This window comes from Loxodonta africana, unplaced genomic scaffold (genome assembly GCF_030014295.1).
Source record: "Loxodonta africana isolate mLoxAfr1 unplaced genomic scaffold, mLoxAfr1.hap2 scaffold_91, whole genome shotgun sequence".
Classification (NCBI taxonomy): Eukaryota; Metazoa; Chordata; class Mammalia; order Proboscidea; family Elephantidae; genus Loxodonta; species Loxodonta africana.
This window is the reverse complement of record NW_026975658.1, coordinates 21,145-92,840: the sequence shown is the minus strand read 5'-3', so window position 1 is coordinate 92,840 and position 71,696 is coordinate 21,145. Positions and strand designations below refer to the sequence as shown.

The 71,696-nt window shown below is 45.1% G+C and overlaps 2 long non-coding RNA genes across 3 annotated transcripts; both read left to right on the top strand.

Moving 5' to 3' along the window:
* Positions 1-20,890: 20,890 nt before the first annotated feature.
* LOC135230262 (uncharacterized) lies at positions 20,891-49,556 on the top strand. 2 transcript variants are annotated; one of them, XR_010320894.1, is made up of 4 exons: positions 20,891-23,691; positions 40,776-40,923; positions 41,176-41,276; positions 48,007-49,556. It is a non-coding gene; the product is annotated as an uncharacterized LOC135230262 (long non-coding RNA). The 2 variants fall into 2 exon arrangements; XR_010320893.1 differs by lacking the exon at positions 41,176-41,276 and having other exon boundaries at positions 21,203-23,691.
* A 95-nt stretch (positions 49,557-49,651) lies between these two features.
* LOC135230263 (uncharacterized) lies at positions 49,652-60,601 on the top strand. Its single transcript, XR_010320895.1, has 3 exons — positions 49,652-51,289; positions 53,907-56,759; positions 59,377-60,601. It is a non-coding gene; the product is annotated as an uncharacterized LOC135230263 (long non-coding RNA).
* Positions 60,602-71,696: the final 11,095 nt, after the last annotated feature.

Here is a 71,696-nt window from a genome sequence, read left to right as displayed (position 1 = left end):
GGCAGAGTGGGATTACAAATACAAATCTGCGTAATTAAAAAGCCAACATTGTATCAATGATATTTCCCTTAACGTTATAATGGCTCCCACTTTATACTTACAATGTAAGCATTGCTGGACAGTATAAAATACCTATTTGATTCCTGAGTTTCCTATACAAAAAAGTAATGATGAAAGTGGTGAGAAATTTAAAGTATTGAACACTACAAACACTCTGGGCTGTACCATACATAATATGACATGAACAATTGACTTCGTTCTCCAAAAGTAAAAGATAAGAAATATTAGACAGTAAAGATAATTTAAATCTATTAGCCAGCAAAACTTGTGAAAATAGTAGCCCAACCACTCCTGACTGTCTACTGTGTTAGTATCATAATCACTATTCAGAGACTGATGCTGAGTTTGTGCCATTGAGAATGGGTGAAAACAGGGGCACCAACTGGTCTCAAAGGCATTTAAACCCCTACTGAGAACTGGAGCTAATCATTTGATCTTACTTATTTGGAATTTATTATAATTTTTGATTAATTTACATTTAAAATTTTAAACATTACATAATTCTCTTTGACATATTTCATGCACTAAATACATAGCTGGAATATAAGCTTATCAATTTATCTGACTTATTACAAGAAAGGAATCCTGGTGATGTAGCGGATTCCAACCTGGCTGCTAACCAAAAGGCCTACAGTTCAAATCCACCAGCCACTCCTTGGAAGCCCTTATGGGGCAGCTCTCCTCTGTCCTATAGAGTCGGTATGAGTTGGAATCAACTTGATGACAACAGGTTTGGTTTAGTTTTTTTTAACACAAGAAAAATCTAAATGTTAACATCATTTTTGGTGAATTTATATTTTGAAATTAAAAAGAAATGTATATATCTAAAAAAAGCATAGATAGATTGTAACCTGTTTTACAAATGTTGAAATTAAGTTTTATAGTCAGTAAGTATTGCCGATATGCAGCTAGTCAATGAAGGAAGTAAAACTCAGGTAATTGAAACTTGATTCTAAATCCCATTCTGTCTCCACAAAAATGTAATTACTTTTTAATCATGCCTGAACTCTGAGTGGACAAGAATATAATAAAAGAAAAAAACAACAGCAAATAAAATGAAACACTGTTTTAAGTGTTAAGGTAGAGAAATAAGAAAGACATTTAAAAGTAAATAACAAGGCTTCAACAACAGGTAAAGAGCGCAATAAGGCAGTAAACATGTTGAGTCGACAATAGTGACCATAGTGCTATAAAAAAAAAAAAATATATATATAGGATGTTAAAAAAAAAAAAAGACTTCACAGGGACACACAGTGATCAGTATCACATAAAATGGTGGTGGGACTAGAACTTGGGTTTACAGCACTGTGAAGATTTTCACAGCTATTTAGGAAGTGGTAAAGGGAAAAGTAATGCATTCAGAATGGGAAGAGTTGTGAGCAAAGCTATGTTTATGTAATGATTTAAGCATTTTTTCTACAGCATGGGACTTGTAAAATGATTTATTGCATTAAAATAATACTTGAATGACATGGACAACTAGTTTAATTCCAATAAATCAGAAATTGCAACACCTGCTAAAGGGAAAAGCTGCTGGATGCACATTTTGAAGCATCTAGCTATTTTATTTCGGTGTCAAGATTCTCCTCTCTTTTACATAACGCTGGTAACCTCTGCTGCACTTATTTTTTATTCTTTGTTTTCTGTTTGTATCTGTCATGACAATAGGTATCTATTGACTTATTCTGCTGTTTAATGTGTTTTTATTTGTTTTTGTCTTTTTTAACCATCCGAATTATTACATTAAACATTTACCTACAAGTACACCTATAGTTATGGAACATATTTGTTGTTGTAACTTTCATGTCAAAATATTTTTTGATTCAGTATTCTCTAGCCACAATAGTCCCTCCAACTCTTTAAACCATTGGAACATCACTTTATAATTTGAAATGTAATGATATACACATTATTACACACCTGATTGTTGTCTTAAGCCACATAAAAAAAAAATAGTGGTGAAAAATTTATATAGAGACGATGATTTGATGAAATAGTGGTTTGCCTAATAATAAAACTTAACATTTTTATAAGATTTTTCACTGTAATTTTCAAGGAGAGATTTGGAGCCAATTCTTGAACAATGCTCTTGGCAGGCTGAAGAATTTTTACCTTAATAGAAGGTGAAGAGCAGTGGCAAATATTGAGACAAAGCTGTCTTTCTTCCTGTGCTGAGATGAAGGCCCGTGTTGCTGTGTGGAACTGCATCAGGTAGAGAATTTCTAAAGGGAGCCAAGACCCACTATGCAATTTCTTCATCCTTAGAGTTAAATAACCGTAAGAATATTTCCTATACTTCAATTTATTCTTGAACATTGAGTGAATGGTCAAAAAAATGAATGATATTGGGTAATATTTGTGAGAAAACTACGTGTAGAATGTTCATTATATGTACACAGAACTCTGGGTATATGGAGCAAGAAAAATATCTACAAAAAATATGAATTAATTAAGAGAATTAGATTCTGGCAGCCAACACAGAACCAATATGCACTTATGTCTTTAGTGATGTTCAATATCCAATGCCTTTATTTTTAACTGACTTGCTTACAGAGCTGTGTTTTGTTCTAGAGATCGGTGTTATGAAGGCAAGTGGGACTTGCTGAGGCACCGCAAATGCAGTCAGTGTGATTGTGTGTATCCAACTGGGGATCCGTCACCAACACTGTCGGGAAACTGCTGGTAAGTAAGCACTTTTATTCAACCTATTTCTGACTAAAAGAGCCAGTCCCCAAAATATACTAAAAGGTGGATGTCATGGATTGTATTATGTCCCCCCCGAAAAATGTGTGTATCAAGTTGGTGAGGCCATGATTCCCAGTGTTCTGTAGTTGTCCTCCATTTTGTGATTGTAATTTTATGTTAAAGAGGATTAAGGTGGGATTGTAATAAAAACATTACTAACAATGTACAAGTACCCAAAGAGAAATTAGATAACTCCTAAAAATCAAACACTTATGCTCATCCAAAGTCTTCACCAGGAGAGTAAACTGATTACCTACAGACTGGGAAACAGTTTTTAGCTATAACATTTCTGATCAGCATCTGAACTCTAAAATCTACATGATATTGCAAAAACTCAATAACAAAAAGACAAATAATCCATTTAAAAATGGGCAAAGGATAGGAATAGGCACTTCAACGAAGAAGACATTCAGGCAGGTAACAGATACATGAGGAAATGCTCACAATCATTAGCCATTAGAGAAATGTAAATCAAAACTACAATGAGATACCATCTCACTCCAACAAGGCTGCCATTAATCCCAAATCACAAAATAATAAATGTTGGAGAGGTTGTAGAGAGCCTGGAACACTTATTCACTGCTGGTGGGAATTTAAAATGGTGCAGCCACTTTGAAAATCAATCTGGCACTTCCTTAAAAAGGTAGAAATAGAACTACCATAGGATATGGCAATCCCACTCCTTGGAATATATCTTAGAGAAATAAGAGCCTTTATATGAACAGATATATGCAAAACCATGTTCATTGCAGCACTGTTTACAATAGCAGAAAGATGGAAGTAACCAAGGTGCCCATCAACAGATGAATGGATAAATAAATTGTGGTACATTCACACGATGGAATACTTCACACAGATCAAGAACAATGATGAATCCGTGAAATATTTCATAGCTTGGAGGAATCTGGAGGACATTATGCTGAGTGAAATTAGTCAGTTGCAAAAGGACAAATATTGTATGAGACCACTATTATAAGAACTCAAGAAATAGTTTAAACAGAGAAGAAAATATTCTTTGATGGTTATGAGGGTGGGGAGAAAGGGAGGGAGAAGGATATTTGCAAATTAGATAGTAGACAAGAACTATTTTAGGTGAAGCGAAAGACAACATACAATAAAGGAGAGGTCAGCGTAACTGGACTAAATCAAAAGCAGTTTCCTGAATAAACCAAATGCTCCGAAGGCCAGAGTAGCAGGGGCAGCAGTTGGGGGACCATGTTTTCAGGGGACATCTAGGTCAATTGGCATAATAAAATCTATTAAGAAAACATTCTGCATCCCACTTTGGTGAGTGGCATCTGCAGTCTTAAAAACACTATCAAGCGGCCGTCTAAGATGCATCAATTGGTCTCAACCTACCTGGAGCAAAGGAGAATGAAGAACACCAAAGATACAAGGTAATTATGGGTCCAAAAGACAGAAATGGCCACGTAAATCCAAGACTACATCAGCCTGAGACCGGAAGAACTAGATGGTGCCCGTCTACAACCGAAGACTGCCCCGACAGGGAACGAAACAGAGCATCCCTGACGGAGCACGAGAACAGTGAGATGCACACCTCAAAGTCTCATAAAAAAATCAGACTTAATGATCTGACTGAGACTAGAGGAACCCTGGAGGTCACGGTCCCCAGACCTTCTTTTGGCCCAAGACTGGAACCATTCCCAAAGCCAACTCTTTAGACAGGGATTGGACTGGATTATAGGATAGAATATGATAGTGGTGAGGAGTGACCTTCTGGTCTCAAGTGGACACATAAGACTATGTGGGCAGCTCCTGTTTGGAGGGGAGATGAGAAGGAAGAGAGGGACAGAAAGTGGCTGAATGGACACGGGGAATACAGGGCTGAGAGAAGGAGTGTGCTGTCTCATTAGTGGGAGAGGAACTAGGAGCACATAGCAAGCTGTATACAAATTTTTGTATGAGAGATTGACTTGATTTGTAAAGTTTCACTTAAAGCACACACACACAAAAGATGCAAAGAATACACAGAGTCACAGTACCAAAAGAAATGGTCGACTCTCAGTTGCTTCATGAGGTGGCATATGATGAAGAACTGGTAGTAGTGAAGCAAGAAGTCCAAGCTACACTGAAGGCACTGGCAAAAAACAAGGCTCCAGGAGCTGACAGAATACCCACTGAGTTGTTTCAACAAACAGATGCAGCCCTGTACATGCCCATTCCACTATGCAAAGACATTTGGAAGCTAGGTACCTGGCCAACAGACTGCAAGAGATGCATGTTTGTGTCCATTCCAAAGAAAAGCGATCCAACTGATTGTGGAAGTTATCAAATGTAAATCATAGTATTAGTAAATATGGTAAACAAACAGACAAACTATCTACTCCACAGTGAATATGACATTCTATCCCCAGGAGATCTAGTGAGTTTATGATGTTGTTGTTAGGTGCTGTTGAGTCAGTTCCAACACATAGTGACCCTGTGTACAACAGAATGGAACAGTGCCCAGCCCTGGGCCTTTCTCATTGCTATGTCTGAGCCCACTGGTGCAGCCACCGTCTCAATCTGTCTCATTGAGGATCTTTGTCTTTTTCACTGACCCTCTACTTTACCAAGCACGATGTCTTTTTCCAGGGACTGATTCCTCCTGATAATATGTCCAGAGGACGTGAGACCAAGTCTTGCCACCCACCTTTCTAAGGAGCATTCTGGCTGTACTTCTTCCAAGACAGGTGTGTTCATTCTTCTAGCAGTCCTTGGTATATTCATTATTCTTCACCAACAACATAATTCAAGTTTCAGTTCTTTTGTCTCCCTTATTCATTGTCCAGCTTTAGCTGCACATGAGGCGACTGAAAATATCATGGCTTGGTTCAGGCACACCTTAGTCCTCAAAGTGATATCTTCGATTTTTAACACTTTGAGGTCTTTTGTAGCAGATTTGCCCAATAAAATATGTCATTTGATTTCTCGAAGTCTGCTTCCATGGGTGTTGATTGTGGATCCAAGTAAAATGAAATCCTTGGCGACTTCAGTATTTTCTCTGTTTATTGTGATTTTTTTATTGTTCCAGTTGTGAGGATTTTTGTTTTCTTTATGTTGAAGTGTAATCCATACTGAAGGCTGAAGTCTTTGATCCTCATCAGTAAGTGCTTCAAGTCCTCTTCACTTTCAGTAAGCAAGGTTGTGTCATCTGCATGTCTAGGCTGTTAATGAGTCTTCCTCCAATCCTGGTGCCCCTTCTTCTTCATAGAGTCCAGCTTCTTGGACTGTATGGATTATATGTTTTTTTAAAGACACTGAGTTTTTGGTAATTTACTATGGCAGCCCTAGAAAATGAATACAGAGCCCTTCACCAAGGACAAGTCAAGTTAGCACCAAAAATGCTCCTGTAAGGGTAGCCATGTAACATGAGACATGGCAGTTTTTAAAAAGTATGAAGTAAAACTTTCAGCTTTGACAAAGAAAGGGCTCCTCTAAGTCCAAGTTCTAAGTCCATTGCTGTTGGGTCAATTCTATCTCACAGCGACCCTAAAGGACAGAGTAGAATTGACCCATAGGGTTTCCAAGGAGTGGCTGGTAGATTCGAACTGCTTGAATAAGTATTGTGAAAAAATACAACCCTGACACACAACTTTTCTGAGCTTAGTACTAAAACAAAACAAAAAAAAAGTCGCTATTGAGTGGATTCTCACTCATAGGGACCCTATAGGACAGAGTAGAGCTTCCCCACAGGGTTTCCAAGGAGCGACTGGTAGATTCAAACTGCAGACCTTTTGGTAGCAGCCAAATGCATAACCACTGCACCACCAGTGGCTTTCAAATCAGCTATAGGCTGATGATCTTCAAATTCTTAGAACCCGGAAAACTACTCTACCTCAGAGTGGTATCCACAGCTGGGAACTGTTCTCCACACTTGGACGAACTCAGACATCCAAATCTAACATGTCCAGAAAAAAATCTTTTGGTCATTTTCTCAAGCTTGTTCCTCCATGGTTTTCCACATGGTAGAGAATGGCTCTGGTGACCATGCGCTCATGGTAGCCTGAATTCTAGAAGTCTCCTTTGATTCTCCATTCCCCTCATCCCATACGTCTGATTGACCAGCAATTCTTGGCAGCTCAAGCTCCAAAGTACACCTCAAGCCTGCCCACTGTTCCCACCTGCACTACCACCATCACTGCTCACCCTGACCACTGCAGAAGCATCCTGACCGGTCCTCTGTATTTGCTGTCTTCAAGTTCTCCTGGGCTACAGTTAATTCCTGGGACACATTCTTTCTGAAGACCATTGAACAATAGAAGGAGAAGGGCATTTAGTTGTATGCTACCTCCTCCGCTTGAGCTGCATGCCCCTCAGAAATCACTTTTCAGTGTGCAGTCTATAATGTCTCTATCCCAATTTCCTGTCTTTGGCCGCACTGCTTTGATAGCGTGCATGCATATGTGCTTCAGGGGTCATGTAGGCAGATGCTTGGAGGAATTTTTCTTAGTACAATCATGGTTGTGTGCCATCAAGAGATTCTGACTCATATCAACCCTGTATGACAACTTAGAACTGCCTCACAAGGTTTCCTAGGTTGCAGTCTTTATGGCGCAGCCCTGGTGGCACCATGGTTAAGAGCTCGGCTGCTAACCAAAGGGTGGACAGTTCGAATCCACCAGTTGATTATTTACAGAAAGACATGGCAGTCTGCTTCTGTAAAGACTTATAGTCTTAGAAACCCTATGGGGCAGTTCTACTCTGCCCTATAGGGTCACTATGAGTCGGAATTGATTCAATAGCAACTGGTTTGGATTTTGTTTGGTTAGAATCTTTATGGGAGCCCATCTCCAGATCTTTTCAACCCCTGAGCTGGTGGGTTCCAACGGCCCACCTTTCAGTTAGCCAAGCACTTAACCGTTGCACCTCCAATACTTAACTCTGCACGCGAGAGGGCCCTCTCCTGACGTCTCCCGTCTCCTCACCCCGCACACCTTGGCGTTGTCCTTGCTTCTAGACCCCACCCTCCCCTCTGGAGGCCCAACCCCCCCACGCCCGCCCCACACCCGGGCCGCTGGGCGGGGCCAGCAGCCATGTTCCACGCCGTCCAGCCAGTTACTCACGGAAGCGCTGGGACGGGTGGTGAGGGGCCCGGGCTGGATGGCGCGCCTTACAGCGGACGGTGTTCGTGCTGCTTTCCGTGCCGTGGTTTCTGAAAGGTAGGAAACTCCGGCAGGTGGGTGGAGGGACCCGCTCCCAGACTGAACAAGCCCGGCCCCTCGAAGGTGTGGAGGGAAGGCGCCAGGAGGGCGGTTCCCAGTCCCAGCATCCCGTGGGCTCCAGAGGTTGGGGAGTCCGGACGTTGGGTTAGCAGCTGGCATCGCCCCCTCCGGCGTACCCCGTCCCGAGTGATCCCCAGGGGCGGATGCGGTGCGGGGCCGGGCGGACGCAGCCACTCTAGGGGCTGCGAGAGGGAGAGAGGGAGCCTCTGGCCCGGGAGACGCAGCTGGTCTGCGAAATTTCATCCCCATGGATTTGCGGGGGGGGGGGTCCAGCCGCGGGATCCAGCTGCGGAGTGCCCTCGGGCCTGGGGGCTTGAAGGGCTTGGGGAGAAAGGCCGTGTCCAGGGCTGCGCCAAGGTCCCTCCTCTGCCCGGGGCGGGTTTGCGGGCCAAGCTGGGGGATGGGCGCCTGCCCCCCCCCGCCCCCCACCTGCTCCCTCTGCCAGGGGGGGAAACCAAGGCCCAGAGTTCGCCCGGGGGGGTGAGACTCCAGACTGAGGACGGGGCACTCGCCCCCGTTCGTCGTCCCACCCCCACCAGACTCCGTAGGGTGCCAGGGGCGGGGAGAGAGCGATCCCCCGCCCAAGGCCCCACTGCCCCTTACTGTTTTGGGCGCTGTGCCTGGGAGGCTGAGGCACCCCGCGCCCGCGCCGGGCTGGTCTACTCTCGGGGCTGGGGCCTCGGCGCGGCCCCGGCCCCACCTGGAAAGGAAGGGGTCCTGGGAATCTGTGGAGCAGCGCGGGGATCCTACTCCTTGTGGAAGCAGCAGCGATTCAGTGTCTGTTAACAGTGTGGATGCCGGGTCCCGCTCCCCCTCTGGGTGGCGGGGGTGGGGGTAGCAGGAAGGGGTCCTGAGCGCCCATGTTGTTTGTTAACTTAAACGTTTGTGCGGCGCTGTGTAGCGGTAGCTGTGGACGCGGTCTCTGGTGCTGAGGGGATTTGAGGGTTCCTCAAACTGGTGGCATTTGGAGCCTCTACCCTGGTGGCAGTGGGTTCAGTGGGTTACCCTGGTGGCGTAGTGGTTAAGTGCTAAGGCTGCTAGCCAAAAGGTTGGCAGTTTGAATCCACCAGGCGCTCCTTGGAAACTCTGTGGGGCAGTTCTACTCTGTCGTATAGGGTCGCTATGAGTCAGAATTGACTCGATGGCAACAGGTGTGGTTTTTTTTTTTAGGTTGGAGATTAGGTGTCTCTCGGGCTGACATTTGAAGGTCTGGAGCTGACGGTTTATGAGGGTTTCTAAGGGTTTTAAGCGCTCCGGCCATGGGCACCAACCCGATCTTCCAGCCCCTGCGGACGGACCGCCCCCCCCCGGGGGGGGATTGGCTGCTCTGGGACCCTGAGCCCAGAGGGCGGTGAGAAGCTGACAAACGTGAGTGATGCCCTGCAGGCTCCAGTCGGCGGGGCAGCCCTGCTCACACGGTCTCAATACGGGTAGTCGGCTTCGTGCCTGGGGGGTGGTTTCCGAATGTTTCCTCGTGGCCCCCCCCACCCCGTGCGGGGCGACAACTCTCCCCTGGGCGGGGACCTAGTAGAGGCCTGCAGGGCATCAGGGTGTGGAGGGGCAGAGCTTGGGCGGGGAGGGCGCGGCCCTGCAGGTTCCTGTACATGACCACGGCAGGGGGCTGCGGGTCCTGAAGGCTGGGCCTGGTCGAGGACCCACTAGGTCTCGCAGAAGGAGTGGGTTAGGATAATCATAGCATTAATGGGAGTATTGAGAGAGCGCCCTGGGGCGTTGGGTCCCTCGGGAAGAAAAGCTTCTGCTGTCGCCACTGGAGCAGTACCCAGGTCGTCCAGGCTTAGGTCCAGGAGGTTCCCATGCTCGGAGGGTCTGGTGGGCAGAACAGAACCGGCGGTGCGCACGCCCTCTCGCGGCCTTGCGCCGAATCGCTGAGGTTCAGTGTCAGGTGATTCTAAGCCATGGTTTTGGAACTCAATAGTGAAGCAGAGCAAATAAATGATGCAGTGCCTTGATGGGACCGGTGGAGACAACAAGAAGCAAAGCACAGCTCAAACTTCAAAATTCCACTGAGTGTTAGTAGGATTTGGAGGGAGGAAATAGACGGAGAGTCGAGAGGCCCAGAGATGCAGAAGGGTTAGAGGATTAGGGGTTAGGGTTTGGTGTTAGGGGTTCAGGTTGGGGGGTTAGAGGTTTGGGAGTTAGGTTGAGGGGTATAGGTTTTAGGTGGCTGGGGGTTGGGGTTAGGGCTGGGGTTACTAGGCTAGGGCACAAGTGGTTTAGGGTTATGGTTAGGGTTAGAGTGAGGCTGAGGTTGATTCCCAGTCTTGTGTACCGTCTCTTCCTTCACCAGAGTTACCACATATCTGTCGTTTGGTTGGAAACCCTGATGGCATAGTGGTTAAGACCCACCAGTGCTAACCAAAGGTCTGCAGTTCGAAGCCACCAAGCGCTCCTTGGAAACTCAATGGGGCAGTTCTAATCTGTCCTATAGGGTCTCTATGAGCTGGAATCGACTCGACGGCGGTGGGTTTGTTTTTTTTGGTTATTGTTTAGTTAGCTTTTCTCTACCCACTCTCCGTCTGCCTGGTGAACATCAAGGATTGTTTCTGTGTGTAAATGTTTTCATGAGTTTTTATGATAGTGGTCTCTTAGTGTATATGTCGTTTTGTGATTGACTTAGTCAGCATGATGTGCTCCAGATTCATCCATGGTGTGAGATGTTTCGGAGATTCATCATTGGTCTTCATTGTCGTGTAGTGTTCCACTGTGTGTATGTACCGTAGTTTGTTTATCCATTCCTCTGTGGATGAGCACTGAGGTTGTTTCCATCTTTTTGCTACTGTGAATAATGTCGCAGTGAACACGGGTGTGCATATGTCTATTCCTGTGACTGCTCATGGAAACCCTGGTGGCTAGTGGTTAAGTGCTACGGCTGCTAACAAAAAGGGTTAGGGTTTGAGGTTCGGGATGTTAGGGTTAGGGTTGTTAGAGTTCTGGTTGTTAGGGTTTGGGGTTAGGGGTTGGGGTTAGGGTTTTGGGGTTAGGGATGTTAGGGTTAGGGTTGTTAGGGTTTGGGTTAGGGTTTTTCAGTTGGGGTTAGGTGTTAGGCTTAGGTTTAGGGTTTGAGGTTAGAGTTTGGATTTACAGGTTAGGTGTTAGGGGTTGCAGTTTGGGGTTTACAGTTTTGGGGGTTTAGGGTTTTGGGGTTTAGTCATTAGGGTTTGGGTTAGGTTTTAGGGGTCAGGATTTAGATTTAGGGTTGGGGTTGGTGTTGGGTTTGTTTGGGATATGTGGTTTGGGGTAAGAGGGTGGGTGTTAGAGGTTTGGGGGTTAGAGATTGAGGGAGTTAGAGGGTGAGGGGTTAGAGGGTGAGGGGGTTAGAGGTTGAGAAGATTATAGAGTGAGGGAGTGAGAAGGTGAGGGTGTGAGGGGGTGAAGGTTAGGGTTTAGGGTTAGAGGGTTTAGGCTTAGGGTTCAGAGGCTTAGGGTTAGGGGGTTAGGGTTTCAGAGTTCAGAGGTTGGGGTTGGTGTTGTGGTTAGGGTTAGAGAGTTAGGGTTAGAGGGTTAGGGTTGGAGGTTTAGGGTTAGAAGATTAGGGGTATGGTTTAGAGGTTTAGGGTTAGGGGTTAGGGCTAGGGTTTAGGGGTTCAGGTTTAGGGGTGTGGGATGGGTCTGGGGTAAGGTTTTAGGGTTTAGGGTTAGAGGGTTATGTTTAGGGCTTAAGGCTTAGAGTTTAGGGTTTTAGGACTTAAGGTTTAGGGCTTAGGGCTTAGAGCCTAGGGTTTAGGACTTAAGGTTTAGGGTTTAAGGCTTAGAGTGAGGGTTAGGGCTGGGGGCTGGGGTTAGGGTTTAGGGTTTAGTGTTAGGGTATTAGGGTTAGAGGGTTAGATGGTTTAGCGTTTAAGTTTAGGGTTTAGGGGTTGGGGTTAAGGGTGTTAGTGTTTAGGGTTTTGGCATTTAGGATGTTAGGGTTGAATGTGTTAGGGCTAAGGGTGTTAGGGTTTTGTGTGTTAGGGTTTTAAGTGTTAGGGTTTACAGTTTAGGATTAGGCTTAGACCCATTCTTAGGTTTAGGGCTAGGGATTTGAGGTTTAGGGTTTGGCGTTGGGTTTGGGGGTTGGGGTTAGGTTTAGGGCTAGGATTAGAGGGCTAGGGTTAGAGGGTTAGAGTTAGAGGGTTAGGGTTTCAGGTTAGCGTTAGAGGGTTAGGGTTCGAGTGTTAGGGTTAGGGTTAGGGTCGTTAAGGTTAGGGTGGTTAGGGGTTAGGTGTTAGGATTTAGGGTTTAGGGTATAGGGGTTAGAGTTTGGGTTAGGGTTAGAGTTTAGGGCCTTGGGGGTTAGGACCTAAGGGCTTAGGGTCTTAGGGGCTTTGGGACTTAGGGCTTAGGGGCTAGAGTTAGAGGGCTAAGGCCAGAGGGCCAGGGTTATGGTTTGATTCCTGGTTGGCAATTTTTTTCCTTCAATATTTTGTATAAGTCATCCCATTGCCTTCTTGCCTCCATGATTTCTGCTGAGTAGTCCAAGTTTATTATTATTTACTCTCCTTTGTTGGTGACTTCCTTTATCCCTAGCCTCTCTTTAAGTTCTCTTTATATTTGATTTTGGCAAGTTTGATTATTATATGTCTCGGTCACTTTCTTTTGAGATCTACCTTATGTGGAATTCGATGAGCATCTTTCATGATATCAGGGAAGTTTTCTGCCAACAAATCTTCAACAGTTCCCTGTGTATTTTCTGTTAGCCCTCCCTGTTCTGGTACTGCAATCACTCGTAGTTATTTCTCTTGATAAAGTCCTACATGATGCTTTGGATTTCTTCATTTAAAATTCTTTTATCTGGTTTCTTTTCAAATATATTGGTCCCAAGAGTTTTATCTTCTATCTCAGTAATTCTGCCTTCCAGTTCTTCAGTTGTGCTCTTCTTACTTTCTATCGAGTTTTCTAACTCTGTAATTTTATTGTTAATCTTCTGAATTTCTGATTGCAGTCTCTCTATGGTTTCTTGCAGCTTATTAAATTTTTAATTATGTGCTTGAGTAACCTTTTTAATTTCTTCAGCTGCTTTATCTTTGTGTTCCTTGGCTTGTTCTGTATTTTGCCTCATTTCCTTCCTGATATCTTTGAGAGTTCTGTATATTAATCTTTTGTATTCTCTATCCGGTAATTCCAGGATTGCACCTTCATCGAGAAGATTCCTTGAGTCTTAGTTCTGAGAGCTTGTTGAAGCAATCATGGGTCAGCTTCTTTTTTTTTTATTTTAATAATTTTTATTGTATTTTAAGTGAAAGTTTACAAATCAAGCCAGTCTCTCACATAAAAACTTATACACAACTTGTTACATATTCCCAATTACTTTCCCCCCAATGGGACAGCCCACTCCCTCCTTCCACTCTTTCTTTCCGTGACCATTTTGCCAGTTTCTAAGCCCCTCTACCCACCCATCTCCCTTCCAGGCAGGAGATGCCAACATAGTCTCAAGTGTCCACCCAAACCAAGTAGCTCACGCCTCACCAGCATCCCTCTCCAACCCGTTGTCTAGTCCAACCCATGTCTGATGAACTGGCTTTGGGGATGGTTCCCGTAGTGGGTAAACGGAAGGTGTGGGGGCCATGATCACTGGGGTCCTTCCAGTCTCAGTCAGACCATTAAGTCTGGTCTTTTTATGAGAATTTTGGGTCTGCATCCCACTGTTCTGCTCCCTCAAGGGATCTCTGTTATGTTCCCCGTCAGGGCAGTCATTGGTTGTGGCCCGGCACTGTCTAGTTCTTCTGATCTCAGGATGATGTAGTCTCTAGTTCATGTAGTCTTTTCTGTCTCTTGGGCTCGTTATTATCTTATGTTCTTGGTGTTCTCCATTCTCCCTTGATCCAGGTGGGTTGAGAATCATTGATGCATCTGAGATGGCTGCTTGCTAGCATTTAAGATCCCAGATGCCACTCTTCAAAGTGGGATGCAGAATGTTTTCTTAATAGATTTTATTATGCCAGTTGACTTAGATGTCCCCTAAAACCATGGTCCCCAAACCCCTGCCCCTGCTTTGCTGACCTTCGAAGCATTCAGTTTATTCAGGAAACTTCTTTGCTTTGGTTTAGTCCAGTTGTGCTGACCTCCACTGTGTTGAGTGTTGTTCTTCCATTCACCGAAAGTAGTTCTTGTCTATCTCTTTAGTAAATACCCCTCTCCTACCCTCCCTCCCTCCCCCCCTCATAACAACAAAGGAATATGTTCTTCTCAGTTTAAACTATTTCTCAAGATCTTATAATAGTGGTCTTATACAATATTTGACCTTTTGCTACTAATTTCACTCAGCATAATGCCTTCCAGGTTTCTCCATGTTATGAAGTGTTTCACAGATTCGTCACTGTTCTTTGTTGATGTGCAGTGTTCCATTGTGTGAATATACCATAATTTATTTATCCATTCATCCATTGATGGGCACCTTGGTTGGTTCCATCTTTTTGCTATTGTAAACAGTGCTGCAGTAAATGTGGAAGTGCATGTATCTATTTGTGTAAAGGCTCTTATTTCTCTAGGATATATTCCGAGGAGTGGGATTGCTGGGTTGTATGGTAGTTCTATTTCTAGCTTTTTAAGGAAGCACCAAATTGATTTCCAACGTGGTTGTATACCATTTTACATTCCCACCAGCAGAGTATAAGTGTTCCAGTCTCTCCACAGCCTCTCCAACATTTATTTTTTTGTGTGTTTTGGATTAATGCCAGCCTTGTTGGAGTGAGATGGAATCTCATTGTAGTTTTGATTTGCATATCTCTAATGGCTAATGATCGAGAGCATTTCCTTATGTATCTGTTACCTGCCTGAATGTCTTCTTTAGTGAAGTGTCTGTTCATATCCTTTGCCTATTTTTTAATTGGGGTGTTTGTCTTTTTGTGGTTGAGTTTTAGCAGAGTCATGTAGGTTTTAGAGATCAGGCACCGGGTGGAGATGTCTTAGCTGAAAACTTTTTCCCAGTCTGTAGGTGGTCTTTTTACTCTTTTGGTGAAGTCTTTAGATGAGCATAGGTGTTTGATTTTTAGGAGCTCCCAGTTATCTGGTTTCTCTTCATCATTTTTGGTAATGTTTTGTATTCTGTTTATGCCATGTATTAGGTCTCCTAATGTCCCTATTTTTTCTTCCATGATCTTTATCGTTTTAGATTTTATGTTTAGGTCTTTGATCCATTTGGAGTTAGTTTTTGTGCATGGTGTGTGGTAGGGGTCCTGTTTCATTTTTTGGAGGTGGCTATACAGTTACAGCAGCAACTTTTGTTAAAAAGACTATCTTCTCCCCAATTAACTGACACTGGGCCTTTGGCAAATATCAGCTGCTCATATGTGGATGGATTTATATCTGGATTCTCAATTCTGTTCCATTGGTCTATGTGTCTGTTGCTGTACCAGTACCAGGCTGTTTTGACTACTGTGACAGTATAATTTGTTCTAATATCAGGCAGAGTGAGTCCTCCCACTTTGTCCTTTTTTAGTAATGCTTTACTTATCCGCGACTTTTTTTCCTTCCATATGAAGTTGGTGATTTGTTTCTCCATCTGTTTAAAAAGTGTCATTGGAATTTGGATCGGAAGTGCATTGTATCTATAGATGGCTTTTGATAGAATGGACAATTTTACAATGTTGTCTTCCTATCCACGAGCAAGATATGTTTTTCCAATTACGTAGGTCCCTTTTGTTTTTTTTGCAGTAGTACCTTGTAGTTTTCTTGGTATAGCTCTTTTACATTTTTGGTAAGGTTTATTCCTAAGTATTTTATCTTCTTGGGGGCTGCTGTGAATGGTATTCATTTGATGATTTCCTCTTCAATGTTCTTTTTGTTGATATAGAGGAATCCAACTGATTTTGTGTGTTTGTATTGTAATCTGAAACTTTGCTGAACCCTTCTATTAGTTTTCTTGAGGATTCCTCAGGGTTTTCTGTGTATAAGATAATGTCTTTGGAAATAGAGATAATTTTATTTCTTCCTTACCAATCTGGATGCCCTTTATTTCTTTGTCTAGCCCAGTTGCTCTGGCTAGGACCTCTAGCACAATGCTGAATAAGAGCAGTGATAAAGGGGATCCTGGTCTGTTTCCCGTTCTCAAGGGAAATGCTTTCAGGCTCTCTCCATTTAGGATGATGCTGGGTATTGGCTTTGTATCAATACCCTTTATTATGTTGAGGAATTTTCCTTCTATTCCTATTTTGCTGAGAGTTTTTATCATGAGTGGGTGTTGGACTTTGTCAAATGCCTTTTCTGTATCAATTGATAAAATTATTTGGTTCTTGTCCTTTTTTTATGTGGTGGATTACATTAATTGTTTTTCTAATATTGAACCAACCTTGCATACCTGGTATAAATCCTACTTGGTTATGGTGGATTATTTTTTTGATATGTTGTTGAATTCTACTGGCTCGAATTTTGTTGAGGATTTTTGCATCTATGTTCATGAGGGATATAGGTCTGTAATTTTCTTTTTTTGTGTTGTCTTTTGCTGGTTTTGGTATCAGGGTTATGCTGGCTTCATAGAAGGAGTTAGGTAGTATTCCGTCCTTTTCTATGCTTTGAAATACCTTCAGTAGTAGTGGTAAGTCTTCCCTGAAAGTTTGGTAGAACTTTGCAGTGAAGCCATCAGGGCCAGGGCTTTTTTTTTGTTGGGAGTGTTTTGATTACCTTTTCAATCTCTTTTTTTTGTTATGGGTCTATTTAGTTGTTCTACTTCAGTTTGTGTTAGTTTAGGTAGGTAGTGTGTTTCTAGGAATTCATCCATTTTTTCTAGGTTTTCAAATTTGTTAGAATACAATTTTTTGTAGTAATCTGATATGATTGTTTTAATTTCAGTTGGATCTGTTGTGATATGGCCCATCCCATTTCTTATTCGGATTATTGGTTTCTTTTCCTGTATTTCTTTAGTCAGTCTGGCCAATGGTTTATCAATTTTGTTAATTTTTTCAAAGAAGCAGTTTTTGGCCTTGTTAACTCTTTCAATTGTTTTTCTATTCTCTAATTCATTTAATTTTGCTGTAGTTTTTATTTTTTGCTTTCTTTTGGTGCCTGACAGTTCCTTTTGTTGCTCTCTTTCTGTTTGTTCAAGTTGTAGGGAGAGTTCTTTCATTTTGGCTCTTCTTTAATATGTGTGCCTTTATTGATATAAATTGACCTCTGAGCACTGCTTTCACCATGTCCCAAAGGTTTTCATAGGAAGTGTTTTCAGTCTTATTGAATTCTGTGAATTTCTTTATTCCCTCCTTAAGGTCTTCCATAACCCAGTCTTTTTTGAGCAGGGTATTGTGCAGTTTCCAAGCATTTGATTTCTTTTCCCTGGTTTTTCTGTTATTGATTTTTACTTTTATGGTCTTTCATTCAGAGAAGATGTTTTGTAATATTTCAATGTTTTGGGTTCTGCAAAGGCTTGTTTTATGACCTAATATGTGATCTATTCTAGAGAATGTTTCATGTGCACTAGAAAAGAAATTATAGTTTGCAGCTGTTGTGTGGAGTGTTCTGTATAAGTCTATGAAGTGAAGTTGTTTAATTGTAGCACTTAGATCTTCCGTGTCTCTATTGAGCTTCTTACTGCATTTCCTATCCTTCACCGAGAGTGTTGTGTTGAAGTCTCCTGCTATAATTGTGGAGGTGTCTATCTCACTTTTTAATTCTGTTAACATTTGTTTTATGAATGTTGTGGCCCTATCATTGGGTGCATAAATATTTAATACAGTTATATGTACCTGGTAAATTGTCCCTTTAATCTTTATGTAGTGTCCTTCTTTATCCTTTGTGGTGGATTTAATTTGAAACTCTATTTTGTTGGAAATTAATATTGCCTCTCCTGCTCTTTTTTGATTGTTGTTTGCTTGATATATTTTTATCCATCCTTTCAGTTTTGGTTTATTTGTGTCTCTTAACTCTAAAGCGTGTCTCTTTTAGGAAGCATACAGACTGATCGTGTTTTTTTATCCAGTCTGCAACTTTCTGTCTCTTTATTGGTGAATTTAGTCCATTTACATTAAGTGTAATTATAGACAAGTATGAGTTTAGTGCTGTCATTTTGATACCTGTTTTTGACAATTTCATTTTCCATTTACTTTTTTGTGCTGAGTTTTTCTTTGTAGAATGTGTGTTCCTCCTTTTTATAGTAGTTGAATTTATTTTGGTGAGTCGTTATGTTTATCTTGGTTTTTATTTTGAAGTATGGAATTGTTAGACCTTGTTGTGGTTACCTTAATATTTACCCTGGTTTGAGTAAGTAAAAACCTAAGTTGTTTCGCCCTGTATCGCCTTGGTTTCCTCTCCATATGTAATTTCTAAGCCTCCTGTATTTAGTCCCTCTTTTTTCACTATCGTAATCTTTTATATAATCACATCAATGATTCCCTGTTTTGAGCAATTTTTTAATTAATCTTATTTTGTTTTTGTGATTTCCCTATCTGGGTTGATATCAGGATGTTTTGTTCTGTGACCTTGTGTTGTGTTGGTATCTGATATTATTGATTTTCTGACCAAAGAATTTCCTTCAGTAATTCTTGCAGTTTTGGTTTGGTTTTTGCAAATTCTCTAAGCTTGTGTTTATCTGTAAATATCTTAATTTCACCTTCATGTTTTAGAATTTTGCTGGATATATGATTGTTCGCTGACAGTTTTTCCTCTTTCAGTGCTCTATATATGTTATCCCATTGTCTTCTTGCCTGCATGATTTCTGCCGAGTAGTGCAAACTTATTGATTCTCCTTTGTAGGTAACTTTTTTTTTATCCTTGGGTGCTTTTGAAATTTCTCTTTATCTTTGGTTTTGGCAGGTTTGATGATATGTCTTGGTGATTTTCTTTTGGGATCTATTTTGTATGAGGTTCGGTGAGCATCTTGGGTAGATATCTTTTCATCTTTTACAATGCCAGGGAATTTTTCTGCCATCAGATCTTCCACTGTTCTCTCTGTATTTTCTGTTATCCCTCCCTGTTCTGGAACTCGAATCACACGCAAATTATTCTTGATAGAGTACCCCATGATTCTTAGGGTTTCTTCATAGTTTTAAATTCTATTTGATTTTTCTTCAACTATATTTGTGTCAATTGTCTTATCCTCCAGCTCCCCCACTCTGCATTCCAGTTCCTCTATTCTGCTCCTGTGACTTCCTATTGAGTTGTCTGAATCTGTGACTTTATTGTTAATCTTTTGGATTTCTGAATGCTGTCTCTCTATGGATTCTTACAGCTTATTAATTTTTTCACTATGTTGTTGAATAATCTTTTGGATATCTTCAACTGCTTTATCCACGTATTCCTTGGTGTTTTCTGTAGATTGCCTTATTTCATTTGTGAGGTCATTCCTGATGTCTTGAAGCATTCTGTATATAATTTTTTTATATTCTACATTTGGCAATTCTAGGAATGTATCTACATCTGGGAATGATTTTGATTCTTTGATTTGGGGGTTTGTAGAAGGAATCATGGTCTGCTTCTTCATGTGATTTGATGTCGACTGCTGTCTCTGAGCCATTTATAAGATATTGTAATATTTTATATTTGCTCACTGAGTCTTATCTTCTTATTTTGTTTTGTTACAGTACACCCAGATGGGCTACTAGATTGTGGTATCGTGATTGATGTAGCTTTTGAATCACTTACGTCCTGTTACCAGCTTGCCTGAGCTGTCACCAGGTATATAAGTGTATGAGTCCATTCACTATTCTTGAATAGAATCAGCTCAGGTGTCCTGATAGCTGGTCACCTAGTGTGTGGTGTAGGCTCTCACCTGTTATCTTAGAGGAGTAGTGGTGATGGTTGTATGCACCAGTTTCTATTAGTGGCAGGGGGTCACATTTCGAGGAGGGCAGGATGCTGACAGCCTTCCTTCAAGTGTCAGTGAGGTAGGTGTGGCTCTATTCTCTAGAGCACTCTGGTGGGTGGGCTTTGCAGCTGTATCTTAGGCACCCAATGCTTGGGTAGGCGTCACTATTCTCAGACCCCTCTAGCAGGTGGCTAGGTGGTGTGGGTGGAGTCTCAGCCCTCAGTTCGCTGGTGTGGATCAGCGAGGGCTCTGTTTAGTAGGTAGAGAGGTATCTGACCTCCAAAACTTGCCTTTCCACTGCTGAGCTAAAACAATTATGGTCAGATCTCTATCAGAATTGCCTTTACATTGTAATAGCCACCTAGTTACCTGTAGGGTGAAAGCCAAAGACTATGGGTCTGTTAATGCCTGGATGGAGCTGATTCTGTACTGTTATTTCAGTTTAGGGAAGTCAGGGAAGGATTTTTTCTTTGATTGTTAAATGCTGCTTTTCTCAGGCCAGGAGAATGGGTTAGAAAAGAAAGAAGAAAAAAATTCAGCAGTGCACTTCACTCTCTGGCACAGAGGATTCCAATGTTAATGAAGCTGGCTGGGGCAATGAGGGGTGGAATCAGATATATAGAAGAGAGTAGCCTGGCAAAACATACAAAGTTACTTATGTTGTTTGGTGAGAACTGTTTTTTCTGAGATTCCAGAGCATTGTGTCGCTCGTGTGTGCTGGCTGGATCCCTGCTGAGACTGTCCCAGAGGGTTAGGGCTGCATCCATGCTCACACTGTCTCAAGAAGCCACAATCGGCTCCCCCACATTTAGTCCAAAGCCCAGCACCAAGGTTTCCTTTCTGGGACGCTGCACTCCAGGCTCCAAAACCAGTCGCTGCTTCCCTATAGTTTTTCGTTTCCCTGTCAGCCGCGTCTGTGTGGAGCCTGCGTGTGCTGCCTGGGTCCCCTCTGAGGTTGGTCCTGAGGGTTAGGCCTATATCTGTTCTTCCCTGTCTCAGTAAACCACAATCAGCCCCACCACTCTGACACCAGGAAACCGCGAGGGCTCAAGGCTGCGGCGTGGGACACTGGCTCCGGAAGCAGTCCCTGCTGCAGTGTGGCTTTCGCTCCCCCGTCACTCAGGTCAACTCCTTAGTTCTGTGTTTGATGGTCAGGGTTTGTAGATTGTCCTTTATGTAATCAGTTCACTTGTTTTTTCGAGTCTTTGTTTCAAGAAGGATAAGCGGAATCTTCTACCTAGTCAGCCATCTTGGTCCTGCCCCCGTGTCTGCCTCTTTATGTGATTTGATATTGACTGTTGTCTCTGAGCCATCTATAAGTTATTGTATTAGTTTATTTTATGCTTGCTTTTTGTATCCTAGATTCTTGCTTTGTTTAGTTTTGGTATTCCCAAATAAGCTGCTTGAGTGCGCTAGGTTGATTATTTTCACCTTTGAAGCTCTAATGTACTATCACCAGATGGCTAGCACTGTTACCAGGCATATGAGCCTAGGAGTTCATTTACTTTTCTTGTATGGATTCAACTCAGGTGCCCAGGTAGTTGGTCATAAAGTGTAAGGTACAGGCTCTGTCCTACAGTCTTAGAGGGGCAGGGGTTATTGGTGTAGGCAGAAGTATCTGGCTGCAGTAGGGGGTCCGAGTCTGATCAAGGCAGGGGTCTGACAGCTGTGCTCTGAGTGTCTGTGAGGAAAGTGCATCCCTGTTCTGTAGAGCACACGGGTGGGTTCTGCAGAAGGGCGATGGGTACCCAATGCTTTTGGTTGTAAGTTCTGGGCGGTACTACTTATCCTTGGAGCCCTGTCACAGGTGGCCAGGTATTGTGGGTGGAGCCAGCAGTCCTTAGGCCCCTGATGTGGGTAGGTGAAGACCCTGTTTAATAGGCAAAGCAGTGTCAAACATCAAACACCCATCTTTCCACCGTTCAGCTGAAACAGTTGCAGTCTGGCAACAAGGGCGTATTCTCCTGAAATGGGCCCACACAGGTCCATGCTGGGGTGAAAGGTATTCAAAGCCCATGGACCGTTTGTGCCTGAACAAGAGCTACTTCTGTCCTGAGCTCCCCAGCTTAATTGAGCTGGCAGATTATCTTTCCCTCAGTTGTGAACTTATACCTTCTTCAAGGATGGAGAAATGGCTCAGAGTGGTACCAGGGCCTATCTCAGGCCCAGGGAAGTTGACAGCCACTGAAGCCGGCTTGGGGGCTGGGGGCGTGGTAAAATAAACACAAGTAATTAGCTTTTGCCGAGAGTGCCGTTCTTCTCTTGTTCTGGAGGTGTGAGTAGTCTGTGCAACTTGCTGTCCTTCCCTGAGCTAAACGCCTGTGGAACGCCACTGCCAGCCCCACTGCAGTCGCTCCAGGGAACGGTGCCTGAGGGTTCCTGGCTGTTCAGGTCCAGTAACTCCTCTCCACTTCTGAATAGTCTCTCCCTCCCCCTGCCGCTCAGTCCGTTTTCTAACTTTACCTTTGATGTTCAGGGCTCCTAGCTTGTCATAAATATAATCGCTTCACTTGTTTTTTCTGGTCTTTTTTGTAAGAGGGATCACTGGTGGCGTCTCAATACTCAAAACTTGATCATTTCTTCCTTTCACTTTAGCTACTCGACATTCAAGAGCAACGTTCAGAGTCTCTTCCGACATCCGTTTTGGTCTTTTCTTTCTTTCCTGTCTTTTAAAGGATCTCTTGCTTTCCTCATGTGTGATGTCCTTGATGTCATTCCACAACTCGTCTGGTCTTCAGTCGTTAGTGTTCAACACGTAAAATGTGTTCTTGAGGTGGTCTCTAAATACAGGTGAGATATACTCAAGGTCATACTTTGGCCCTTTTTGACTTATTCTACTTTTCTTCAGTTTCAACTTGAACTTCCATGTGAGCAATTGACAGTCTGTTTCACAATCGATCCCTGGCCTTGTTCCGACTGATGATATGAGTTTTCCCATCTTCTCTTTCCACAGATGTAGTCAGTTTGATTCCTGTGTATTCCATCTGGTAAAGTCCACGTGTATAGTTGCCGTTTATGTTGGTGAAAAAAAATATTTGCAGTGGATGAGTCACTGGTCTTGCAAAATTCTTTCATGAGATTTCTGGCGTCATTTATTTCAGCGATGCTGTATTTTCCAACTACTTTTCCTTCTTTGTTTCCAACTTTAACATTCTAATCACCAGTAATTATCAATGCATCTTGATTGCATGTTTGATCAATTTCAGGCTGCAGAAGTTGTTTAAAATCTTCAATTTCTTTATCTTTGGCATTAGTGGTTGGTGCATAAATTTGAATAGTCATATAAACTAGTCTTTCTTGTAAGTGTATGGATTTTAGCCTATCAGTGACAACATTGTACTTCAGGCTAGATCTTGAAATGTTCTCTTTGATGATATGTAACATCATTCTTTTGACTCTGGTGGAATATCCGTGTTTGTAAGACTGCTCACAGACTGTTTCACCAGAGAGTTTTCTGGTACTGCAACATCTACCACTAATGTCTGTGATCCCTTTAAATTGGCAAAATAAGAATAGTGCTATAGATTTCTTCCAAATACAGAAAACATAAGTATGAAAATGTTCTTGCTGTTGATTATATTCTTTACCAATCTGTTTGTATGGGATTTTTGGTACTTCACTTGAAAAATGAGTCCAAGGTACTGTGATGTGATTGTTTACTTTGTGTGGCCTTTCTAGCCATGGTCTTATAACATCCACCCTGGTGCTTGGGCAGGACTGTGTGATAGGGTAATTGTGGCTCACCAAGGGGATTGTTTATTTTCCCTTCAAAGAGAACCAGTTCCAGAGCAAAGAGGAGGATTCAACTCCCATCAAGGAAGAACAGCCAAGAGCCGAGCGTATATTATGGACCTGAGATCCCTGCACTGAGAAGCTCCTAGAAGCAGGAGACTGAGATAGAGAGAGGAAGCTGTAACCCTGAAGATGGTAAGATGCCATGGCAGGAGAGACCGAGCAACAGGGACCCGGCTATAGGAGATGATGGCCCATGGAGAAGGAAAGCTGAGTGCCTTTGGAGAGAGGCCGGCCCAAGGCCAGGCAGAGGCACGCCTATGAGCACAGGAGGGAAGAGGCTGTCCTGATAGAAGAACTGTATTCTGAGTGTCGTTGAGCCTGAGCTATAACTGTTACTTCCCTAATAAACCCCATAATCGTGAATATGGACTATGAGTTCTGTGTGGCCATTGCAATGAGTTATTGAACCCGGCAGAGAAGTAGGGAGTGCTGTGTGAGGGACAGTTGGTGTCAGGGTTAGTGAAGATGGTGGAGAGAGGATAGTTTTTCACCAATGCCTTCAATGCAGCTTCGATTTCTTCCTTTTATACCATCAGTTCTTGATCTTATGCTACCTATTGAAATGGTTGAAAATTATCCAGTTCTACTGCAGTGGCTGTATTAATATCAGACAAATTATACTTCAGAAAAAGGAGTATTATTGGGAATAAGTAGGGACATAACATAATAAAGATTCAATTCTCCAAAAAGATACAACACTCCTAAATGTGTACGTGTCTAACAACAGCGCTCCAAAATACAAAAACTAATAAATCTGAAAGGGGAAATGGACAAATACGTATTTATAACTGGTATCAGTACTTTTCTATCAATAATTAATAGAGCCCTGCTAGTTGAAGTCCAAAGCATCTGTATGAACCACTCATGGATGTCTATGTGTGTGTGTATGTATATGTGTATGTATGTATATAGTATAAAGAGAAGTAATACAGAAATAAACATAGATACATGTTGTAGTCCTTGGGAGGTACAAACGGTTAATGCATTCAGCTGCTAACCAAAATGTTGGAGGTTTGAGTCCACCCAGAGGCACTTTGGAAGAAAGGCTTGGTGATCTACTTTTGAAAAATTAGCCATTGAACTGACACACTTGTGTGTCAGTACTACTCTGACACACATGAGGGGAGGGGTCACCATGAGTCAGATCAGCTTAATAGCAATCGAATGATTTTTTTATGCATTCTGCCAATGTTTGTCTTTTAATTGGTATCTTAGGCTGGGTTCTCTAGAGAAACAAAACCAGTGAGGTGTATATATATATATATTTTTATATAAATAGCTTTATATCAAGAAAATGGCTCACGAGGCTGTAGAGGCTGGTAAGTCTCAAGTCCATGGGTCAGGCTTGTGGCTTCTCCTGACTCACATAGATGCAGGGACTGCAGAACTCAAGATCTGCAGGTCATACAACAGGTCTGTGGCTCACAGGCTGCAAAGGCTGACACATCTCAAGATCGGCAGGTAAGCTGGTAGGCCGCGGCTCACAGACTGCGGAGGCTGGTGAATCCCAAAATTGGAAGGTAAGCTGAGAGTTCAAGTCCCAAAAACTTGAGATCAGATGAAGAGGAGCCAGCTGCAGGATTCAGAGTGAGCAAAAGCTCAAGAGCCTTGCCAGAAAGTCCACCTATATTGGATGCAGTCCACACCCCCGAGGAAACTCCCTTAGATCTGATTGGCTACTCACAGCAGATCCCATCATGGAGGTAATCACATTATATCACATCTCATCATGGAAATGATTGCATCGTTATACGACGGCTAAACTACATCATAACTGCCAAAGCACTGAGAATCATGGTCCAACAAAGTTGACACACAACTTTAATGATCCCAATTGTGAGTTTAATCTATTTAAATTTAAAGCGATTAATGATAAGGAAGGACTTATGTCTTCTACTTTGTAGTGGGTCATATACGTATTTTGTTTCTCATTTTCTTCACTACCGTCCACTTTTGTGTTTGACTGATTTTTTTCAAGTGTACAATTTTGATCCTCTCCTTGTTTCCTTTCCTTATATTTTTTAACTTCTTAGTGGTGACCATGAGGATTACAATTAATATCTTATGTTTATAACAATCTTCTTTTAATTAATACAAATTTAGCTTCAACAGTATACAACATTCTGCTTTTATTCAGCTCAGTTACCTCCCCTACTTACGTTGCTGTTACAAAAATTGCATCTTTATACATTGTGTGTCCATTAAGAGAGATGTGTAAGTATTTTTATGCATTTGTGCTTTAAATCATATATGAAAAAAAGAGAGGCGTGATATAAAAATATTACCGACTTTGTTTTATCTAAGTAGTTACCTTTACGGAGTCTTCGTTTCTTTTTATGGCTTCAAGTTACTGTCTAGTGTCCTTCCGTGCCAGCCAGGATGATTCCCTGTAGCATTTCTCATAAGGCAGTTCTGCTGCTAACATACTCCCTCAGGTTTTGTGTATCTGGGCATGTCTTAATTTCACCTTCATTTTTGAAAGATAATTTTGCTAGATATTGACATCTTGGTTCATAGTTTTGTTTCTGTATTTTTTTTCCAGTACCTTAAATACATCATTCGACTATTTTCTTGTCTCAATGGTTTCTGATGAAAAATCAACAGTTAAACTTGTTGAGACTCTCTTGTACATTAGGGGTCACTTATCTGTTGCTGCTTTCAAGTTTCTGTCTTCGTCTTTTGACATTTTGATTATGTCTGTCTGTGGATATCTATGTATTTACTGTCCTTTGAGTTTATTGAGCTTCTTGGATATCTAGATGACATTTGGGAAACTTCCAGTCATTATGTTTTTAAATATTCTTTCTGTCGTTTCATCTTTCTTTCCTTTCTGGGACTCCCTTAATGAGTATATTGGTATGCTTGATGTTATCCCGCAGGTCCCTTAGGCTCTGTTCATTTTCTTCATTCTTTTTCCTTTATGCTCCTCAGTTAGAACAATTTCAGTTGTGCTTTTTCAAGTTTACATTTTCCTGCTTTCTTGCTCAAATCTGCTGTTGAGCTCCTCTAATGAAATTTTTATTTCAGCTATTCAACTTTTCAGCTCTATAATTTCTATTTGGTTCTTTTGTATAATATTTCTTTATTAATGTTTTCTACTTGTTCATACATTCTTCTCTTGGTTTCCTTTTTTTGTGTGTGTGTCTATGGTTTGTTTAGCTCTTTGAGGAAATTTAAGACAATTGGTTTAAAATCTTTGTCTAGTAATCCCAATATCTGTGTTTCCTTAGGGATGCTTTCTGTTCATTTCTCTTCTTTCTTTCTTCTTAACAAATGAACCATCCTTTTCTTTTTTCTTTTTATGACTTAGAATAGTGTGTTGCAAACTGGATATCTTAAATATTATAATGTAACTCTGGAAATCAGATTCCCTCCTGTCATTAGGGTTTGCTTTTTTTTTTTTTTTAATTGTTGAGGGCCAGTCATCCATTTGCTTAGTGATGTTTCCAAACTATTTCTGCAAAGATTGTATGTCTTCTCATGTGTGGACACTGAAGTTCTGTTCTGTTTTCTCAGCAGTCAGTTCATGACATGACAGTGCTTTCTTTAAATGCTTGTAGCCAAAAAGAAAAAGTAACATTATCCCAGTCTTTGCAGATTGGCTCTGAACTGGTACGTTCTTTCAATGCTAAGCAAGAGTGCCTAAAACTCTGCCCTAGCCTTCACTTCCTGCCCCCATGGAGCCCAAAGATCAACCAGAGGTGCAAGCCTAAAGCTTTGTCAGGATCTTTATGAGCATGTCTTCATCCTTAGGCAAGAACATTGCACTTCAGATTCCTCAGTATATATGGTAGCCCTTCAAAGCCCTTAAACCACCAACCATTGTCCTCTCAGCCCTTTTTCCAAGCTTTTGGATGTCTCTGCTGTTTTCTCTGTCCTTCATCCTTTGACCCTGGAGGTAGGACCAATTCTTTTTAGCTTCGTACTTCTGAGTTTCCATCACATCATACATTTTTTCTTGTGTGCTGTTGAGTCAGTTCTGACTCATAGTGAATATAGGATGGAGTAGAACTTCTCCAAAGGTTTCTAAGGCTGTAATCTTTATGGAAGGGAACGGTCATATCTTTCTCCTGTGGAGTAGTTGGTGGATCAAATCAAAAGGTTTAACAGCTGAGTGCTTAACCACTGCACTACTGGGGCTCCTTTTGACATCATGCATCATAATAGATTTTTAACACACCCCTCAGAAACATAGAAGTCCATAAATTATCAAGGATACAGAAGATTTAACATGTAAAAAAAATACCAAATTGATACATGTGTATGTGTATTATCTAACCATGAAAGAATATACATTCATCTCATGCACATACATAGTGTGTATAAAAATTAACTGTATACTGTGTTATAAAGCAAGTCTCAACAAATTTCAAGAGTCTGCAATAATATAGAGGATACTATGTAAGTACACCATAATTAAAAAAAAAAAAACCATCTTAGAAAATGAAAATACAAAATCTCCATTTTTTTTTTATGTTAGTACACCATAATTAAAAAAAAAAAAAACATCTTAGAAAATGAAAATACAAAATCTCCATGTGCTTGGATATTTTAAAATACTATGAGTCAAAAAAGACATCATAATGAAAATTAGAATACATTTTGAAGTGAACAATTATGAACATAGTGCATATAAAAATTTGTGCAGTACAGACAATATAATATAGGAAACTTATAGCCTTAAAAATATAATTGGAAAGAACAAATCTTGAAAAATAAGTGAGTTAAACATCCATTCAAAATGTTGGGAAAAAACCAGAAACAAACATTCATAGGAATTTTTGTTTCTATTAATGATTGAATACATGCAACAGACGATCAACAAAGACTAAAGTTGATTCTTAGAAAATGCTAGTAAAATTGACAAACTTTAGGCAAGATTGATCAAGTGAAAAAGAATAAAGATATAAAAAACGAATATCAGGAATTAGAAAGAAAATGACTACAGATCTTGCAGAACATAAAGATAATGTGAGAATGTTATGAACCGTATTAGCCAATAAATTTGCAAATTTAGGTAAAGTAGGCAAACGTATCATACCATGTAAGTTAATAACAACGATTCAAGAAGAAACAGGAAGCAAAAGTAATTCCACAACTGTTAATACAATTGAATTAGAGCTCAAACTATTCTCAAAAAGAAAACTTCATATCAGATGGCTTTTCCTGCAAATTCTGCCAAATATTCAAGAAATATTTCACAAATTCTTCAATATAAAAGGAAATATATACCCAAACTCATTTTATAAAGCTTGTAGAATGAATATTGATACCAAAACCTGACAAGAGCAGCACAAGATGGGAAAATTACAGGCCAATGTCACTGATGAACATAGATGCAAAATATAAAAATAAATAGGCAAAACAAACCCAGCAATACTCTAAAGAAGAATATATTATGACCAAGTTGGGTCTATCCCAAGAATTCAAGGTTAGTTTAACATTCGAAAATGAATCAGTATAATTTGCCATATGTACAGGAAAAATAAATGTGATTATATTAATAGGTGTAATAAAATAAGTATTTGATAACCTTCAGCATCCACTCATGTTTTTTAGAAGAACATCTAGCATGCCATGAGACCAGAAGAACCAGAAGGTTCCCGGCTGCTGTCGCTGAACATTTTGATCAAAGAGTCCATAGAAAAGCCCTGATCAAAAGGGGGAAAATGCAGAACAGAATTTCAAATGAACCCTAGACTTTTTGGAGCCACTGAGGGTGAATGAACTCCTGAAACTATTGCCGTGAGATAATCTTTAAACATTACACCAAAAGCATTCCCTTGAATCATCTTAAAACCGAAGTATGAAAAAGAAAAAACCAAGCTGTTGCTGTTGATTCCAACTCAGAGACTCTGTAAGACAGAATAGCACTGCCCCATAGAGTTTCCAAGGTGCAGGTGGTGGATTCAAACTGCTCTTCTTTTGCTTGGCTACCGTATCACTTAACCACTGTGCCATGAGGGCTCCAGAAAATTAGCTTACTTAACTAATAAAAATGGTCCACCTTGAGCATATGCTCTTTTAAGAACTGTCTACATGGCATCAGATTGACAACAGCTACTGAAAAGATTAGATAGGAACCTTAAGGAGCAGTGGGTTTATGTTAATGACAGAGGAACAACTCGGAAAAGGAGGGTAAGAATGGTTGCACAACTTCAAGAATGTAGCCAGTGTTATTAAATTGTACAGGTAGAAACTGTTGAGTTGGTGTATGTTTTGCTGCATATATTCTCAACCAGAAAAAATACAGGTAATAATTAACAAAAAATGTCAAGGAGAGCTAAATATTTTGAAAATAAGACAGAGTTGCATGTGAGGGAATGAGTGGGGTGAGCTGTTTTAGATTAATAGTAAAGGCTTATGGGAGCAGGATATTTGAGGAGATAACTGACCTATATCAAAGGAGAGAATAGCTGTATGAAGTTCTGAAGGGAGGGATATTGCCAATAAAGGAAAGAGTTGTTTCTGAGGCCCTTAAATAACCAAGTGTTTTGGCACGTTTGAGGAAGCTCAGGAAATAAGTCATGGCTAGTGTGGAGTGAACCGAGGGAAGACTGTTAGGAAATGATGTTAGTATGGTGAGCAAATCCCGCATCATGAAAGACCATGGGAAGGATTTGGGAATTTTTCCTAATTGCCATGAGAAGCCACTGAAATGATGCTGTTATGTAGATTATAAGAGGGAAGATCGGTGCATGGAGTCCAGTTTTAACCAAGAGATGATGGTGGATGTAAGGTGGAGGTAGTGAGAAGTGGATAGAGTCAGGATTTATGTTAAGGTAGTGCCAAGAGTCCAGAATATGTCAATGGATTGGATGCAAGATTTGAATAAAGGAGAGAAATCAAGGATGATTTCTAGGTTTTTGTCCTGAACAACCCAGAGGATAGTGAGAACATTTGCTGAGATAAGGAAGACTGGGAGGTAGATAAGACACTTGGACGAAGAATTTTATTTGAACCACATTAAGTTTGAGATGCCTAGTAGACATTCAAGGGGAGATGTGAGGTCAGCCATTGGTGAAGGAACAGGGCAGAGTATGTAAATGAGGGTATCCTAGGGCTCAGGTGGAATTGACTGCCATGAATTGGCTCAGATAACCTAGACAGTGAGAAGTGATGAGTGATGTTACTTAAACAGGGCATGGAAATCAGTGAAAAAGGTGTGGGAGTGGCAGGGAAGCTAAGGTAGAGAAGTTTCTCTCTCCCTAAACCTGATTAGCTGGATTTGAAGACATCATAAGTTCGTGTATGAGAAATATCCAGCAAATTACCAGTTGATTTAATAAATTGATAACAAAGTCTACCTTTCAGCCAAAGATTGAAAAGCAAACAAACCAATTGCCATCCAGTGAATTCTAACTCTTAGCAACCCTATAGGACGGAGTAGAACTACCCCATACGGTTTCTAAGGAGCAGCTGGTGAATTCAAACAGCAGACCTTTTGGTTAGCAGCTTAGCTCTTACCCACTGCACCACCAGGACTCAGACCAAGAATAACACATGTGAGGAACTTACTCCTTAGTTCAATCAAGTATGTAGAAATTGAAATTTGTAATTTTGGAGATTCCCCTCTCTTTTTTTCGAAATGGGGGGCATTGAGATGGAGGATTTTCCTATGCCCACCATCCTAAGGGATTTAATTAACCCATAGTAGAGACATTGTAAACATCTGAAGAAATTATTACCTTTGAGAAATTTGAGGGTGAGTAGGCATATCACCTGGCACCTCTTAAACTCCTTTTAAAAGCCTGACTTGAAGACTCACCTGCCTTTTTGAATAAGTGCCAGCTTGAATAGGCAGGGTTCAGGGAATTGCCAACCAAAAGTATGGTTTCTCCAGAGGCCTCCAAGGGGTGTAAAAGAAGAGCGGAGCCAGACCCCGTGCTTGGGACACACCCTTGGTATGAAACATTTGAGTGTGTGTGTGGTGAGGGGAGCACTCGGTGTGGGAGAGTGGGGTGGGTGGGTAATAGGGAAATGCCTGGTTTTTTTTTTTTTTTTTTTTAAGAAACAGTTTTTTTACTTTTTTTTTTAATTACAACGAACAGTTCAGTGGAGACATGTTCCTTATCTGCAGGGGCTAGTGGAAGTGCTGATAGCTGAGAATGTAGCCTGCTCCCCAAGTGCCAGTTGGCATTTTGGAGAGAAAACTTGATGTTTGGAGCACTGACTGGCCCTGCCTTTTCTAAATAATTAAGGGTGGTGGGGTGGTGGTAAGAGAAAGAGGATGGTCTATGAACACTGACCCTGGAAAATTAACCCGAGTGTGTGGGTTGTGGATAGCAGGAAAAGAACATCACCCGCAAATGACAGCAGTGCCTTTATTTATTTATTTATGCTTCTTTTTAGTTCTGAGTTGTTTTTAAGCCACAAATTAATGGGGCCACCATGAATTTTCAGAGAATGAGTTTTACAAAAATCTAAGTGTTTTAAATATTGCCAGGATTTACTTATATATGCTGTATATGAGAAAAGTCCTTCCAGTTATAGGGAGGAGAAAGAAAGTATATTCAGGAATTAAATTTTCACAGTTCTCTGAATTCTTATATTTCTCCTGTTGTCCATTTTTCTTTTTTTGTCCTTCATCCACCCCTTCCACCTTGACCCACTGTCTTCATCATCTAGTGCTGCCGTAACAGAAATACCATGAGTGGATGGCTTTAACCAAGAGAAATTTAATACCTCGCATTAAAGTAGGCTAATAGTCCACATTCAAGGCATCAGCTCTAAGGGAAAGCTTTCTCTCTCTTTCGGCTCTGGAAGAAGGTCCTTGTCCTTAGCCTTCCCATGGTCAAGGAGCTTCTCAGGTGCAGGGACCTTGGGTCCAGAGGACATGCTCTGCTCCTGGTGCTGCTTTCTTGATAGTCTGAGGCCCTCAACTCTCTGCTTGCTTCCCTTTGGTTTTATCTCTGGAGAGATAAAAGGTGGTGCAGGCCACACCCCAGGGAAAGGTGACCTGCGTGAGGGTGGTGTTACAATCCCACCCTAATCCTCTTAAAGTAAAATTACAATCACAAAATGGAGGACAACTACACAATAGTGGGAATCATGGCCTAACCAAGTTGAGACACACATTTTTTAGGGTCATAATTCAATCCATGACACCCACCAAACCAAACTTGTCACCATCAAGTTGATTCCAACTCATAGAGACCCTAGTTGATTCGAACTCATAGAGACCCTATAGCATAGAATAGAACTATTCCATAGAGTTTCCAAGGACTAGTTGGTGGATTCGAACTGCTGACCTTTTGGTTAGCAGCTGAGCTCTTAACCACTATGCCACCAGGGCTCCTCTTGATCCACAGTCCACCCTAATTCACCACTGTGTTAGAAACTAAGGTTTTGCTACTCTGAAATAAGAACCTTTTACTATACTTTTGTGTTCGTGGTTGCTTTTGGTATGTCTTTAAGCACTGCACAGTTACCTCATACCCGTTAAAAACCCATTGCCACTGAGTCTATTCCAACTCATAGCAGCCCTATAGGGCAGAGCAGAACTGTGCCATAGACTTTCCAAGGAGCGCCTGGTGGATTTGAACTGATGACCCTTTGGTTAGCAGCCGTAGCTCTTAAACAGTACACCACCAGCGTGGGAGGGGTTTAATTGATAACATGATGTCTGGGCTCCAAGGGAGATGGAATGGATGTGCAGGAGAAGGGCATGCAGAGTCTGCCTGTATAGTCCCCAGAACTCTGTTCAAGATCATAACACACCTCAGTAATCACTTGAATCTAAACATACAACTTTAACAGTTGATGTAAATGACTTTACACATGAATTTTGGAACTCAGCTCTTTCTCAATGGAAGTTCCTTCAACCTAGCCGTTTGTTTGTATTCCCTTAATAATTATGAAAGCTAACAATTATTGTGTTCATTCTGTGTGTAAGGCCTTTTTCTAAGTGCCTTGTGTGTTTTATTTAACCTGCGTAACAACCTTTTGAATAAGACCCATTTTAGAAATGGGAAACTGAGGCAGTGAGAGGTAAAGTAACGTGCCCAGATCACCCAGCTGATAAATTGAGTTAGGATTTAAACCCAGGCAGTTTGTTTCAGAATTTGCTTATGTAATCACCGTACATGACAGCAGTGAGCCCTAGTGGCTCTGTGGTTAAAGAACTTGGCTGCTAACTGAAAGGTCAGTGGTTCGAACCCACCAGCCTCTCTGTAGGAGACAGACGTGGCAGTCTGCTTCAGTGAAAACCCTATGGGGCAGTTTTACTCTGTCCTTTGGGGTCACTGTGAGTTAGAATCGACTTGATGACAGTGGGTTTTGGCACATAATACTAATGTGCAGTGTATTCTGTATGCCGCGTATATGTTCAGAAACTAATTTTCCGAACATTTATGCCATATATAGATTACCAATCGAGTTGCCATTGTGTAGATTTTCACTCATGACGACCCCGTGAGTTTTCAGAGTAGGACTGCCCTCCATACGGTTTTCAATAGCTGTGACTATTTGGAGGTAGATTGCCAGGCCTTTCTTCCAAGGCAACTCTGAGTGTATTTAAACTGCCAACCTTTCAGTTAGTAGCTGAGCACTTAACTCTTTGTGCCACCGAATACATATATATACTAGGAGGTTTTCCTCCTTATTTGTACTTTAACGTTTTTTAGACTCTTACGAATACTTGTTCCTGGCAGTGAACTGGATGCTAAAGAACAGAATAGGCACATGTAACCCTCTCTCACCTTCTCCCTCCCCTCTTTCACAGAGATGAAATGAAAAGGAATTAATGAAGACAGATCACTGGATTAGGGCCCATACTCAGGGCTATAACAGCATGGGGGGTTTCTCCTGTCACTTCAGTTCTTGTTCAGGAATTGGTACCTGCTTTTTGTGAATCACAAAGACCAGTGCTGTATATCAAGCCATTTAGATTTGGGGTATGGAGCAGTGATTTAAAAAAATTAAATTTTATTTTCAGAGATTTTTTCTAATAATTGTTTACATTTATTTATTTATTTTTAAAGTTAGACCCTGCTTTATTTTAGAGAGGAACAAACTTTCAAAGTTTTTAAGCAAACATTGGTCAGGGCTGGGCTTTTTTTTTATATTAGCTTTTATTGAGCTTCAAGTGAACGTTTACAAGTGAAGTCAGTCTGTCACATATAAGTTTGTATACACCTTACTCCGTACTCCCACTTGCTCTCCCCCTAATGAGTCAGCCCTTCCAGTCTCTCCTTTCGTGACAATTTTGCCAGCTTCCAACTCTCTCTATCCTCCCATCCCCCCTCCAGGAATTGGCACCTCCTTTTTGTGAATCACAAAGACCAGTGCTTTATATCAAGCCATTTAGATCTGGGGTATGGAGCAGTGATTTAAAAAAATTAAATTTTATTTTCAGAGATTTTTTCTATTAATTGTTTACATTTATTTTAATTGTATATTCTAAAACCCCTACAAAAAGGCATGAAATAATTGTTTAAATTTTAATTCATATGGGTCAAAATGTATGTTAAACTACCTATCGTCACCTTCACAGTCGTCGTTATGTTTGAGCCGATTGTTGTGGCCACTTGTTACCAAGTATGACCTGCTTCTCCAGGGACTGATCTCTCCTGACAACATGTCCAAAATATGTGAGACGAAGCCTCGCCATTCTTGCTTCTAAGGAATATTCTGGCTGTACTTCTTTCAAGACAGATTTGTTCATTCTTTTGGCAGTCCATGGTATATTCAATATTCTTTGCAAACACCGTAATTCAATGCCTTCAATTTTTCTTTGGTCTTCCTTATTCATTGCCCACCTTTCGTGTGCGTATGAGGCGACTGAAAGCACCATGGCTTGAGTCAGGCGCACATTAGTTTTCAAGGTGACATCTGTACTTTTGAACACTTTAAGAGGCCTCTGGCAGCAGATTTGCCCAATGCAATGTGTCGTTTGATTTCTTGACTGCTGCTTCCGTGGGTGTTTATTGTGGATCCAAGTAAAAATGAAGCCCTTAATGACGTGAACATTTTCTCCGTTTATCATGATGTTGCTTATTGGTCCAGTTGTTAGGCTGTTAGTCTGTAGTCTTTGATCTTCAGCAGTAAATGCTTTAAGGCCTCTTCACTTTCAGCAAGCAAGATTGTATCATCTGCATATCTCAGGTTATTAATGAGTCTTCCTCCAATCCTGATGCCTTATTCTTCTTCAGACCAGCTTCTCAGATTATTTGCTCAGCATACAGGTTGAATACATATGGTGAAAGGATACAACAGTGATGCACACCTTTCTTGACTTTAAACCATGCTGTATTCCTTGTTCTGTTTAGATGACTGCCTCTTGTTCTATGTACAGGTTTCTCATAAAAACAGTTAAGTGTCCTGGAAATCTCATTCTTCCCCATGTTATCCATAATTTGTTATGAGCTGGAGTAGGTCTCAGAAATAATGTGCCATTTCTTCCAGTTGGTTGTGCACGGCTGCCTACTTCCCTAGGTGGTAGCAGCTAAGGCCTGTCTCAGAAACACTCTCCTCCCCACTTAGCATGAGTTTTCACACTGCTCCATCTTCCTTCCCTTGTGTGTCTCCTGCCCTCCTCAGTGGCTGGGGAAAATGATAGTAGTCCACTGATGAGATTTATTCTTTTATTATACTTTATTTTATTATTTGTTTTTATAACATAGTTCTGTTAAAATCAAGGGTAATAAAAATGTTTGTATGATGGAAGTGGATAATCCCACCCACTGTGTCCATCTAAAGTTTCATGAGAAAACTGTGCCCACAACAGAGGGCTCCCACTCCTCTGGCTCACTGTATTTTCTCCTTGTTTATTTGCTCTTCCCTCTTTCCTGATGGATGCATGGAACCACTGAGCTTCAGGACTCCACAATTCTGCTTTTCATACCAGTGTTACTGTAATCTTGGGTTCATGGGCTGCCTTGCCACAGATTTACTCATTCTGTTTCTGTTAATTATTTCATTACTTAAAAATCTCTCATGAATTTTTCCAGAAGTACATTCTATTCCTCAAAAACTTGGAAGCAATGGGAAAGTATGCAAAAAAAAAAAAAAAAAAACAAGAAAGCATACGTAATGCATCAAATAAATTATTAACGTTCCGATATGTCTATTTTCTTGCTTATATTGGCATGTATGTGTATTAGAGTCTCTGGTTGATGCAAATGGTTAATATCTTGAGCTGCTGACAGAAAGTTGGAGTTCAGGTCCACCCAGAATTGCTATGAAAGAGAGGTCTGGCAGCCTACTTCCGAAAACTCAGCCATTGGAACCCCTATGGAGTACAGTTCTACTCTGGCACGCTGGTGTCATCATGAATCAGAACTGACTCAATGGCAACTGGTTTTATGTGTGTATTAGCACACACATTTATGTATATTAACACAGATATTATATCCTGATATTTTCATTCAACATTAGTCTTTTCATGGTAATTTTTTTTTGTTTTTTTTTAATGAGGGCATTAAATTACTTTGTAATATTCTGTGTGCATGTACTATATGGTTTTTAGCGATTTGACTATAGTTGCAATAATGTGCATGTTTCTAGTAATCTTTAAGCTATACTTACATCTTTTTAACATACATCTCTGCCATTAAATCTCTTTGTTTAAGTGTTGTTTAACACTCATTACGCCTAAGGGATGGTCTCAGAAGCAGCCCTGATCAATTTTTCTCCCTCTTACTCATGAAGCCCCTTAATGTATTTCAAGGTATCAACTACGAAGGATTTTACGTACTTATCCTTTGTTTATTTTTCATTCAGTCAGTATATTCCATGGGCCAGAAGTAGTCTATGTTATGCAGATACAGTGGTGAAAGGTACACACTGTCCCTGTCCTCATGAAGGGGACAACCCAGTGCAGGTGGGAGGAGCACTGGGGAAATGCAGCTGAGAGCAAGGACAGACAACCCTCCAGGAACCACACTGGACTTCAGAGAGGCTTGTTGGCTGCTGTTCACCTGGCAGGCTTCTAGATACCCGAGTACCCTTGGGCTTGGTGCCTGCTCCTCTCTCTACTGACACCCTCCCTCTAGGATGCCTCAGTGAGTTTACTGCTGTCTATTTGTAGCTAAGGACGTGAGGTTTATACCTCCATCCATTCAAACTCCTCCTGGGTCCAGACTCATATATTCAAATGTGAGCCTAACTCTCTGTATTGACCTCTTTATGCATTATAATGATACATTCCTCATATGGCCATCATGAAAAGCAAACATGAAAGGAAAAGCACAGGAGTGCCTAGCACCAGTGTAGGTACTCAATGAACATTAGCCGTTGGTATTATCCTTGACATCCCCATGTGGGGTGAAGTTTTATTACCTGACATCTCCATGTGAATATCTAACAGCTGCACCATGTTATCTAGGCTATGAAACAATTCTTGGTTCCAACCACCATTCCGTTCTTATCGATGAATTTCTCAAGGCTTCGGTGATGGGAGTGTGTGTTTTTCCACACAATGGACATGATTAGGAATGGTAGGCCAGGTCCTGCACAATAAATTGCTCCAGCATTCCTATGGGTGACCATTGAGACAAGTTTCAGCCACTGAATGTAGCAAAGAATTGGAACTACTCTCAGCTGTTCATGTGAGTACTCTCAATCCAGAATATCTGGTAAATCAACTGTTAGGGATTGAATTGTGTCCCTCCAAAATGTATGTGGAAATCCTAACCCCTGTACCTGTAATTCTGACCTTGTTTGGAAATAAGGGGCCTGCTTTTATTATGTGAATGAGGTCATACCAATGTAGGGTGGGTCCTAAGCCTAACTCTTCTTAGTTATAAAAGGAGCAGAATACACACAGACAGACACAAACAGGTGAAAAGGAAGACAGACAAAGAAGACAGATGCTTCTAGAAGGCCAGGAACACAAATGATTGCTGGCATCTACTAGAAGCTGAGGTAGACAAGGAAGGACCTCCCACTACAGCCATGCCCTGAATTCGAACTACTACCTGCTAAACTGTGAGAAAATAAATTTCTGTCCTTTAAAAGCCATCCAGTTGTGTTATTTTTTGTTATGGAGGGACTAGGTAACTAACACACCTACCCGTGCTTATAAGGTCAGCCCAGTGCAGAATAATTTTCTTCCCTCCTTGGTCTAGCCCACCCGAACCTGCTCTTTCCCTATCAGTGTCCTTTGCTTTCACCTAAGAGCTATGACAGAGTCCGCTTGATGCTGACGCATTGAAATTTCAATTTATTTTTTATTTATGATTACTATTAATTCCAATATTTTCTACGGTTTTCAATGGAGACAGTCCTATAATCTATGAATAGCAGTTATACTTTTTTTGTACTAGCTTACACTTCCAGTGTTAAATGTTTAATAAAAATAATGATAGAAGCATCCTTATTTTATTTTTTATTAATTTTAAAGAGAATGTCCCACACATCACCATGAACTATCATGCTAGTTGTAGTTTTCCACGTTCGGGAACTCCTTTTCTGTTCCATGTTTGCTCCTAGTCCTTATCTCTCCGTGTGATTGGATTTTATCAACCTGCTTTGCCCCCATCTCTTGAGGTGAGCATATGTCTTCTCCTCTTTCACCTATGCATGTGGTGAATGAAATTACTAAATCTTTAATGTCCACTCAAATTTGTATGCCTACAATAAACCGCCTTGATCATGGCATGTTACGTGGTTTACCCTTTGCTGGATTTCCTTTGCTGGCATCTTATGTAGGGTTTTGCATCTCAGTTACTGAGTGTGCTTGTCCTCTAACTCTTCTTCTACCTTCCTTCTCTAATTTGTTATCATTTTTAAACTAGCCATAAGGATCAAGTTAGGGGAGTATCTCATGGTTTTCTAATCTCTGTTGACTATGTACAAGATTAAAATGACTGTTTCTTGCATGTTTGCTGGAACCTGACTGGAAACGATCTAGGTCTGCCATTTTCTTTGTAGGGAGATCTTGAACTACTGACCCATTTTATTTAGTGGTTAAAGGCCTCTTCTGGTGCTAATTTACTTGTAAAAAATTCTGATGCATGTTCTAGATTGCTCGAATCTCATCTTTAAATATTGATTATCAGGGCTTGTAGCCTCATGCAAGCCAATTAATCAATCCCAGATTTCCCCAAAGTCAGGCTCTGCAACTCTTCCCGGTACCAAATTCCCTCATCTAAGACTTATTTGCAAAGAAAGAGACAACAGTATGCTATCTACGTAGTTGTGTATCCGCAGCCTTCTTGAGTCCATAACGTGAGGTTACAGTCTTCTAATACTTTTTTTGTAATTGTTCTCTTTCTTATTTTTTTTTTCCTTTTTTCACTGCCAATACCCCCCCTCCCCAGTCTAGTAGTTTTAAAGTTGTGCGTTTGAGGTTCAAGTCTGTAATCCAGCTGGGATTCTGTGTGTGTGCATGTGTGCATCAAAAGAACACGCTTCTAGAAGCAGAAAGCAGGCAGTGCGACTGTTGGGTGGTTGGCGGGGCGGGGGGAGGGGAGCTGCTGCCCAGAGAGGGCGCCCGAGGGAGGCAGGAGATGCCGGGCTGCCCACCGCCAGCCTGCAGACTCCAAGGAGGTGGAACCTGCGTGCGCCATGAGCCTTTTGAGACAGGCCCAAGCCCGCCCAGCCGGGTGCTAACCTCGCACCCGCCAGGCTTGCGGGTTCCCCCAGGACTAGGGGAAGCCTAAGGCCAAGGAGGGCAAGACCTAGGGTCTGGACCTGGGAACTGGTTCTGCCACGTGTGATCGCAGCACTTATGCTGGGAAGGAGGGCAGGAAGCATATCGCAACGTGCGTCCGGACGATGACCCAGAAGGGCAGGAGTTGTGGTCACCCACGGACTCTGCGTCTGCATATGGAGGCCCCCAGGGTGCAATTCCAGGAGCAGAAGGCAAATCCACAGAGGCCACAGTGCACCTCGCCGATGCTCCCCAGGGGCATTGCCCCAAATTTGGGGAACAGTCCCTCCTCTGGGCTAGGGACTTTGTTTCCTCCATTGTCATCACTGACTGTGAGCAGACTCTTGTCTAGGCAGACTAATGAGGAGTTATCAAAATGAGCTTCAAAGTCCGGATTTGAGTTAAGGATCATAAATTAACACAGAGAAATACGACTTTAGCAATAAGTGCCTGCTTGAAGCCCAAGTTGCCTGAAAACGCGGAATTTCAGTCTTTCAGCTCCTCTGCTAATCTAGGGACTAAGAACAGGATCTCACTGGAGCTCAAAGATGTGGGGCACTGGAAATACTCCTGGGTCTGTCTGCTCATGGCTGATTGCCTGATTCCCAGTTTTATTATACAGCTTAAATACAGACCAGAAGAGGAGTTTGGGGCTTGACACCTGACATCTTAACACCAGTTCCTGTTTCTTGAGGAAGGAAGAGGTAAAATAAATCAGCGTTTACTGTTTCCTTCTCCATCCCCGGAAGTCCTGATGAAGACCCTCTCAGGTAAGGATTGACAGGGAGTGGCTTGGTTTACTGTTCAACTTTGTCCTTCAGTAACTTTGTTTATGTCCTGCATGTAAACTATTGTGCATTGAGAAGCATTCTAATTCTTGTGCAGAAGGACTAGACCTGCTGCAGAATGACTATATTGTGCCTCCCTCGGGCACCCCTGTCTGCGCAGCACCCCCCAACGCCAACTGTCCAACCGCCTCTCTCCTGGCATTCTGCTTCTAGAAGCATGTTCTTTTGATGCAGAGATGCAGCACACACAGAATCCCAGCTGGATTACAGACTTGAACCTGAAGACCTTATGCAGAATGACAATTTATGAACCACTAAGCTCAGTACTAAAGCAGGTACTTACCCCTCAGAGAAGGCCCTGGGGGAGGTTGACACCTGCATTCCCCAGCGCTCCTGCTGCTCTAGAAGTGCCTGAAATGCCTCTCTGGGAAAGACTTTCAGAGTAGTAGGCTCATGGCCCACGTGGGAATTCAGGCCTATTTTTCTGTTAGAACATCTCATTTCGCTCTGAAAATATTATTATCCAGTTTATTAACCAGGCATGAGTACAGACATCTCATATTTTCAAAATAATCCCATTCTCTAATACTAATTTGCCACCAAGAGTATATTCCAAAGTTTTTCCAATAGGCTAGAAAGTCTATCCAAAGAGGGGAGTCCTGCGCCATGTTGTGCAGTGACAACAGGGTTGGCATAATATGTTTACCGAGATACCTACCACTTTTTTTTATTTTTTATTGTGCTTTATTTGAAACTTTACAGAGCAAATTACTTTCTTGTTCAACCATTTATACACAATTGTTTTGTGACATTGGTTGCAATATTCATGATGTGTCAATATTGTCCTCTCCTATGCTCCAGTTCCCCGTTTCCATCCGCCATGATTCCTGTTCCATCCTGCCCTCTTTTCAGTGCTTTTGGGCTGGTTTTGTACTTTTGGTCTCATACACATGATTGAACTAAGAAACACTTTCTTCACGTGTGTTGTTGTTTGTTTTATAGACCTGTCTAATCTTTGGTGGAGGGCGAACTTCCGAAGATACTTTCCACTTTGTTGCTTTCCATAATTCCTGAAATTCCAAGCCTGCCACCTGAAGAACTTCCTTTAGTGTTTCATTTAGAGCAAGTCTGGTGGCGATGAATTCTCTTAAGCGTCTTTCACCTGAGAATGTCAATATTTTTCCTTTACTCATGAAGGAAATAACAGCCTATAGAACACTGGGTTAATGTTTCTTTTCTTTCAGTGTTGAAAAAATGTTGTTTTCACAGCCTTTTGGCCTCCATGGCTTCTGATGATGAATACAGAGTCATTCCAATTGTTTCTCCTGTGTGAGATGAGTTGTTTTCTCTCTAGCTTCTTTGAAGATATTTTCTTGGTCCTTGTTATTCCACAATTGACCGTGAGGCATTTGGGCGTAAAATTATGTGAGTTTAACTTGTTGGAGTTTGCATAGCTTCTTGAATCTGTAAGTTTATGTCTTTCAACAAATTGGGAAAGTGTTGAGCCAGTATTTCTTCAGATACTTTTTTCTACACCACATATTTTCTCTACACCGTATGGAATTCCAATAAATAAATGTTAGATATTTTTGAGGCTCTGTTCATTTTTTTGCAATATTTGTTCTCTGTTTTCAGATTGTATATTTTCAATTGAACTGTTTTCATCTCATTGATCCTTTTGTCTGTCAACAGCATTCCGCTGTAGAGCTGATCAAGTGAATTTTTTATCTCTATTTTTCTGTTTTTCCTGTCTAAAATTTTCATTTGTGAATGGTTTCTGTGTATTTTTCTATTTTTCTAAGTTGTGCCTGTTACTTCTTTGAGCATGGTTAAAGTAGCTTTTTAAAGTTTTTGTCTGTGTTTCCAAGACTGTGTCTTACTTCAATCTTACAAAAAATGTCGATGTTGTTTGTTTTAGGAATCACTTGACCCAGTTATGTTCAGGCTGCATGTTCTTTCCCAACTTCTGTGTGCTGTGGCTCAGATGTCAGTTCAGATTTTGAAGACTTTGCAGTGATATTTGGATGTAATCTATGGGAGTGTCACTCAGTCTGGGACCTTGTTGGTGTTCTAACCCATAATGCAGTTCTCAAAGGATTGATCTACTTTTTAGGGTCAGAGCAAAGCATATGCAACTGTGGGAGTGGGGAGGGGTATGAAAAACAACTTTATGGTATCCCTCTCTTGAGCTGCCTGGTCTCTGTCTCTCTGAGGCTCTCTGATGTCTGAGCAGCTACCTTCCTGGTCCACTGGCAAGAATGTTGGGGCTTTAATCTCTTCATTCTGCTGCGCAATTAAGTGACTGGGTCTGCGTATGAGGCCAAATAATGGTAAGATGGAGAAAATGTAACAGAGATTCCTGTACATTATTTGGTCCTTATATACTTAGGTCAGAGAGAAGGCACACTGTTTCTGGTGATACTTCGAAACAGGTATGGAGAAAAAGGCATTAACAGGTCGATAGCTGCATACTAGGTGTTACAGATTAAATTCTGTCTTCACAAAATGTATATATCAGCTTGACTAGGCCATGCTTCTCAGTATTGTGCGATTATCCACCATTTTGTCAGCTGATGTGATTTTCCAATGTATTGTAAATCATACCTCTATGATGTTAATGATCGAGGATTTGAAGCAGTTATGTTAAGGAGGCAGGGCTCAGTCTACAAGATTAAGTTGTGTTTTAAGTCAGTCTCTTTTGAGATATAAAAGAGAAAAGAGCAGAGAGACAGGGGGACCTCAGTACCACCAAGAAAGAAGTGTCAGGAGCAGTGCATCCTTTGGACCTAGGATCCCTGTGCTGAGAACCTTCTTGTCCAGGGGAAGATTGGTGACAAAGACCTTCTCGTAGGAGTGACAGAGAGAAAAAGCCTTCCCCTGGAGTTGGCACCCTGAATTTGGACTTATAGCCTCCCAGACTGTGAGGGAATAATTTTCTTTGTTAAAGTCATCCGTTTGTGGTATTTCTGTTACAGGAGCACTAGATATCTAAGACGCTAGGTACCAGGAGATGTACATTTCCCAGCTCTTTCACTCCCAGGGACACTATGACTAAGTAGCCAATGCCATAAATCCACGCGAGCAGACTGTTCTGATTACTGCTTTGACTCTACTGTCTGTTACGGTAACCACACCCACCTTGTCTTTGTTGATTGAGTGCCACCACTTGGCTGCTACCACCATGGGGTCCAGTCAACTGCATTGTAGTCAGGTGTCTTCATTCAGTTAGGGCAGTTCTCACTGTGGACTCTTACTTACATAAAATAGCAACCACAGAAGTCTTCAATAATGCTGGGGCTTGCTTCCCAAATTTGTACCTCACTGCTATGGTAAAAAGAGAGCCCTCTGGGCACTCCGTGTGTGGGTCTGTGGGTCCAGCCTAATAAATCTATTCTAACATTCCAATTTCCCTCAGCCTTTGGATACCTTCTCCTACAGTATACAATGGCAGATCTGCCATTTCCACTTGATTTATTTTAGGCCACCACTTAATCCATGCTTCAGTAAACCAGCCAAATAAACTATGAGATCCTTTTCTAACCTCTCAAGCTGAAACACTGAATGAAGAATCTATGCTTCCTGGGTCTATATCAATAAACTCAGACTAATCCACCTTTATGTTGCTTGCACCGTTATCCCACACCCATAATAGCCATTCCCACACATATTCACCAGGTTTCTGTATGTATATATTAGAAAAATCAAGCAGTTCTTTTGGAGTTTAGCATAGCTTTTCCTGGGTCACACTTCATAGCTCACCTTTTGGGGCTTGTTGGGACTGAAGTCTAGGTATAGGTCTAGAAGCAAAAATGGACAGTGGCAGTGGGATGTTCAGCCGTGTCTTATAAGGCATCTGCCTAAGGTGATACCCCAGGCAATGCCCCAGATACCACCCCAGGAGACAACTCAAACAAGACACTTCAGGCACAGCTGGGGTAATCTCATCAGATGGAGGTGGAAGGGATAATTGTTTTACTGGGAAGGGTGGCTTAGCCGGCAAAGTTAGAGAATCTCTTCAGATGGGAGTAAGAGGTCTGGTTCTGTTAGGAAGAGCGATTCAACAGAAATTGGAGGTTCATTGTCCCCCGCTTCCTGACTGTCTGCCCATATGTCCTCATCCCAAGTTTCAGGATCCCATTTCTTCCCAATCAGTGCCCTTACTTTAACTTCAGAAACCATTTGAGGTTGGATATTCAACTGGCGCTTTAATTCAGTCACTCTTATGATAAGAATCTGAGTTTATTTTTGGCAGCATTAGCCTTGTTACTATAAGAAATATGGTTTTCTTTCTGGGCACAGGTGGCAGCTTTCAGATCTTGTATGTGGTGCTTGAGCTTTGAGTCCATTTCTTTCATTCACCAGTGTGGCTAGCAAAAGCAGGACCAACCAAGCAGCTTCCTTATTATTCTTATTCTGACAAAATTATAGAAAAGTATCAAATATGTAATCAGGCAGAGCCTTGTCTCTCACAAATATTTGATCCAGTTGTAGTAGTATTTTGTGTATTTCTATTGTCACCTCCCACCATGGATTAGCAATAGCCTATTTACTACTGGAGGCAGTCATCAGTGCCTTTAAGATTAGCCAGACTTGAGAATCAATTCAGAAAACTCGTCCTTAAGATTTGGTTCCTCTGGAACCAGTGTAGGTACCAAATGTCTTAGCCTGGGATCTCTAGAGATGCAAAACTGGTGAACAGAATATATATATACACACATATATATGAAAAAAAAAAAAGAGTGTGTGTATATATATATATAAAATTTTTTTTTTTTTTTTTATATGGAAACCCTAGTCGCATAATGGTTAATAGCTATAGCTGCTAACCAAAAGGTTAGCATTTCGAATCCACCAGGCGCTCCTTGGGAACTCTGTGGGGCAGTTCTACTCTGTTCTGTAGGGTCACTATGAGTTGGAACCGACTCGACGGCAATGGGTATACACACACACACACACACACACACACACACCCCCATATATGCTTACATATGTTAGTTGTGGCTGTTAGAGGCCATCGATCCTGTGTAAAACAGAATGAAACACCGCCTGATCCTGAACCATCCTCACAATCATTGCTATGTTTGAGCCCATTCTTGCAGCCAGTGTGTCAGTTCATGTTGTTGAGCGCCTTCCTCTTTTTTTCTGACCCTCAGCTTTTCCAAGCATGATGAGCCTTTCCTGGGACAGGTCCCTCCTGAAAATATGTCCAAGGCACGTGAGACGAAGTCTCTCCATCCTTGCTTCTAAGGTGCATTCTTGGTGTACTTCTTCCCAGATGGATTTGTTTATTCTTCTGGCAGTCCATGGTATATTCAGTATTCTTTGCCAACACCATATTTTAAATGAATCAGTTCTTCGGTTTTCCGTATTCATTGTCTAACTTGCTCAAGCATGTGAGGTAATAGAAAATATCATGGCTTTGCTCAGGCACACCTTAGTCCTCAAAGTGACATCTTTCCTTCACAACACTTTAAGGAGGTCTTTTGCAACAGATTTGCCCAATGCAATACATTGTTTGAATTCTTGACTGCTGCTTCTGTGGGCATTGATTATGGATTCAAGTTAAATGAATTGCTCGATGACTTCAGTATTTTCTCTATTTATCATGGTGTTGCTTACTGGTCCAGTTGTGAGAATTTTTGTTTTCTTTATGTTGAGGTGTAATCCATACTGAAGGGTGTAGTGGTTGCTCTTCATCAGTAACTGCTTCAAGTCCTCTTTACTTTCAGCAAGGAAGGTCGTATCAGCTGCATATCATAGGTTGTTAGTGAATCTTTCTCCAAAACTGATGCCATGTTCTTCTTCTTACAGACCAGCTTCTCAGATTATTTGCTCAGCATACAGATTGAGTAAGTATGGTGAAAGGATACCACCATGACACATAACTTTCTGATTTTAAACCACACGGTATCCCCTTGCCCTACTCAAATGACTGCCTCTTGGTCTACGTAGATATTCCACATGACTACAGTTAAGTGTTCTGGAATTCCCATTCTTTGCTAAGCTATCCATAATTTGTCATGAGCCACACAGTTGAGTGTGCTTGTATAGTAAACAAAAATAGGTAAACATCTTAGTTATAGTCTCTACTTTCAGCCAAGATCCATCAGACATCAGAAATGATATCCCACGTTCCATGTCTTCCTCTGAATCCAGCTTGAATTTTTGGTAGATCCCTGTCTGTGTACTGCTGCAACTGTTTTTAAATTAAATTCAGCAAAATTTTTCTTGCATGTAATGTTAATGACATTGCTCGATAATTTCCGCATTGCGTTGGACCACCTCTCTTTGGAATGGGCACACATATAGATCTCTTTCAGTCATTTGGTCAGGTAGCTGTCTTCCAAATATATTGGAATAGACAAGTGAGCACCTCCAGCACTGCGTCCCTGTGTTGAAACATCTCATTTGGTATGCCATCAATTCCTGGAGCCATGTTTTGTGCCAATGCCTTCAGTGCAGCTTGGAGTTCTTCCTTCAGTACCATCAGCTCTTGATCCTATGCTACCTCCTGATATGGTTGAACGTCGACCAATTGTTTTTGGTGTATTGAGTCTTTGTATTCCTTCCATCTACTTTTGATGTTTCCTCTGTTGTTCGATATTTTGCCCATAGAATCCTTCAGTATTGCACCTAGAGGCTTGAATATTTCCTTCAGTTCTTTTAGCTTGAGAAATGCCAGGTGTTTTCTTCCCTTTTGGTTTTCTAACTCCAGATCTGTTCACATTATATTATCATACTTTGTCTTCTCCAGCTTCCCTTTCAGGTATTCTATTGAGCTCTTTTACTTTATTTTTCCTTCCATTCTCTTTAGCTACTGTACATTCAAGAGCAAGATTCAGAGTCTCTTGTGACATCCTCTTTGGTCTTTGCTTTCTTTCCTGTCTTTCTAATGACTTTTTGTTTTTTTCATATATGATGTCCTTGCTATCATCCCACAACTAATCTGGTCTTCGATCATTAGTGTGCAGTGCATCAAATCTATTCTTGAGATGGTCTCTAAATTCAGGTTTGATATACTCAAGGGCATACTTTGACTCATGGACTTGTTTTAATTTTCTTCAGCTTCAACTTGAACGTGAATATGAGCAACTGATCATCTGTTCTGCAGTCAGCCCCTGGCCTGATTCTGACTCATGATATTGACCAAGTGAAGAGTGATTCAGAGAAAAACATGGGTAGAGTGTGACCTAATTTCCATAAAAACAAACAAATGAATGTACTTACATGTGTCCCGGCAAAAAGAAGTGTGTAAAAGGGTACATATGTATCTTTGGACACTGGACACTTCAGGGGAGCAGGTACAATATACTTATGTGGGGATGGCTCTTATTATAACTTCTATATACAAATCTCTATTGTTAAATGTGTTATAAGAATGTAAAAGCTTTTAAAGTTTAATAACATCATACATGTATGTGTGTGTATTTGAAACTTTTTTTCTTTTGACTATTTCATATATGTGTTTTTTAGTTATCTAGTTTTTTTTTTAGTGTGGCTATAGCAGAGATACCACAAGTGGATGCCTTTAACAAACAGAAACTTATTCTCTCACAGTTTAAGAAGCAACAAGTTTGAAGTCAGGGCACCAGGTCTAGGAGAAAGCTTTCTCTGTTTGTGGCTCTGGGGGAAGGTCCTTGTCATTTATCTTCCCCTGGCCTAGGAAATTCTCAGCGCGTGGACACTGGGTCAAAAAGACGTGCTCCACTCCAGGCACTTCTTCCTTGGTAGTATGAGGTCCCTCTCATTTCTGCTGACTCTTCTCTTTGTATCTCAAAAGAGACTGACTCAAGACTCACCCTAATCCTGTAGATTGTGTCCTCCCTCATTAACCTAACTGCCTCTAATCCCGCCTTATTAACATCACAGAGGTTAGAATTTACAACACATAAGTAATCACATCAGATCACAAAATGCAGGACAACCACACAATACTGGGAATCATGGTCTGGCCAGGTTGACACACATTTTGGGGGACACTATTCAATCCATAACAATAGAGAAAACACTGTCTTCAATGCCAGATTCAGAGACTTTTATCAATCTATGAAGGGCAAACACAGATATTGAACAAAATTCAGACCAGCGAATTATTGCTTGCTCTTGTAACTAATGACTTCTTCTGGTCTCTGTACCTGGAAATGGCCAAAAAGAATTCTGTGAGGATTAATTCAGTTATTGCTAAAACATCTACTGCATTTACATGTCTACAGATAAGGAAGAATGCTGGACACCATGTGTGATTCATTAAGTAACACAGGGACTATTAGACTGTTGTTTTCCTTCTCTGATATGCCACTATCACCTTCTCCCCTTGTTGCTCTCCTGAAAAACCCACACTTGTATATTCTAGGCTTTTTTCCAGGATTGAATTTGCAGGAAGTTGAAGATATATCTTTGAAAGATAAAAAAGACTTTGGCCACATTGTCTTTAGACAGTCGAACTTCCCAGCCAGCCTCTGTGCAGGATGGGAATTCACAATCCCTCCTACTCAGTACCTCTGAGCAGGACGGGATTTCTGTTTCATTATCAGGAGACTGTGGAATTCACCCCTCTTCAGAAAACTTACTTTCCTTTGCCTCAAACTGTCCCTCTCAGGATCTGTCACGGTCACTCTGAGAAATTCACATGGGCAGCTTGTATGGAAGTGCCCATCCTAGAGTCCCTGCCCTTCCTTCCTTGCTCCGTAGGGCTTCCTCTGACACTTGGGGTCACATCTCCCAGGGAGTACACACCTCTGGCACTTCCAGGGATTCCCAGGCCCTGGGATACTGTGATGGGACTTGGAACTCAATCTCTTTCTTCCCATCCTCACCTTTGGTTATCTGTGTTCTGTCTTCACCAGATTTAGGAGGCCTTGTCTTCTCTTTGCTCATTTCATTTCAGTCAGGCTTTTCTATTCCAACTCTCTGATCACAGGACAGATCAGGTTAGACCACAGAAAAGAGAAAGACCAAGCAAACATCACTGATCTGTGCAGAAGCTGCTGGGAAGGGATTCGATTCTCATTGGTTTAGGGTTTTAAGCCCACTGCTCACCGGCAGGCAGGTTCCCTCCAGAGTCTGGCTTCTGTCTGGTACCTTGTACTACAAAGAACTCAGTGACCAGCCCACCTTCACAGTCACACCTCCCTTAGAGCTATCTTTGCAGAGGCTGTTTCTCAGACTTCCATGTCCCACTGAAATCCCATTTCTCTTTCCTTACAAACATTATGCTCATTCTCAGGGCCCTGAGACCTCAACTGCAGGTGAGTCTTGTCCTCTTCTCTCCTTGGCGGGGGGAGCTTTGGAGTGGACCTCATGTCTTTGGACAGCTATCCTGGGCCTTCTTCCACCTTGGTGCTCTAGGGCTGGATCTCTCCATGTAATAGAGGGGGCGTGGAAGGGGCACAAGGCTAAAAGGATGGATCTTCCAGGAGAGGTGGGTTTAAGAAGCCTGAATGAAGTTCTTCCCTGAAGGGTGCATATTTTCAGTCCAGACATCCTGCTTCTCTCAGCCTAAGAGGCCTAGCACGTCTTCAGATGCTTCTCCTTTGACCTTCAGGCCATGCCTGGACCCTCTGCAGCCCGGTCTCCCACATGTGTAGCAGCACCAGTAGGTGTGGCAGTCACTTCAGCCCTTGTCTCCTCCTCCAGATGCTCCTGGAGGTGCCTGGCTCTTCTTGCCAGGACACCAGGATGCTGACCAGGGACTCAGTGTTGGTTAAAGGATGTCGACCAGTGACCACGTGTCCTCATTTCCTTTGAAGGATTTCGCTCCTTGCCCGGGCAGAAGACAGCCAAGGTCAGCCTGAGCCTAAACACCTAGTGACCTGTGACACTGCAGCTAGTGATAGATGTAGATTTCCACGCTCAGGTATCCGCAGGTGGCGGATTGAGAGTGGTCGGAGGAGAAGTGTAACTAGAGATCACACACTCACGAGGGCACGGGTCAAAGGTCTCGGAAAATAGCTGAGGTCGTGGAGCCCTAGCGGAGCCAGTCTAGGGCACAGGCCTCCGTCCTGTGCTTGGCAAATAGGTGGCACCATCTGCAGAGTATGCCGCCATCCGCAGACTCTGGACTGCTGGGGCCCTGGACGCCCGGATTTCGGCCTTGTCTTTGGAGAAGTGACGCGCATGCAGTGTGCCACCGGGGGCTGTGGCCCAGCAGAAGCAAAATCTTGAAAATGCGGGCTTCATTTGACTTTGCCTGTGTTCTCCTTTGGCTGAGTGCCATCCTGTGTTTCCTAGCAGGAGAAGCATTCCTGGAGAGAGGCGGATTCCATGTGTGCCGGCAAAGTGTGTGCTGAGATGATGAGTCGCTGGAGACCAGGGTGGACTCTTCAGACCCAGGATAGGCCTCTGGCAGGTATGTGTCAATGTTTTCTGCCCATGGCACTCAGCCGGGTATTTGAATACAATGTTATCAGCGGAATTAGTAGTCTCCGGAGAGGCTGCCCCGTGTCAACAAGCTTCACCCGGCCAGGGTTCACCCGTGATGTAGCTCCCCAATCAATCACTACTCCCTAGTCCTTCCAGATAGACTACCAGATCTTCTCTGCCCTTGGGCAACCAGTACAGCCAGAGGCCTTCCCCCTTTGCCCTTTCGTCTCTAGACACTCTGTCAGGCACTCCAAGCTGTGAAGTGCCTGGGGGGGAGAAGGAAGAGATTTCAGAGAATGAACACATACGGAGAGAGAGAGAGAGACAGAGAGAGAGGCAGGAGATGCTGAGTGGGGATGTCTTGCGTACTGATATCCTGAGGAAAGTGGGAAAATTGGACCCTGGCCTGCTGTGCCAATGCCCTGAAGCAGTCCGCACCAGGGGCTCCCTTGTGCCTGCGTAGCCTTTCCCAGGGTGTGCTCAAATCCTGTGGCCACTAGGTGTCCTGGGTCACAATGGAGGGCCCTGTGTCATCTGCCTGGCGGGCTGGATCTCTGCCATTGGCTGAGTCTTGTCACCAGGCCCATCATAAGCTGCGCCTACTCTTCCGGTGGGGAGACTGTCTCCATGGTGATGGCAAAGAAGCCTTAGTCCCGCCCACCCGGCCTTCACTTCACCTACCCGGCCTGCTGACCCTCACTCAGACCTCTGTGTTGATCAAAATGAATGTCCGCCAGTGGCCAGGTGTCAGCATCTGGGATAAAGGATTCGGGACCTTGCCTGAGGCAGAAGGCAGCCTAGGTCTGCGGGTCCCTGGAAGTCTGGTGAGTTGTGACGCTGCTGCCAGTGACAAATGGTGACTCCCACACTCACATATCCCCTGGTGGCAGAATGATAGCGATGGGTGGAGAAACATGGCTCCTGAGCACACGTTGAATGGGGCACCGGCCAAAGGCCAGGGCCAGGAGTGGACGTCGTGGAGCTGAATGGCGAGCCAGTGAAGGGCCCAAGGATTTCTCCTGTATGTGGCAAACAGGTCATCCGTGTCCCCACGTCCATAAACCATTGGAGTGCCGGGGCCCAGGCTGCCAGGATTTCGGCCTTGCCTTCGGAGCCCGGCCACATACGCAGCCTTGCACCGGAGGCGGGGACACGTAGACAGCAAAAATTTGGAAAATGGCAGTGTCTCCTTGATTTCCCCGGCATCGGCCTATTTGAGCGGCATGCTTTGTTTCCGAGTAGGATAAGGCACTGACGGAGAAAGGCAGGATTATGTGTGCAGGAAAGGTGTGTGCTGAGAGGGTGACGACGTTGAGACCAGGTTGGGATCTTTAGTCCCAGGAAAGGCCCCTGGCAGGTGTGGGTGAATGTTCTCTGCCCATCCGAGTTGGCGGGGGGAGGTTTTCAGCAAACAAAGCAGCAGCGGGATTATTCGTCGCCGGAGAGGTTGCATCTGCCCACAAGCTCCACCTGGCCAGGGACCGCCCCTACTGTATTGCCCATGTCAATCAACAGAAGCTAAGACCTTCCAGAGAGACTACCTGCTATTGTCTACCCACGGGGAAGCGGTCCAGCCAGAAGCCTCCCCCGTTTCATCTCCAGGCTCTCTGTCAGGCCCCTCATCCTTGTGATGTGTCTCAGGGGTAGAAGGAAGAGATTCCTCTGAATGAACACATCCAGAGAGGGGCCATAGATGCTGAGGAAGGGCACCTTGCCTACTGACATCCTAGCGTAAGTGGTAAAGAGGTACCTGCCTGCTGTCCCAGTGTGTCGAACGTGTCCACATCAGGGATTGGCTACTGTGAAGTTATTCCCTGGTGCCCTCGATTTTGTGGCCAAAGACACAAGGGCCTGTTGTGTGTCCATGGGTACCATGGAGGGCTCTGCAGAACTGGCCGGTTAGGCTGGACTTCTCCTATTGGCTCAGTGTTTGTGACCCGTCCCCGTCAGAAGTTCCGGCCAGCCTTCCGGTGGCTGTCTCCATGGTGATTGGGGAAGAAGCCTTAGGCCCCGCACTCAGCCTTCACCTGGCCTACGTGGCCTCTTTACCCTCATCTGGACCGCCGTGTGGATGAAAGAAAGGATGTCGGCCAGTGAGCACGTGTCCTCATTTCCTTTGAAGGATTTCGCTCCTTGCCCGGGCAGAAGACAGCCAAGGTCAGCCTGAGCCTAAACACCTAGTGACCTGTGACACTGCAGCTAGTGATAGATGTAGATTTCCACGCTCAGGTATCCGCAGGTGGCGGATTGAGAGTGGTCGGAGGAGAAGTGTAACTAGAGATCACACACTCACGAGGGCACGGGTCAAAGGTCTCGGAAAATAGCTGAGGTCGTGGAGCCCTAGCGGAGCCAGTCTAGGGCACAGGCCTCCGTCCTGTACTTGGCAAATAGGTGGCACCATCTGCAGAGTATGCCGCCATCCGCAGACTCTGGACTGCTGGGGCCCTGGACGCCCGGATTTCGGCCTTGTCTTTGGAGAAGTGACGCGCATGCAGTGTGCCACCGGGGGCTGTGGCCCAGCAGAAGCAAAATCTTGAAAATGCGGGCTTCATTTGACTTTGCCTGTGTTCTCCTTTGGCTGAGTGCCATCCTGTGTTTCCTAGCAGGAGAAGCATTCCTGGAGAGAGGCGGATTCCATGTGTGCCGGCAAAGTGTGTGCTGAGATGATGAGTCGCTGGAGACCAGGGTGGACTCTTCAGACCCAGGATAGGCCTCTGGCAGGTATGTGTCAATGTTTTCTGCCCATGGCACTCAGCCGGGTATTTGAATACAATGTTATCAGCGGAATTAGTAGTCTCCGGAGAGGCTGCCCCGTGTCAACAAGCTTCACCCGGCCAGGGTTCACCCGTGATGTAGCTCACCAATCAATCACTACTCCCTAGTCCTTCCAGATAGACTACCAGATCTTCTCTGCCCTTGGGCAACCAGTACAGCCAGAGGCCTTCCCCCTTTGCTCTTTCGTCTCTAGACACTCTGTCAGGCACTCCAAGCTGTGAAGTGCCTGGGGGGGAGAAGGAAGAGATTTCAGAGAATGAACACATACGGAGAGAGAGAGAGAGACAGAGAGAGAGGCAGGAGATGCTGAGTGGGGATGTCTTGCGTACTGATATCCTGAGGAAAGTGGGAAAATTGGACCCTGGCCTGCTGTGCCAATGCCCTGAAGCAGTCCGCACCAGGGGCTCCCTTGTGCCTGCGTAGCCTTTCCCAGGGTGTGCTCAAATCCTGTGGCCACTAGGTGTCCTGGGTCACAATGGAGGGCCCTGTGTCATCTGCCTGGCGGGCTGGATCTCTGCCATTGGCTGAGTCTTGTCACCAGGCCCATCATAAGCTGCGCCTACTCTTCCGGTGGGGAGACTGTCTCCATGGTGATGGCAAAGAAGCCTTAGTCCCGCCCACCCGGCCTTCACTTCACCTACCCGGCCTGCTGACCCTCACTCAGACCTCTGTGTTGATCAAAATGAATGTCCGCCAGTGGCCAGGTGTCAGCATCTGGGATAAAGGATTCGGGACCTTGCCTGAGGCAGAAGGCAGCCTAGGTCTGCGGGTCCCTGGAAGTCTGGTGAGTTGTGACGCTGCTGCCAGTGACAAATGGTGACTCCCACACTCACATATCCCCTGGTGGCAGAATGATAGCGATGGGTGGAGAAACATGGCTCCTGAGCACACGTTGAATGGGGCACCGGCCAAAGGCCAGGGCCAGGAGTGGACGTCGTGGAGCTGAATGGCGAGCCAGTGAAGGGCCCAAGGATTTCTCCTGTATGTGGCAAACAGGTCATCCGTGTCCCCACGTCCATAAACCATTGGAGTGCCGGGGCCCAGGCTGCCAGGATTTCGGCCTTGCCTTCGGAGCCCGGCCACATACGCAGCCTTGCACCGGAGGCGGGGACACGTAGACAGCAAAAATTTGGAAAATGGCAGTGTCTCCTTGATTTCCCCGGCATCGGCCTATTTGAGCGGCATGCTTTGTTTCCGAGTAGGATAAGGCACTGACGGAGAAAGGCAGGATTATGTGTGCAGGAAAGGTGTGTGCTGAGAGGGTGACGACGTTGAGACCAGGTTGGGATCTTTAGTCCCAGGAAAGGCCCCTGGCAGGTGTGGGTGAATGTTCTCTGCCCATCCGAGTTGGCGGGGGGAGGTTTTCAGCAAACAAAGCAGCAGCGGGATTATTCGTCGCCGGAGAGGTTGCATCTGCCCACAAGCTCCACCTGGCCAGGGACCACCCCTACTGTATTGCCCATGTCAATCAACAGAAGCTAAGACCTTCCAGAGAGACTACCTGCTATTGTCTACCCACGGGGAAGCGGTCCAGCCAGAAGCCTCCCCCGTTTCATCTCCAGGCTCTCTGTCAGGCCCCTCATCCTTGTGATGTGTCTCAGGGGTAGAAGGAAGAGATTCCTCTGAATGAACACATCCAGAGAGGGGCCATAGATGCTGAGGAAGGGCACCTTGCCTACTGACATCCTAGCGTAAGTGGTAAAGAGGTACCTGCCTGCTGTCCCAGTGTGTCGAACGTGTCCACATCAGGGATTGGCTACTGTGAAGTTATTCCCTGGTGCCCTCGATTTTGTGGCCAAAGACACAAGGGCCTGTTGTGTGTCCATGGGTACCATGGAGGGCTCTGCAGAACTGGCCGGTTAGGCTGGACTTCTCCTATTGGCTCAGTGTTTGTGACCCGTCCCCGTCAGAAGTTCCGGCCAGCCTTCCGGTGGCTGTCTCCATGGTGATTGGGGAAGAAGCCTTAGGCCCCGCACTCAGCCTTCACCTGGCCTACGTGGCCTCTTTACCCTCATCTGGACCGCCGTGTGGATGAAAGAAAGGATGTCGGCCAGTGAGCACGTGTCCTCATTTCCTTTGAAGGATTTCGCTCCTTGCCCGGGCAGAAGACAGCCAAGGTCAGCCTGAGCCTAAACACCTAGTGACCTGTGACACTGCAGCTAGTGATAGATGTAGATTTCCACGCTCAGGTATCCGCAGGTGGCGGATTGAGAGTGGTCGGAGGAGAAGTGTAACTAGAGATCACACACTCACGAGGGCACGGGTCAAAGGTCTTGGAAAATAGCTGAGGTCGTGGAGCCCTAGCGGAGCCAGTCTAGGGCACAGGCCTCCGTCCTGTGCTTGGCAAATAGGTGGCACCATCTGCAGAGTATGCCGCCATCCGCAGACTCTGGACTGCTGGGGCCCTGGACGCCCGGATTTCGGCCTTGTCTTTGGAGAAGTGACGCGCATGCAGTGTGCCACCGGGGGCTGTGGCCCAGCAGAAGCAAAATCTTGAAAATGCGGGCTTCATTTGACTTTGCCTGTGTTCTCCTTTGGCTGAGTGCCATCCTGTGTTTCCTAGCAGGAGAAGCATTCCTGGAGAGAGGCGGATTCCATGTGTGCCGGCAAAGTGTGTGCTGAGATGATGAGTCGCTGGAGACCAGGGTGGACTCTTCAGACCCAGGATAGGCCTCTGGCAGGTATGTGTCAATGTTTTCTGCCCATGGCACTCAGCCGGGTATTTGAATACAATGTTATCAGCGGAATTAGTAGTCTCCGGAGAGGCTGCCCCGTGTCAACAAGCTTCACCCGGCCAGGGTTCACCCGTGATGTAGCTCACCAATCAATCACTACTCCCTAGTCCTTCCAGATAGACTACCAGATCTTCTCTGCCCTTGGGCAACCAGTACAGCCAGAGGCCTTCCCCCTTTGCTCTTTCGTCTCTAGACACTCTGTCAGGCACTCCAAGCTGTGAAGCGCCTGGGGGGGAGAAGGAAGAGATTTCAGAGAATGAACACATACGGAGAGAGAGAGAGAGACAGAGAGAGAGGCAGGAGATGCTGAGTGGGGATGTCTTGCGTACTGATATCCTGAGGAAAGTGGGAAAATTGGACCCTGGCCTGCTGTGCCAATGCCCTGAAGCAGTCCGCACCAGGGGCTCCCTTGTGCCTGCGTAGCCTTTCCCAGGGTGTGCTCAAATCCTGTGGCCACTAGGTGTCCTGGGTCACAATGGAGGGCCCTGTGTCATCTGCCTGGCGGGCTGGATCTCTGCCATTGGCTGAGTCTTGTCACCAGGCCCATCATAAGCTGCGCCTACTCTTCCGGTGGGGAGACTGTCTCCATGGTGATGGCAAAGAAGCCTTAGTCCCGCCCACCTGGCCTTCACTTCACCTACCCGGCCTGCTGACCCTCACTCAGACCTCTGTGTTGATCAAAATGAATGTCCGCCAGTGGCCAGGTGTCAGCATCTGGGATAAAGGATTCGGGACCTTGCCTGAGGCAGAAGGCAGCCTAGGTCTGCGGGTCCCTGGAAGTCTAGTGAGTTGTGACGCTGCTGCCAGTGACAAATGGTGACTCCCACACTCACATATCCCCTGGTGGCAGAATGATAGCGATGGGTGGAGAAACATGGCTCCTGAGCACACGTTGAATGGGGCACCGGCCAAAGGCCAGGGCCAGGAGTGGACGTTGTGGAGCTGAATGTCGAGCCAGTGAAGGGCCCAAGGATTTCTCCTGTATGTGGCAAACAGGTCATCCGTGTCCCCACGTCCATAAACCATTGGAGTGCCGGGGCCCAGGCTGCCAGGATTTCGGCCTTGCCTTCGGAGCCCGGCCACATACGCAGCCTTGCACCAGGGGCGGGGACATGTAGACAGCAAAAATTTGGAAAATGGCAGTGTCTCCTTGATTTCCCCGGCATCGGCCTATTTGAGCGGCATGCTTTGTTTCCTAGTAGGATAAGGCACTGACGGAGAAAGGCAGGATTATGTGTGCAGGAAAGGTGTGTGCTGAGAGGGTGACGACGTTGAGACCAGGTTGGGATCTTTAGTCCCAGGAAAGGCCCCTGGCAGGTGTGGGTGAATGTTCTCTGCCCATCCGAGTTGGCGGGGGGAGGTTTTCAGCAAACAAAGCAGCAGCGGGATTATTCGTCGCCGGAGAGGTTGCATCTGCCCACAAGCTCCACCTGGCCAGGGACCACCCCTACTGTATTGCCCATGTCAATCAACAGAAGCTAAGACCTTCCAGAGAGACTACCTGCTATTGTCTACCCACGGGGAAGCGGTCCAGCCAGAAGCCTCCCCCGTTTCATCTCCAGGCTCTCTGTCAGGCCCCTCATCCTTGTGATGTGTCTCAGGGGTAGAAGGAAGAGATTCCTCTGAATGAACACATCCAGAGAGGGGCCATAGATGCTGAGGAAGGGCACCTTGCCTACTGACATCCTAGCGTAAGTGGTAAAGAGGTACCTGCCTGCTGTCCCAGTGTGTCGAACGTGTCCACATCAGGGATTGGCTACTGTGAAGTTATTCCCTGGTGCCCTCGATTTTGTGGCCAAAGACACAAGGGCCTGTTGTGTGTCCATGGGTACCATGGAGGGCTCTGCAGAACTGGCCGGTTAGGCTGGACTTCTCCTATTGGCTCAGTGTTTGTGACCCGTCCCCGTCAGAAGTTCCGGCCAGCCTTCCGGTGGCTGTCTCCATGGTGATTGGGGAAGAAGCCTTAGGCCCCGCACTCAGCCTTCACCTGGCCTACGTGGCCTCTTTACCCTCATCTGGACCGCCGTGTGGATGAAAGAAAGGATGTCGGCCAGTGAGCACGTGTCCTCATTTCCTTTGAAGGATTTCGCTCCTTGCCCGGGCAGAAGACAGCCAAGGTCAGCCTGAGCCTAAACACCTAGTGACCTGTGACACTGCAGCTAGTGATAGATGTAGATTTCCACGCTCAGGTATCCGCAGGTGGCGGATTGAGAGTGGTCGGAGGAGAAGTGTAACTAGAGATCACACACTCACGAGGGCACGGGTCAAAGGTCTTGGAAAATAGCTGAGGTCGTGGAGCCCTAGCGGAGCCAGTCTAGGGCACAGGCCTCCGTCCTGTGCTTGGCAAATAGGTGGCACCATCTGCAGAGTATGCCGCCATCCGCAGACTCTGGACTGCTGGGGCCCTGGACGCCCGGATTTCGGCCTTGTCTTTGGAGAAGTGACGCGCATGCAGTGTGCCACCGGGGGCTGTGGCCCAGCAGAAGCAAAATCTTGAAAATGCGGGCTTCATTTGACTTTGCCTGTGTTCTCCTTTGGCTGAGTGCCATCCTGTGTTTCCTAGCAGGAGAAGCATTCCTGGAGAGAGGCGGATTCCATGTGTGCCGGCAAAGTGTGTGCTGAGATGATGAGTCGCTGGAGACCAGGGTGGACTCTTCAGACCCAGGATAGGCCTCTGGCAGGTATGTGTCAATGTTTTCTGCCCATGGCACTCAGCCGGGTATTTGAATACAATGTTATCAGCGGAATTAGTAGTCTCCGGAGAGGCTGCCCCGTGTCAACAAGCTTCACCCGGCCAGGGTTCACCCGTGATGTAGCTCACCAATCAATCACTACTCCCTAGTCCTTCCAGATAGACTACCAGATCTTCTCTGCCCTTGGGCAACCAGTACAGCCAGAGGCCTTCCCCCTTTGCTCTTTCGTCTCTAGACACTCTGTCAGGCACTCCAAGCTGTGAAGCGCCTGGGGGGGAGAAGGAAGAGATTTCAGAGAATGAACACATACGGAGAGAGAGAGAGAGACAGAGAGAGAGGCAGGAGATGCTGAGTGGGGATGTCTTGCGTACTGATATCCTGAGGAAAGTGGGAAAATTGGACCCTGGCCTGCTGTGCCAATGCCCTGAAGCAGTCCGCACCAGGGGCTCCCTTGTGCCTGCGTAGCCTTTCCCAGGGTGTGCTCAAATCCTGTGGCCACTAGGTGTCCTGGGTCACAATGGAGGGCCCTGTGTCATCTGCCTGGCGGGCTGGATCTCTGCCATTGGCTGAGTCTTGTCACCAGGCCCATCATAAGCTGCGCCTACTCTTCCGGTGGGGAGACTGTCTCCATGGTGATGGCAAAGAAGCCTTAGTCCCGCCCACCTGGCCTTCACTTCACCTACCCGGCCTGCTGACCCTCACTCAGACCTCTGTGTTGATCAAAATGAATGTCCGCCAGTGGCCAGGTGTCAGCATCTGGGATAAAGGATTCGGGACCTTGCCTGAGGCAGAAGGCAGCCTAGGTCTGCGGGTCCCTGGAAGTCTAGTGAGTTGTGACGCTGCTGCCAGTGACAAATGGTGACTCCCACACTCACATATCCCCTGGTGGCAGAATGATAGCGATGGGTGGAGAAACATGGCTCCTGAGCACACGTTGAATGGGGCACCGGCCAAAGGCCAGGGCCAGGAGTGGACGTTGTGGAGCTGAATGTCGAGCCAGTGAAGGGCCCAAGGATTTCTCCTGTATGTGGCAAACAGGTCATCCGTGTCGCCACGTCCATAAACCATTGGAGTGCCGGGGCCCAGGCTGCCAGGATTTCGGCCTTGCCTTCGGAGCCCGGCCACATACGCAGCCTTGCACCAGGGGCGGGGACATGTAGACAGCAAAAATTTGGAAAATGGCAGTGTCTCCTTGATTTCCCCGGCATCGGCCTATTTGAGCGGCATGCTTTGTTTCCTAGTAGGATAAGGCACTGACGGAGAAAGGCAGGATTATGTGTGCAGGAAAGGTGTGTGCTGAGAGGGTGACGACGTTGAGACCACGTTGGGATCTTTAGTCCCAGGAAAGGCCCCTGGCAGGTGTGGGTGAATGTTCTCTGCCCATCCGAGTTGGCGGGGGGAGGTTTTCAGCAAACAAAGCAGCAGCGGGATTATTCGTCGCCGGAGAGGTTGCATCTGCCCACAAGCTCCACCTGGCCAGGGACCACCCCTACTGTATTGCCCATGTCAATCAACAGAAGCTAAGACCTTCCAGAGAGACTACCTGCTATTGTCTACCCACGGGGAAGCGGTCCAGCCAGAAGCCTCCCCCGTTTCATCTCCAGGCTCTCTGTCAGGCCCCTCATACTTGTGATGTGTCTCAGGGGTAGAAGGAAGAGATTCCTCTGAATGAACACATCCAGAGAGGGGCCATAGATGCTGGGGAAGGCGCCTTGCCTACTGATTGGGAAAGAAGCCTTAGGCCCCGCACTCAGCCTTCACCTGGCCTATGTGGCCTGTTTATCCTCTTCTAGAGCGCTGTGTGGATTAAAGAAAGGATGTCGGCCAGTGACCACTTGTCCTCATTTCCTTTCAAGGATTAAGCTCCTTGCCTGGACAGAAGACAGCCAAGGTCAGCCTGGGCCTAGTCACCTAGTGACCTGTGACACTGTAGCCGGTGATCGATGTTGATTTCCACACTCAGGTATCCACAGGTGGCTTTTTGAGAGTGTTCGGAGGAGAAGTGTACCTAGAGATCACACACTCACAAGGGCACGGACCAAAGATCCCGGAAAATAGCTGAGGTCGTGGAGCTCTAGCGGAGCCAATCCAGGGCCCAGGCCTCCCTCATGTAAGTTCAAAGAGGTTATCCCTATGCCCCCATGCACAGACTCTGGACTGCTGGTACCCTGGATGCCCTGATTTTGGCCTTGCCTTTGGAGAAGTGACGCATATGCAGTGTGCCACTGGAGGTTGCCTATTATTGCCTTCAGAAATCTCTGTTCGGGCCTGTTCTTGCTTGCATGTCTCTCCATTCACGCCTATTCTTGAATGCTGGACTCTCCGTTCGGGACTATTCTTACTGCCGAGCTCTCCGTTCGGACCTAATCTTGCCTGCGGGAGTCTCCTTTCGGGTGTCCTCTTCCACGCGAGGCTCCTCTCTTAGATCCTTTTGTGCTTACGGATCTCCTTTATTTGGTTCTGTTCTAGGCTGCGGAGCTTTGCTATTCGGGCCTGTTCGTGCGTGCATGGCCTCGCTACTTGGGCCAGAGCATATGTGCAGGGCTGCGCTACATGGTGTGTTCTTGCGTGCCCGGCTGTGCTACTCGGGCCTGTTCCTTAGTGTGGGGCTTCTCTATTCGGGCCTGTTCTTGCTGCGGAACTCTGTTCAGGCCTATTCTTGCCTGTGGGGCTCCTGTATTCGGGCCTATTGTGGCCTACGGGATTCTCCGTTCTTTGCTGTTCTGGCCTGCAGGACTATCCGTTCGGGCCTATTCTCGCCTGCGAGAGTCTCCGTTCGGACTATTCTGAACTGCGGGACTCTCTGTTCGGTCCTATTCTTGATAGCGGGACTCTACTCGGGCCTATCCTTGCTTGCGGGACTCTGTTAGAGCCTATGCTTGCCAGCAGGAATCTCCGTTCGGGCCTATTCTGGCCTGCGGGACTCTCCGTTCAGGCCTGTTCTCACCTGCGGGACTCACCGTTCGGGTCTTTCCTCGTCTGCGGGACTCTCTGTTCAGGCCTTTCTGGCCATCGGGACTGTCCGATCAGGTCTATTCTTGCCTGCAGGGCTCTCCGTTCCGGCCTGTGCTGGCCTGCGGGATTCTCAGTTTGGGCCCATTCTCGCCTGCGGGATTCTCCGTTTGGGCCTATTCTGACCTGCAGAACTCTCCGTTCGGGCCTATTCTCACTTGCGGGACTCTCCGTTCGGGTCTTTCTGGACTGCGGGACTCTCTGGACGTTTTCTTGCCAGTGGGACTTTAAAAAAATTCTTGCCTACGGGGCTCATCTATTCGGGCCTATTCTTGCCTGAAGGAATCTCCATTCGGGCCTATTCTTGCCCGCGGTACTCTCTGTTCGATCCTATTCTTCCCTGCGTGACTCTCCGTTCGGACCTATTCTTGCCTACGGGACTCTGTTTGAGCCTCTTCTTGCCTGCATGGCTCCTCTACTCGGGCCTATTCTTACCTGCTGGTCTCTGCTCTTGCCTGTTCCTGCCTGCAGGACTGTCCGTACGGGCCTATTCTTGCCTGCGGGACTCTCCGTTTGAGCCTATTCTTGCCTGCGTTACTCTCCGTTCGGGTCTGTTCTTGCCTGCGGGACTCTGTTCGGGCCTCTTCTTTCCTGCGCGGCTCCTCTACTTGGGCCTATTGTTGCCTGCGGGACTCTCCCTTCGAGCCTATTCTTGCCTCCGGGAATCTCCGTTCGGGCGTCTTCTGGCCTGCGGGACTCTGTTCGGGTCTCTTCTTTCCTGCACGGCTCCTCTACTAGGGCCTATTCTCGCCTGCGGGACTTCCCTTCAGGCCTATTCTTGCCTGCGGTACTCTCCGTTTGGACCTAATCTTGCCTGCGGGAGTCTCCTTTCAGGTCTCCTCTTGCATGCGGGCCTACTCTATCTGGGCCTCTCGAGCTTACGCAGCTCCTTTATTTGGTCCTGTTCTAGCCTGCGGAGCTCTGCTATTCGGGCCTGTTCATGCATGCGGGACTCCGCTACTCAAGCCTGATCGTGCTTGTGGGGCTCTGCTACTCGGGCGTGTTTGTGCGTGCGGGGCTTCGCTACTTGGGCATATTCTTGCCTGCGGGACTCTGTTCGATCCTATCCTTGCCTGCGGGAATCTCTGTTCAGGCCTAGGCTGGCCGGCGGGATTTTCAGTTTGGGCGTATTTTTGCCTGCGAGCCTTCCCTTCGGGCCTATTCGTGCCTGCGGGTCTCTCTGTTCGGGCCTATTCTGGCCTGCGGGACTCTGTTTGGGCCTATTCTTGCCTGCAGCAGTCTCTATTCAGGCCTATTTTTGCCTGCGGGACTCTCCGTTCGAGTCTATTCTTGCTTGCGGGACTCTGTTCGGGCCTATTGTTGCCTGTAGAAATTTCCGTTTGGGCCTGTTCTTGCCTGCGGGAATCTCCGTTCGAGCCTGTTCTTCCCTGTGAGACTTTCCGATCTAACCTATTCTTGCCTGTGGGACTCTACATTCGGGCCTAATCTTGCCTGGGGACTCTGTTTGGGCCTCTTCTTGCCTACATGGCTTCTCTTCTCGGGCCTATTTTTTCCAGCGGGACTCTATTCGGGCCTATTCTTTCCTCCGGGGCTCCTCTATTCGGGCTTATTCTTGCCTGCGGGACTCTGTTTGGGCCTATTCTTGCCTTCAGGAATCTCCATTTGGGCCTATTCTTGCCTGCGGGAGTATTTTGGGGCCTATTCTAGCTCTGGGAATCTCCATTCGGGTCTATTCTGGCCTGTGGGACTCTGTTCGGGCCTATGCTTGTCCTGTGGGAATCTCCGTTCAGGCCTATGCTGGCCTGCGGGATTCTCAGTTTTGGCGTATTTTCACCTGTGGGACTTGCTTCGGGCCTATTTTCACCTGCAGGTGTCTCCGTTCGGAACTATTCTTACCTGCGGAACTCTCCATTCGGACCTAATCTTGCCTGCGAGAGTCTCCTTCGGGTCACCTCTTGCATGCAGGGCTCCTCTCTTTGGGCCTTTTGTGCTTACGGAGCTCCGTTATTCGGTCCTGTTCTAGCCTGCGGAGCTCCACTATTTGGGCCTGATCGTGCATGCGGGGCTTCCCTACTTCGGTCTGTTCGTGCGTGCGGGACTCTGTTTGTGCCTATGCTTGCGTGGGGGAATCTCCATTCGGGCCTATTCTTGCCTGCGGGACTCTCCATTCAGGCCTATCCTGGCCTGCGGGACTCCCTCTTCGGGTCTTTCTGGCCTGCGGGACTCTCCGTTCAGGTCTATCCTTGCCTGCAGGACTCTCTGTTCGGGCGTATGCTGGTCTGTGGGATTCTCAGTTTGGGAGTATTCTCACCAGCATGACTTCTTTTCGGGCCTATTCTTGCCTGTGGGACTCTGTACGTGCCTATTCTTGCCTGCAGGAATCTCCGTTCTGGCCTATTCTTGCCTAAGGGACACTCCGTTCGAGTCTATTCTTTCTGCGGGGCTCTCTGTTCGGGCCTATTCTTGCCTGCAGGAATCTCCGTTCTGGCCTATTCTTGCCTAAGGGACACTCCGTTCGAGTCTATTCTTTCTGCGGGGCTCTCTGTTCGGGCCTATTCTCACCTGCGGGACTCTCCATTCGGGCCTATTCTTGCCTGCGGGACTCTTTTCGGGCCTCTTCTTGCTTGCATGGCTCCTCTACTTGGGCCTATTCTTCCTGCAGGACTCTGTTCGGACCTAATCTTGCCTCCGGGAATCTCTGTTTGGGTCTATTCTGGCCTGCTGGACTCTGTTCGGGCCTATGCTTGACTGAGGGAATTTTCGTTTGGGTCTATTCTTACGTGTGGGACTCTGCATTCGGGCCATTCAGTCCTTCGGGACTATCCGTTTGAGCCTATTCTTGCCTGTGGGACTCTATTCGGGCCAATTCTTGCCTGCAGGACTCTCCGTTTGGGCCTATTCTTGCCTGCGGGACTCTGTTTGGGCCTCTTCTTGCCTGCACGGTTCTTCTACTCAGGCCTATTCTTGTCTGCAGGACTCTGTTCGGGCCTATTCTTGCTCCAGGAATCTCCTTTTGGGCCTATTCTCGCCTGCGGGACTCTGTTATTGCCTATGATTTCCTGCGGGAATCTCCGTTCGGGCCTATTCTGGCCTGCGGGACTCTGTTCAGACCTATGCTTGCCTGCGGGAATGTTCGTTAAGGCCTATGCTGGCCTGCGGGATTCTCAGTTTGCGTGTATTCTCGCCTGAGGGACTTCCCTTCGGGCCTGTTCTCGCCTGCAGGACTCTCCGTTCGGGCCTATTCTTGCCAGCGGGGCTCTCTGTTCGGGCCTATTCTTACCTGTGGAACTCTCCGTTCGGACCTAATCTTACCTGCGGGAGTCTCCTTTCAGGTGTCCTCTTGCATGCGGGGCTCCTCTATTTGGGCCTTTTGTGCTTACGGAGCTCCGTTATTCGGTCCTGTTCTAGCCTGTGGAGCTCTGCTATTCGGGCCTGATCATACATGCGGGGCGGTACTCAGGCCTGATCATGAATGCGAGGCTCCACTACTCAGGTCTGTTTGTGCGTGCGGGGCTCCGCTACTCGGGCCTATTCGTGCGTGTGGGGCTCCTCTATTCAGGCCTATTCATGCCTGCGGGACTCTCCGTTCAGGCCTATTCTTGCCTGCGGGACTCTGTTCGGGCCTCTTCATGCTCCGGAATCTCTGTTGGGGCCTATTTTGGTCTTCGGGACTCTGTTCCGATCGAGGTTTGCCTGCGGGAATCTCCGTTAGGGCCTATTTTGGCCTGCGGGACTCTGCATTCGGGCCTATTCTCGTCTGCGGGAGTATCCGTTAGGATTTCCTTGCCTGTGGGACACTCCGTTCGGTCTTATTCTTGCCAGCGGGACTCTATTCAGGACTCTTCTTGCCTGCATGGCTCCTCTACTCGGGTCTATTTTTGCCCGCGGGACTCTGTTCGTGCCTATTCTTGCCTGCAGGAATCTCCGTTCGGGCCTATCCTTGCCTGCGGGACTCTGTTCGGGCCTATTCTTGCCTGCAGGAATCTATATTCCGGCCTATTTTTGCCTACGGGACTCTCCGTTCAAGTCTATTCTTGCCTGCGGGAATCTCTGTTTGGGCCTGTTCTGGCTTGTGGGACTCTGTACTTGCCTATTCTTGCCTGCAGGAATCTCCGTTCGGGCCTATTCTTGCCTGTGGGACTCTCTGTTCGAGCCTATTCTTGCCTGCAGGACTCTGTTCGGGTCTCTTCTTGCCTCCAGGAATCTCCGTTCCGGCGTATTCTGGCCTGCGGGACTCTGTTCCGGCCTGTGCTTGCCTGCAGGAATCTCCGTTCCGGCCTATTCTGGCTTGCGGGACTCTCCGGGCTTATTCTCGCCTGCGGGACTCTCCGTTTGAGCGTATTCTTGCCTGTGGGACTCTTTTTGGGCCTCTTCTGGCCTGCACGGCTCCTCTACTTGGGCCTATTCTTGTCTGCGGGACTCTGTTTGGGCGTATTCTTGCCTCCGGGAATCTCCGTTCAGGCCTATTCTGGCCTGCAGGACTCTGTTCAGGCCTATGCTTGCCTGCGGGACTCTTTGTTCGGGCCTTTCTGGCCTTCGGCACTCTCTGTTCGGACCTATTCTTGTCTGCGGGCCTCTCCGTTTGGGGCTATTCTGGCCTGCGGGACTCTGTTATGGCTTCTTTTTGCCTGCACGGCTCCTCTACTCGGGCCTATTCTTGCCTGCGGGACTCTATTCGTGTCTATTCGTGTCTACGGGGTTCCTCTGTTCTGGCCTATTCTTGCCTGCGGGACTCTGTTCGGGTCTATTCTTGCCTGCAGGAATCTCCATTTGGGCCTGTTTTTGCCTACAGAACTCTCCGTTCGAGTCAATTCTTGCCTGCGGGACTCTCTTCAGGTCTTTTCTTGCATGCATGTCTCCTCTACTCAGGCGTATTCTTGCCTAGGGGACTCCGTACGTGCCTATTCTTGCCTGCAGTAATCTCCGTTCGGGCCTATTCTTGCCTGCAGGACTCTCCATTTGGGCCTATTCTTGCCTGTGGACTCTGTTCGGTCCTCTTCTTGCTTGCACGGCTCCTCTACTCGGGCCTATTCTTGACTGCGGGACTCTGTTCAGGCCTATTCTTGCTCCGGGAATCTCCGTTTGGGCCTATTTGGGCCTGCGGGACTCTGTTCGGACCTATGCTTGCCTGCAGGAATCTCCATTTGGGCCTGTTCTAGCCTGCGGGTCTCTCCATTCGGGACTTTTCTGGCCTGCGGGATTCTCAGTTTGGGAGTATTCTTACCTGCGTGACTTCTCTTCGGCCCTATTCTGGCTTGCGGGACTTTCCGTTCGGGCGTATTCTGACCTGCGTGACTCTCCATTCGGGCCTTTCTAGCCTGCGGGGCTCTCTGTTGAGGTCTATTCTTGCCTGCAGGACTCTCTGTTCGGTCCTATGCTGGCCTGTGGGATTCTCAGTTTGGGAGTATTCTCGCCTACGTGAATTCTCTTCGGCCCTATTCTGGCCTGCGGGACTCTCCGTTCGGACCTATTCTCGCCTACCGGACTCTGTTCGGACCTCTTCTTGCCTGTACGGCTCCTCTACTCGTGCCTATTCTTGCCTTCAGGACTCTGTTTGGGCTTATTCTTGCCTGCGGGGCTCCTCTATTCGTGCCTATTCTGGCTGCGGAACTCTGTTCAGGCCTGTTCTTGCCTGCAGGGCTCCCCTTTTTGGGCCTATGCTTGCCTGCGGGTATCTCAGTTTGGGCCTATTCTGACCTGCGGGAGTCTCCTTTCAGGCAATTCTGGCCTGCAGGACTCTCCGTTCAGGTCTATTCTTGCCTGCAACACTCTCTGGGCCTATGCTGGCCTGTGGGATTCTCAGTTTGGGAGTATTCTCGCCAGCGTGACTTCTCTTCGGGTCTGTTCTGGACGGGGGACTCTCCATTCTTTCATATTCTGGCCTGCGGGACTCTCTGGGCTTATTCTTGCCTGCGAGACTCTCCGTTTGGGCCTTTCTGGCCTGCGGGACTCTCTGTTCGAGCCTATTCTTGCGAGCAGAACTCTACTCGGCCCTCATCTTGCCTACAGGGTTCCTCTATTTGGGCCTATTCTTGCCTGCGGGACTCTCCGTTCGGGCCTATTATGGCCTGCCGGACTCTGTTCGGGCATATGCTTGCGTGCACGGCTTCTCTACTCAGGACTATTCTTGCCTCCGGCACTCTTTTTCGGGCCTATTCTTCCCTCCGGAAATCTCCGTTCGGGCCTGTTCTGGCATGCGGGACACTCCATTCGTACCTATTCTTGCCTGCTGGACTCTCTTCGGACCTAATCTTGCCTGAGGAATGCCCCTTTTCAGGCCTATTCTTGCATGCGGGACTCTGTTCAGGCCTATTCTTGCCTGCGGGGCTCCTCTATTCGGGCCTATTCTTGCTGCGGGACTCTCCGCTCGGGCCTTTTCTTACCTACGGGACTCTCTGTTTGGGCCTATTCTCGCCTGCGGGACTCTCCGTTCGGGCCTATCCTCACCTACGGGACTCTGTTCTTTATTATTCTCAGCTGTGGGAGTCTCCTTTTGGGCCTCCTCTTTCCTGTGGGGGTCCTCTATTCGGTAGTGTTCATGCCTATGGAGCTCTGTTATTCAGGCCTTATCGAGCCTGCGGAGCTCCGATATTTGGGCCTGTTTGAGCGTACGTGGCTCCTCTACTCGGGCCTGTTCATGCATACGGGTCTTCAGTATTCGGTCCTGTTCGTGCTTGCAGGTCTCCACTATTCGGTCCTATTCCCTGTGCGACTCTGGTTGGGCCTATTCTTGCCTGCGTGGCTCCTGTACTCGGGCCTATTCTTGCCTTCGGGTCTCTCTGTTCGGGCCTAATCTTGCCTCTGGATCTCCTCTTTTTGGGCCTATTATTGCCTATGGGACTGTGTTTGGCCTATTCTTGCCTGCGAGGCTCCTCTATTCGGTCCTATACTTCCTGCTGGACTCTGGGCCTATTCTTGCCTGCGGGAATCTCCGTTCGGGCCTATTCTTGCCTGCAGCGCACTCCAGGCCTATTCTTGCCTGCAGGACTCTCCGTTCGTGCCTCTTCTTGCCTGCGGGACTCTATTCGGGCCTATTGTTGCCTGCGGGGCTCCTCTATTAGGGCCTATTTTTGCCTGCGGGACTCTGGTCAGGCCTGTTCTTGCCTTCAGGACTCTCTGGGTGTATTCTTGCCTGCTGGACTCTCTTCGGGCCTAATCTTGCCTGCGGGGCTCCTCTATTCAGGCCTATTTTTGCCTGCTGGACTCTCTTCGGACCTATCAGGCCTGGGGGACTCTTCGTTCTGGCCTATTCTCGCCTGCGGGGCTCTCCGTTTGGACCTATTCTTCCCTGCGGGACTCTCTGTTGGAGCCTATTCTTGCCTGCGATACTCTTCGGTCGGGCCTATTCTTCCCTGTGGAACTCTGTTCAGGCCTATTGTTGCCTGCGGGGCTCCTCTATTCTGGCCTATTCTTGCCTGCAGGAATCTCCATTCGGGCCTATTCTAGCCTGCGGGACCCTCCATCCGGGACTATTCTTACCTGCGGAATTCTCCATTCAGGCCTAATCTTGACTGCGGGAGTGTCCTTTTGGGTCTCGTCTTGCCTGCAGGGGTCCTCTATTCGGGCCTGTTCGTGCCTACGGAGCTCCGTTATTCGGGTTTGTTCGAGCCTGCGGAGCTCCGCTATCCGGGCCTGTTCGTGCGTGCCGGGCTCCACTATTCGGGCCTGTTCATGAATACAGAATGTAGAATATAGCATATAGAATATAGATTATACAATACAGAAAAATATACCCTATAGAAAAATAAAGAATATATAGAGCAGAAATTTGAATGTACAATATAGAATACAGAGTATGGAATATAGAACCTAGAATATGGAAAAATATAGAAATAGAATATAAACGAATATAGAACATAGAGGAATGTACAATTTAGAATGTAGAATATAGAATATAAAATACAGAATATAGAATATAGAAGAATTTAGGATATAGAATATTGACTATAGAATAAAGAGGAATATAGTATATAGAAGAACATAGAAGATACAATAGAGAATATAAAAGAAAAAAGAATATAGGGTATAGAAGAACATGGAATATGGAAAATAGGAGAATGTAGAATATAATTATAGAAGAATATAAAATATTGAAATACAGAATATAGGAAAACAGCATAAATTTAGAATATAGAAGATATAGGATATAGAATGCAAAATATAGAAGAATAAAGAACATAGATGACAGACTACAGAATATAGAAGACAAGAAGTAGAAGAAAACAGAATATTGACAAATAGGGAATATACGGTACAGGACATACACTATTGAAGAATAGAGAATAAAGTAGAAGAATGTAGATTACAAAATATAGAAGAATATAGAATGTAGAATAGAGAATAGAATATTAGATTACAGAAGAGTATTAAAGTTTTTTTTTATAGACTATAGAGATTAGAAGGTAGAATATACAGTAAAAAATATAGAATATAGAGGAGTATAGAATTCAGAAAAATTTAGAATATAAAATGTAGACTATAGAATATAGAAGAAAAAGGAATGTAGAATGGAGAAGGGACAACATAGAATATGGAATAGAGAATAGAGAAGAATAAACAATTTTGAAAAATTGAGACTATAGAAAGTAGACTGTAGAATATTGAATATAGAATTCAGAATGTACAATATAGAACATAGCAGAAAGAAGAATATAGATTATAACAGAAGAATATAGAATGTAGCATAAGAATGTAGAAGAGTATAGAATACAGAACAGAAAAATATAGAATGCAGAATATGGAATATAGAATCTAGAATACAGAAGAATATAGGATATAAAAAATATAGAACATCAAATATGGAATATAGAATACAGAGTATGGAATAGAGAATATAGAAAAATATAGAATAGAGATAAATATAGACTATAGAAGAGTATGTACAAAGTAGAATGCAGAATTTTGAATATAAAATATAGAATAAAGAACATAGAATATGGAAGAATATAGAATATTCTGGAATATAGAATGTAGAATTAAACATAGGATATAGAAGATGAAATATAAGAGAATGTAGAATATAGTTTACAGAATATGCAATATGGAATATAGAATATGGAAAATTATAAAAAATATGGAATAGAGACAACATTGAATATAGAATACAGAGAATGGGATATAGAAAAATATAAAATATAGAATAAATACATAATATAGAGAATATACATTACAGAATATATATTACGGAATATCGAATGTAGAATGTAAAAAGAGAATA